This window comes from Electrona antarctica (genome assembly GCF_951216825.1).
Source record: "Electrona antarctica genome assembly, chromosome: 1".
Taxonomy (NCBI): domain Eukaryota; kingdom Metazoa; phylum Chordata; class Actinopteri; order Myctophiformes; family Myctophidae; genus Electrona; species Electrona antarctica.
This window is the reverse complement of record NC_136806.1, coordinates 12,098,441-12,170,529: the sequence shown is the minus strand read 5'-3', so window position 1 is coordinate 12,170,529 and position 72,089 is coordinate 12,098,441. Positions and strand designations below refer to the sequence as shown.

Here is a 72,089-nt window from a genome sequence, read left to right as displayed (position 1 = left end):
GTTTTTGTTTAGTTTTTCTATCTATCTATTCGCAAGTTCACACCAGTTAAAAAAAGGTTTGCTGCAAACAATTAAGAATAACTGCATGTTGTTTATCCCAAAAATAGACCAAGCCAATTTATTGATTTTAAAATGTGGCTTATATATGATTATATACAAGGAGGAAGAACCTTTTAAAAAAAGTGTAACACGAAGTGTTAAAATTATGTTTTTACAGTATGTGGCCAGTGGCCACAACCATAGACATATAAACGTAGACGCCTCTTCCCGGGGGGCTTGTCAAAATTAAAGGCACAATTGGCCAGTAGCGTTGCAGTCCCGCCCCCTTTCATGACGACGCCAGGCCCAGGAAATGAATCCCAATGCATTTTTCCCATAGACATTTCAAAAAGTATTTATTTAAAGACCTTTTAAGCGTCGTACGAAGCCAACTCGAGTCGTGACAAATCATGACAACAAACACAATATTTTGGACCAAACAAATAATTACAAAGAAGAAAAACAACAACAAAAGTGTTGTAACCTGCCGGTTTTTTCTACTTTCTACTTCTTTGTTTGGCCCAAAACATTGTGTTTATTGTCATGATTTGTCACGACAAGAGTTGGCTTTGTCCGCGGCGTAAACGTCTTTAAATAAATACTTTCTGAAAAGTCTATGAGGAAAATGAACGGGGATTTCTTTTCCGGGTCTCTCGAGGGGGCGGGACTGCGACGCTCTACTTGGGCAGCGACGCAGCGTGCCTTCAGTGCTTCCCTATATGGCACTTCCGCTTGACCCTCCTGCCTTCATTGGAGCTCCAATGAACTGCCAGTCTGCCACGGCCAGTGAGGCATCTATTTTTTTTAAATATCTATGGCCACAACCACCACCAGTTCATTAAGTATACGCCTACCTGTTTTTCACCTTAGTACCACCTGAACTTAAGCCCCACCCCCACAGCTCTGTTGTTGTTGTGACAATGGGGGAGGGATTAGGTTTATGATGTCACTAAAGTGCATGGTGTATTTTCGAGTGGGCCTTTTGACTCAAAGGCTTTCAGCTTTCAGGAAGAAACCAAAAATACACAGGAAAGATATTTTTCAATATTCTATATTCCATCTGGGGGTCTATTAGAGTAATGTTAACTCCATAGACACATACAAAACAGAGAAAAGTAGCCTACAAAAATCCCATGCACTCAATCTTTAATTGTTTTCATTATGGCTGCACAATGTGTGGAACAGTGAGGTGAAAGAAGAGCAGGAAGTTTGGCATCATTGGCACTTTGATTTTTGACAGAACTTTTTTATTTTAGTTTTAGTCATAGTCTCTTGAATAGTTTTCATTTAGTTTTCGTCACATTTTAGTCACCTGGAATGTTTTAGTGATATTTAGTTGACAAGATTTTAGTCGACTAAATCTACAGTTGATTTAGTCGACTAAAATGTATTTTGGCGGAATGCCGTCATAATGACTGATTTTACACTTGCTGAAAATAGCAGATCTACAAGCTCACAACGCGTCAACGCATTGTGAGCTTGTAGATCTGCCATTTTCAGCATGCAACCAAGTGTAAAATGACTTATACTGGATCTCTTTGTCCACTAGTTTAGTTTATTCATTTAGTTTCCAATTCGTTTTCGTCAGTGAAAAGTGGTAGTCGACGAAAAAAAAGTTCTCATAGTTTTAGTCGACGAAATCAACACTGCTTGAGAGGTGAACTGAGAATGACGTATAGCCTAATTATAGCTAAAGCCACTGTTGGGTTGGAGGCAAAACACAGTGGATGTTTCCATGGCAATAGTTTCGCAAACTATAGGCGTCAGGCGTGTGGACACCTTCAGGTGGGGGGGGGGGGGGGGGGGGGGCGTCAGGCGTGTGGACACCTTCAGGTGTCAGGAAAGGTATTTTAAGACGACACCTGCAAGAAGCAGCGGGGTGACGGGGGGGGGTGACGGGGTCCCACTCCCCACAGAATCTACTGCAAATGTCAAAGGATCAGACCTTTCTCACAGTTCGTCTGTGTCTCTGTTTTACCGTCAGTGTGGCTACTGTCTCCACCATTCCTTTCCACCTCAGCTTATTATCCACCATTAATTATCCATGCTTGTTCACTTGGTAGCCCACATGTTCATAGTGTATGTGTAGCGGCTGTATGTGTAGGGGCGGCTGTGGCTGTGGCTCAGGAGGTAGAGCAGGTCGTCCAATGATCCATGGGTCGGCGGTTCGAATCCCGGCTCCTCCTGTCTACATGTCGAAGTGTCCTTGGGCAAGACACTGAACCCCAAATTGCTCCCGATGTGCTGGTTGGTATACCTTGCATGGCTTCCGCCGCAATCGGTGTATGAATGTGTGTGTGAATGGGTGAATGTAATGCACAATCTATGTAAAGCGCCTTGGATAAAGGCGCTATATAAATCCACCATTTACCATTTACCATTTAGCTAAGACCCGGCCTCTCCCACTTACACACTCCCACTTGGACACTTTCCAGCCAGGCTCATTCATTCCAATGTAAATATCATGGATTTTACACATTAAATACTGGTTCATTTTTGGAACCAGACCTTCAAAATCTCTTCCAAATACAACAACAAGGCCTGCCATATGCACTGGAAAAATATGTGCGTTCTTTTTTAAAACAATGTTTTGTCATATAGGAAAACTATTGGTGGAGAGGTTTGTCTAACCCATGTTATGCTTAGTTGTGATTGGACCATAGCAGTTTGGGGAGGGGCTTGGGATAGGTCTATTGCACATGCATGATTTTCCCATCAGGACACGCCCCCCTCATCTAGACTGAGTGGCAAAACATTGAGCAGCATGGAGTGTTGGAGTTTGGAAGCTCTCGTTGGAAAGCACTCAACCGTCCTGCGCACCACCTGTTTCTAAAGGTCACATAATGCAGGAGGCAGCAAAATGTTGTGTTATTGAAAACAAGCACTTCCAAACTCTGGAGACACTTAGAAAATGCAGGGCATTTCTTGACAGAAAGTAGCTCATAACGTTTCTATGGTGGAATTTTATGAAACAAAAACTTTACAGATAGAAAGAGGATAATTCAAGCTTTTCGTACAGCTGCAATGTTGGTGAGTTTAACATTGTTTAATGCAATCAGACATGACTTTTCTGTTTGGATGAATGGGCTGTCAAGTGGGTGTTCCCGCATAACTTCCAGGTACGATGATGTCACGTGCATACCCTCTAGGTGCTGCCAGACTATCTAAAGTCTCGGCACGTTCTCGGCTGTGCGCAGCTTCTTTTTCCGGGTTTTTAGACAGCTGGTGGATGAAAATTAAGCTCCACCTCTGCGGACGACTTGCGCGACGGCCAGATTCCCGGAAAACGCTCTCCTCCGCGCAAGTCGTCCGCGGAGGTGGAGCTTAATTTCCATCCACCAGCTGTCTAAAAACTCGGAAAATAAGCTGCGCACAGCTTAAGACGTGCGCGGCTGTCGACCGTTTTGCACTTAGGTGTGGAAACACTGTCTATACCTGTTCTTTTGCCAGTTTGTAAGAGTCTCGGCTCTCTATTTGTAAAGCATATACCGGTATGTTGCAGTGGCTACTGGCTACTTGTTTTGGCTCCTAGCGTTCAAGTTTCTAGTATTTTGCTCCTCTGATTATGTCAAGCCTGCGCCTTTGTGTGTTTACCAGTGCCTCAAACCTTTTGGGGATATTGGATGCTCGCTTCTTTGTTATAAATCTGACCGAACTCTGTTATATGATTACTTACATATGTACATATTAATTAATGTCTATTTAAAAGTGTATTTAAAGACATTCTACCACAACACACAAACTGCATAGTGTGCCGTGCCTATGCCTCGGCCAACGCCAAACCACAACAAAATCTGCTCTGCTATGAAAAATCTGCTTTTTATTTTATTATATTTTTATTTTTTGTAATTATGTATGCTTGTATTTTTGTGTATGTGTGTATATATATATTTATTTATTTTATTTCATCCAGACTGTTTTTCTGACTATCCTTGGGATTGTGGGTGGGGGGAGGGTGGGATAGGGGATTGAGTTTTATTTTTATATGTTATATGTCTGTTTAATACTTGCCCCTGGGCTACTGTTACAAAAACCTGAATAAAAAGATTTTGAAAAGAAAGAAAAGTGTATTTAAAAATGTATTCTGGGATCTATTAAAGTATACACTGCACACATGCATTTTGCACCGGCATGTACAAAATGTGATGAAGACCGTCTAGACAGGCAATCTCTGCTAATGGCAATAAATCAAATTTAGTTATAGTCCTTAATCAGGCTTAAGTTTGGGATGAATTGACAGCCGTTTCAAGCACTGCTGTCCTTAACTCTCTTTATGAATGCCTCATGATTCACAGAATGTCAAATCCAGCAAACCTGAGTAAAGATGTACCAAGGTGGCCATTACTGATATCATTTTGGACTGTCAGCATTCCTCCACCACTTCAATTTGAGGCGTATAGAATTTGAAGCCACAGACGCTCATCAGTGTGAATACAGCTCTGATTATGTCAGTGAAGATCCACTTGCTATTGTGTGAGCCTGAATACCATGACAGATGTAATTAAACTAATTACAATGCATGTCATCATCCTTCAAGTGTTTGGTTTGAACCCCCTGCCCCCCCGCCCCCCAAACGTACAGTAAATGAGGAAGGTTAAACATTTCTGACGAGACAAAAGATGTAAAACCTCTCATCTTACTTTCAACATTAATTGGGCGCACTCGGTTGGCGCTGTGGTAGGCCTCATGCACACGCCTCAAACACATGTTCTGTGTCTTGTCTGTGTTTAATGGCCGCCACAATGCTTTTCCAATGGGAGTCACATCATGGTGTTTGACCAAACATTTTGTGTTTGATGGCTGGGTTCTGCCCAACAAACAAAAAATGTTTGGTCAAACCATGTGACTCCCATTGGAAAAGCATTGTGGCGGCCATTAAACACATAGGACAAGACACAGAACATGTGTTTGGTATGTGTGTATGATGAGACTGTAAAGTGCCTGCCCACCACCGCAGAGGTTGTGGGCTCGAAACCGTTGCGGTGCATCAATGGTCTCTAGGACGAAGAGAAGGCTCTGCGTCCTTCCAGTGGGGGCTCACTGGCAGGCTGTTCACACGGTTGCCCTCAGAGAAGAGGTACCAGAAATAGCAGCACAAGCAGACTGAAAAACAGCTTTCTCCCCCAGGCTGTAAGACTGCCAAACAAGCCTAATTGAACAATGAACCTGTCCGTGGTATTTCTGTCTGAGTTCTTTTAAAACTTTTTAAAAACTTTTTAGATAGCTTTAGTATTGTTATTTATTTGCTGTTTTAATTTATGTGCATTGTGGAGCACCCCCCAAACTAAGTTGGCAAGTTGGCAACACACAAATGTGAGTGTGTGCGTGGGAATAAGGAATCAATAACGACTATAAATTGGCAAGAAAAATGCGACCCCAATCAGCTGCAGGGGTCAATGGGTCGTACCCCAAACAGACATACACACACGGCCAGTCATTGGAGCGGTTAGGCACCGCTCAAAAGGGGCAAAAACTAAGCAGAATTATACAACAGGTCGTTTTGAGGAAGCAATCTGATTGGTTGAAACACCTTTCTAATCAAAACAAACAATTCAGCCGTGCTTTTCTCTCAGAGCGCAGCAGACTCTGTGGCTAGGCTAGCTAGTTTATTGGGACATTTGTGGTCGTAGTTTTTTTACAATATACTGTAGTGTAGACCAGTGTTGTTTTTGGCAGCAAATTTTGATTTTAGTCTCTTCAATAGTTTTCATTTAGTTTCAGTCACATTTAGTCACCTGGAATGTTTTAGTGTTAGTCTAGTTTTAGTCGACTAAATATCATACAATTTTAGTCGACTAAATCTACAGTTGATTTAGTCGACTAAAATGTATTTTGGCGGGCCTTGATGCCGTCGTAATGACTGATTTTACACTTGCTGAAAATAGCCGATCTACAAGTGAACTTGTAGATCTGCTATTTTCAGCATGCAACAAAGTGTAAAATGACTGGTTACTGGATCTCTTGTCCACTAGTCCCTTCCTAACATTTTAGTCTAGTTTTTATTTGTTGACGGAATTGTCAGTATATTTAGTCTTAGTTTTAGTCATCATAGCTTTAGTTTTCATTTAGTTTCCATTTTGTTTTCATCAGTGGGAACATTTTTTGTCTTAGTTTTAGTCGACGAAAACAACACTGGAGTAGACTCACGTGAGACATCATGCATGCCAAACAGCGAAACCGTTAAAGTAAGTAAATTTATTTATAGAGCACCTTTCAAAACAATGTTACAAAGTGCTGTACAACAAGGTAAAACAATCATGTTAACAATAGAAGGTAAAACATTGAAATGCAAATAAATCAAGTAGAAATACATCAACAATAAGAGGTAAAACATTGAAATGCAAATAAATCAAGTAGAAATACATCAACAATAAGAGGTAAAACATTGAAATGCAAATAAATCAAGTAAAAATACATCATAAAATAAAGTGCTGACGAAATAAAAACGTTTTTAACAAGTTCTTAAAACCGTCGACAGACTGCATTCTTTAGCACAAGGGGCAGGGCATTCCACAAAGTGGGGGCAACCACTGCAAATGCACGGTCACCCTTTGTTTTGAGCCTATAGTTGCTGGAATAGACAGAAGGCCTTTATCAGAGGACCTGAGAGAACGTGTATTTGGCTTTGGTTAAGCGGTGTTCTTCTATTATGATGGAATAGGACTTCAGGCTCTGTGAACAGCGATCAGGCAGAAAGTCACTCAGGTACAAGCCTGAGTCTCCAACCATGCTCGGCTGCTGAGCGTCATTATATGACCCTAATGGTCCCTTGAGCACTGCAGGGACGTGCAGAGTGTTATAGAGAGGCAGGGGCTGAAATCACATAAGTTTTGGACAAAAAACTGCCTATCTACAAGCTCACAACGCGTCGCGCTGCGACACGTTGAGAGCTTGTAGATCAGCTATATTTTCGGGGGCGCAAACCCGCAGCACTATTTATCTACTGGACATGCGGGCGTAACGACATGGATTTCTATACAAATTTGTTCAACGCAAAATACTAGTATGTTCAAGTTCAGGAGACTTCGGAAGAAAAGCAATTCTCCTGAATGCTGCATGGCATTGGAAAGGAGTGGCATTTGTATTTCTTTCACTATAGTAAATGCTGCACTCGTGGTGTGGAGAGGGCAGTTGTTTTACAGACGGGTAAATGGGCAGGGGCTGAAGCCCCCTTTGATGTCTATGTGTGCACGTCCCTGCTTGAGCAATAAAAACACTGCCGTCCCATATCACTTAGTGGTGTAAAGTTACTAAGCATATTTACTTAAGTACTGTACTTAACAATTTTGAGGTATTTGTACTTTACTTGGGTATTTCCAATTGCCAGTACTTTTACTTCTACGTACTCCACTACATCTCAGAGACAAATATTGTACTTTTACTCCACTACATTTATTTGAAAACTTTAGTTACTTTGTAGATTTTGATTATTATTATAAAACAAACATTACCCACATCAGGCAGCCCTATATATAGGCTACATTTGGCTATTTGAAAATAGCTGATCTAAAAGCTCACAATGGGTCGCGACCGGACACATTGTGAGCATGTAGATCTGCCATTTTTAAAATATTTTTTATACATTTTAAAAACTTGAAATGAGACATTCTGCGTACTTCTGAGTACTTTTTACTTTTGGTACTTTTACTCAAGTACATTTTAAATTCTGGACTTTTACTTTAAAAAATGTGAGTACTTTTTCCACCACTGTCACTTGGTCATCATGGGTCATCTCTGCTATTAAACCTTCCTGACACTGCGGGTATTTGCAGTGTCCATATTGCACCCTTGACTCTGGCAGAGAGGAGAAAGATAACATGCAGAGGTGCATGCTTCAACAATAAGGAGGTCATGTCAGGGATGAGAAGCAAAGCTTTGTTATTTGCGATTCACCTTGAGTGCACTGCAGCTGTACGTGCCACACATGGCCATCGGCAACAGCCTCCTCGTTTTTATTGTCACTATGGGAACGGACAATCTCTGGATCACTGGGATTCATGGCTGGATTGAAGTATAAAATATAGGCCCCTGAGCCCACGAACGTGCCATTTCTTATTTGTTAAAGAAAAACATCAAGATGTTTTGGCCATTATCTCTGGAACGGAAAGTGAAATCTGCTCAGTTCAAATCTTGTTGGAAGCGTGACTTCGAGGACATTCTGAATCCAAGGGCCCCCATTGGCTCAGGGCCCCTGTGCACGTGCACACAATTTACAATTACAATTTACAATTTAGGCATTTAGCAGACGCTCTTAATCCAGAGCGATTTACATTAAGCAAGAACAAAAAGCATTGGAATACATCACATATATAAAAAGCATTTATCATGAAACATGCGTAAGCTAAGAACGTAACAGTGGAATATCTATATAATGAAACTATACATATAAACTATACATATTATGCTATACATATGTACTATGACGTGCTATGACTACATACAATGCAATTATAGTGCTGTCTACATAACATGCTAAAAGTCTGTATCACATGCTATCTAAGTCTACAAAGATGCTATCTAAGGGGGTAGGGTAAGTGCTATGGGCCATGATGGAGTCTGAAAAGGTGGGTTTTCAGACTGCGGCGGAAGATTGGGAGTGATGCTGCAGTTCTGACTGCAACAGGAAGTGCATTCCACAGTTTTGGAGCCAGAAGGGAGAAGAGTTTGGGACGTGTGGAGCGTTGTCCCGGCGTTTTTAGTGAGGGTACTTCCAGCTTCCCTGCGTTGGCTGATCTGAGTGCACGGGAGGGTTTGTAGGGTTCAATCATACTTGCAAGATGGTTGCTTTGAATGCCAGCATCAGAGTTTTGTATTCTGTGCGGGCAGCGACCGGGAGCCAGTGGAGGGAGCGGAGCAGGGGGGAGACATGTGAGAATTTTGGCTGGTCTTCAACCAGCCAAAATTCTCACATGTCTCCCCCCTGCTCCGCACACATGGCACATGTCTCCCCCCTGCTCCGCACACATGGCACATGTCTCCCCCCTGCTCCGCACATGCTGTGAGTCGATTATACAACAGGTCATTTCGAGGAAGCAATCTGATTGGTTGAAACAGCTTTCTAGCCGTGCTTAAACTAGCGCAAAGGAACACCTAATTAAATCAAATAAATCAACCGTTCTGTTCTCCCAGAGCGCAGCAGACTCGGTGGCTAGGCTAGCCAATTTCTTTCATTTGTGGTCGTAATCTGTCATTAAAAAAAAACATGTTTTTGCGATTATCTTAGTTTTAAGGGTTAGGCCTACTGTTGTATAATTGCAATATTACACTCGAGGGTGTTCTTTGTCGTGATTAATGCACTTCTGCGATGTCTTTCGAAACTCGCCCTGCCTGCAGCATCGCATTAATGACCATAAAGAACACCCTCTCCTGTCATATCGCTTAATTATTATGCCCTCTCTGAGAGACGCCGGGAAAACTTCCCATAAACAGGTGATTCTATGTATTCAGATTGAATATTGGCATCATTATCAGGTGAATACTCTTCTAGCGGATTCAAACATTCAAAGCGTAATCTACTGGTTGTTGATAACATTCAAAGCGTAATCTACTGGTTGTTGATAACATTCAAAGCGTAATCTACTGGTTGTTGATAACATTCAAAGCGTAATCTACTGGTTGTTGATAACATTCAAAGCGTAATCTACTGGTTGTTGATAACATTCAAAGCGTAATCTACTGGTTGTTGATAACATTCAAAGCGTAATCTACTGGTTGTTGATAACATTCAAAGCGGGTGGCTCTTCACACAACCTCAATATAATTTATCGTTATTCTAGCACGACCTTCAGAACCCTACTGGGAAGAGAACCAAGCGATAAAGATGAGTACAAACGTTATTCAATAAATGATGAAGTATATACTTGACCAATGACCCATGCTCAGTGATTGACTGTGCATATTGTATGCATGTACTTTCATGTATTGACCCTGTACCTGGACCTGTACCTGGACCTGCATTTCTTATTAAGGCACTCTTAATTTATTTAATTGTTGACATGGTATGCTGCAGAGCAGCAGCAACGAACGCGTTTCGGTGTTCAAGCCTTCATCATGATTTCTTTAGGCACAAGTGCCTTAAAACATGAGTTCTGTGAGTGCTGGTTTTCTCTTTTAGAGAAATTTCTATTCAAGTTATTTACCCGACCGCGCACCCGGTAAGAATGCTCAAGAAGTTTGAGACTGTTTGGAGTTGTGCGGGCTACATCTTGATACAATGTATTGACCCTGTACCTGGACCTGCATTTCTTATTAAGCGGGTGTTCGACAGTGTTTCAAGTCACGTCCCGAAGATAATGAAAACAGTACATCTCGTCAAACAGGCGTCTTACCAGTTACCACCATCTATGCCTTCAAAACATCAATTGTAAAGCCCTTACTAATGAAACCCAGCCTAGATGGTAATGCCTAGATACAGACTTATTTATATCCAACCTTCCACTACTCCCATATCACTACCATACTTCAGTGATGGGGATTCCTATTCCAGGCTAAAAGAAACGTCAGCTTGAACAAAATACATTTTTTTTAAAAAAGGTAGGGAAACAAAAGAAAGAAACTACAATTACTATTCTCTTCCTGAAAAGTTATCATGCTGATTATAGAAGCCAGTGTTCTTGCTCAAAAATACAAGGTTGTCACTGATAGGTAATCAGTAGCCTCGGAAACCCAGACGTTTTTATTTCCAGGTAATCAGTGACAACCTTAACATTTTAGATTTGAAGTTTTATATTGGAATCAGCAAAATAATTCAGTTGTTTTAATGGCAGCTGTATTTGTAAACCTGTGATCATGCTGAAAGTTTAATAAACATAAACATAATCCTCTCTATTTAACATTAGTGAGGACCAATTATATGAAATTTAACTCCCTGGATTCAATTAAATCCGTAACTTTTTTTTTACACAGATTTATACAGAAGCATTCATTGTCTCCAACACTACTGTATCTGTCCTGACCCCTAATCATAATTACTATGGACTTAGATTGTTCTTCGTCTCAACTGCTCAATTAACATGACATGGAGGGAAAAAAATCGCTTTAGAAACAGCCAAAGCACAGCCATTTATAAATCAATAAAATAATCACACCTGTGTGAAGTGAGGGGCGCTCTTATCATCATACATAATCATGTCCATCTTTTTGCGACCACCGGTCGCAGTTAACTATGGAGTGTGTGTTGGTTGGTTGGTTTGTTGGTCACCCCCAGGTCATCGTGACATCACGTGACATCACCGGGGATGGATGTCATAGTAAATGTGACCTGCTGTCGCAGTTAAGCCCATATATGGAGATCCCTGATGTCATCAATATTGGCCAGCAGCTATACATCTGACCTCAAACCTCAAACGCTTAGATCTCCATATATGTCAGAACCTGTTCTGACATTCCATATGTTGATCCTTCCCCATCCATCCTTCCTCTTCGATGGCTCCCTTTTGACTGATGCCTGTCCATTCAAACTCTAGACGGGCCTGCCCCAAAGTTATTAGTGCAGCCGCGCCCAGCAGCCGGCGCCCGGCCCTCAACAGGCCCACCTGTCCATTGAAACTCAAAATGTCCCCGCTACCACCCTTAGATCTCCATATACAGTATGGAGCTGACCAGTTCTGACATTCCATACGTTGATCTGACCTCATCAAACCCTGTACACTCAAGACATGCTCCTTATATGGCCAGTACATAATTCATTCCATGTTGGCCTGACCCCCCATGCCAAAGCGCCAGCGCTCGCCCAGCAGTCTGCCGTCAATGAGGCGGATGCGCACACGCGCCCTCAGTCGCTTCTCGCCCTCAGGCGTCTTACTGGTAATATGTGTTTACACTATGACGTAAAACTGGCCATTCATTATCAATGGCATTTAATGTCTTTTTTATTTATTTATTTAAGGCATTTAATGTCTGTGTTAGGACAACGTTTGTGTTTACACCCACACACTAAAAGCTGAACATAGGAGGGGCTAGCACCCCTCAAAAAGATACTGGAAAACGGACGCGTGCGTTATTTAAAGCTGGCATGCTTACTGCAATGGATTTCTTTGCTGCTCTCCCTAGAATGAACCACCAGCTCATTCAAAACTCTACAGCTCATTGATTAACCAACATTAGTCCCGCTTCAGCTGCTCTGCACTGGCTTCCTGCAGCATTTCTAATTGACTTTATACTAAAACCCTAAATGGAAGAGGACCAAGACACATTTATACTAAAACCCTAAATGGAAGAGGACCAAGACACATTTATATCTGCCTTGATAAATGAACTAAAACCCTAAATGGAAGAGGACCAAGACACATTTATATCTGCCTTGATAAATGAACTAAAACCCTAAATGGAAGAGGACCAAGACACATTTATATCTGCCTTGATAAATACTTGCCTTTACGAACAATGTGATCTTCTGCTACTGATTAGCTGGAGGTTTTCAGCAACAGCTGAAAGGAAATCGATCGGGCATGCAGCCATTGTAAGATTTGGATGCTGTTAGTCAGTTGTTCAGTAGTATTTTCTATCTTATGTTACATTATATCCGTTTGTACGGTTATTATTCAGTGGGTTTTAATCCTATTTTATATGGATTGCACTTTAAGTATTGGGTATCATCCTAATCTTATCTTTTAACTTATTTCGCATTGATTATCCCCGTTTCTATGCTGATTGTACAGTCTGTGAAGTACAATATTTATTGTATAACTATTGATATATTCTATTATTGTAATTTACAGACACGCAGCAAATGGCACCGTCCGCCTTGGGCCTGAATAGTGGACAGCATGATGTAAATGAAGAGGGCAGAGCAGAACCATCTGTCTCAGAGTCCAGAGTTCACTTCATTGTTGCAGGTGAGCAGAGCATGGTTGGGGAACCGGGGAGAGCCACTGTAAACAGCACTTTAGACAGCTGAGCAATTGGCAAGGCAAGGCGGGCACATACATATTGATTGCGCTGTGCTACACCACAACACTACCAACATGACATGGGAGGACAGCAGTGGCATTTTCACATCAGACGGAAACTTGGTGAGCAATTTGGGGCACAAATTGTGAGGAAAGATTTGATCAGGATTCTTTCAAACTAGCCTGATTTGCTGCGCTCCGTGATCTGTTTTGTCAACATAGTGAGTGACAAAACAAATCACCGTGATGCTTGAAACAAACCATGCAGGCTAGTTTGAAGCATCACCTGGTGAGAGAACGTGGTTTTCAAACCAAGAGCTGGTAATGCTGTACGCAACTCAACATGGGGAGTTATTGGGTAATGCTGTACGCAACTCAACATGGGGAGTTATTGGGTAATGCTGTACGCAACTCAACATGGGGAGTTATTGGGTAATGCTGTACGCAACTCAACATGGGGAGTTATTCTGGTAATGCTGTACGCAACTCAACATGGGGAGTTATTGGGTAATGCTGTACGCAACTCAACATGGGGAGTTATTGGGTAATGCTGTACGCAACTCAACATGGGGAGTTATTGGGTAATGCTGTACGCAACTCAACATGGGGAGTTATTGGGTAATGCTGTACGCAACTCAACATGGGGAGTTATTGGGTAATGCTGTACGCAACTCAACATGGGGAGTTATTGGGTAATGCTGTACGCAACTCAACATGGGGAGTTATTGGGTAATGCTGTACGCAACTCAACATGGGGAGTTATTGGGTAATGCTGTACGCAACTCAACATGGGGAGTTATTGGGTAATGCTGTACGCAACTCAACATGGGGAGTTATTGGGTAATGCTGTACGCAACTCAACATGGGGAGTTATTGGGTAATGCTGTACGCAACTCAACATGGGGAGTTATTGGGTAATGCTGTACGCAACTCAACCTGGGGAGTTATTGGGTAATGCTGTACGCAACTCAACATGGGGAGTTATTGGGTAATGCTGTACGCAATGTGATGCGTGTGTGTCTGTAGTTCACATCTCTTGAGATTCATCCAAACTATTGACCTCAAAGTCAAATGACATAGTCATGCTGTGTGCCCAAATGTCCCCAGAAGGACAAGTCATGTATGTAAGGATTAAATAAAGATTCCAGCACATGTGATGACATTATCATGAAGACTGTAGTGTCCACTGATGTCATTGGCAGATCTTAGAAATTATCAGTAGTGGAAAAATAATCTCCTTTAAACACTGCCCATCCATAACAAAAGTAATTACGTTAACCTTTGTTGAAACACTGAAATAATACATACTGTACTTCAAATAAGGAAAATAGTCTTTCTCCAAAGACTGGGATTAGGACTTCTACCTCACAATGGCAATAAAAAGTATAGCTTTCTGGAACTTGTAGAAGTTGCAAATTACTTGCAAAAACCCAATATGTGAATGAGACCATATATTAGACAATGGCTAATGGCCCAGAAGAGAAAAGAGAATGAAAAGCACTTCCAAAAAACGAATGCCCTTTTTCTCCAGAGATGATTACATCTTGTGATTCACTGATTAACTAGTGTCTAGTCAAGTGCCTTAACCGTTTGTTTTTTATAAACAGCCTGCAACATGTTTAGCAACTATGGCCTTGGTGGGAAAAAGAAAATGCCTGCAACTATGACATGAAAAGGCTCAACAATAACACTACCGCGCCTCTCCCGTTTCACACAATGCCCCCCCCCCCCCCCCCCCCCAACCCAGCCAATTAATCAAATTTCAAATGATTCTCCCGAGGCTGTATGTGTATGCCTTCATTTTATTGAATGCAGTTGCACACAGGCTGATAAGAAATAAAGTGAGTCATCTAATTCGAATCCTACCACATAATCTTTCTTATTCACCAACCTGTGTCATCTGCAGTATACTGTATACAGCACACGTATATAACAGTACATTTGTGGAAAATTAATAAACATTTAAAGTATCACAGGTCTTTATTGGAATGCGTACTCTTACTCACTACATCTTCCAGGGTAAGTCTTAAATAACGTTGACATTTTCTTTTACACATCATTATCACAAGACATAAAGTGCTAATCCAATCACTGCACGAGTACAGTACAGTACAGTACATAGCCTTGAGAGGGTACGCCACACAACACGAGGAGGGAACTCAAGAAAGGCTCGATTTATTATAGCTATAGGTGTGGGCGGGTGTCACCAGGGCCTGAATACAGCTGATCCACAGGCTCACAAGCTTGTGTATCACTGATTACAGCTGATCCACAGGCTCACAAGCTCGTGGATGCGGCCGTTGTCGGCGCACGGCTGTTGTCGGCGCACGGCTGTTGTCGGCGCACGGCTGTTGTCGGCGCACGGCACCCGCACACAAGACATATGAATCAGGCCTACAGTAAACATCACGTACAAAGCTGAGGTGTTGACGGACAAACGGTTGATAATTAAAACATCGATGCACATACAGTACCACACTCGTTCACGCAGTGACACATCATCATGCACAAGAAGAACACTTCAGCTTCTGGCTGCCACGGCTTGAGGTTGCTGCTGGTCACTAGACTGCAGCTGTTTCCCCAGATATTCCCTGTGGAGGAAATGATCAAATTGATGAGGACGGAAAACGGGTGTGGTTCATTTTTACAGGTTCTGACATTCCATCCGACACAAATGGCCGAAACATTTAAAGGACCACTTCACCACTTTTCAACCTATCTTCATATAATAGGTCCTCACTAATAATCATGATAAAATGGCACGATTTTTTTCTACTCAGTCTGTGTCTCATAGGAGGGCTGTGGGCAGTTTAGAAACAGTCTTCCAGTGACATCATTAGGCAAATATTTATTTACAAAAATGTTTAGATTTTCATTATCGTGAGAACGATGGCTTCCATTTTTTCAGGACTAGAAAGCCTGCAGTTTCTATTAGCTTGTATTCCCCATCGATGATGTCACTGGAAGACGGTTTCTGAACTGCCCACAGCCCTCCTATGAGACACAGAGTAAAAAATATTGCGCCATTGTTATTAGTGAGGACCTATTATATGAAGATAGGTTGAAAAGTGGTGAAGTGGTCCTTTAACAATTTCACAGGCCGGTTCTTGTACCAAATGGGCATGCTGATTTACCTCTCACTAGTATATGCTCTCCATTCATTATGTCTCTGTACATTTTGCCTGTTATTGGACCAACATTTGTCAAACGCCCATAGTGTTATTACAGGTTAATAACAGATAGTGGCGTGATGAGAGACATTACTGAACTGCTATACAGACCGGCACAGCCAGGAGGGGTTTAAGAATAAATGGAATCATTGTATAATATTTCTATTGCTAAGAACATTTCCAGAGTTCATCATGACCCCGTTGTTTATACAAGAGATGACTAATACTACTCAGAAGCACAAGGTAACAAAAGGCTCAGAAGGTTACTATATTTATTTTTTCTTTGAAAACTCAAATAGCCCAATGTTCTGTTATCTGTACCTCCATTTGTGGTTGCTGCTAACTGCAATGTGACGTCTGGTTATACAATTTTAACTCTCAGCATGATGTATTATGTACATTGTAACCGCAATCTTAAAGGACCACTTCACCAATTTTCAACCTATCTTCATATAATAGGTCCTCACTAATAACCATGATAAAATGGCACGATCTTTTTCTACTCAGTGTGTTTCTCATAGGATGGCTGTGGGCAGTTTAGAAACAGTCTTCCAGTGACATCATCATTAGGCAGATTATTTTTTTAAACAAGATTTATTTACAAAAATGTTTAGATTTTCATTATCGTGAGAAAGATGGCTTCCATTTTCACATTGCAACTTTTCAGGACTAGAAAGCCTGCAGTTTTTATTAGCTTGTATTCCCCATCGATGATGTCACTGGAAGAAACTGGAAGGAACTGCCCACAGCCCTCCTATGAGAGACAGACCGAGTAGAAAAAAATTGCATGATTATTAGTGAGGACCTATTATATGAAGAAAAGTGGTGACGTGGTCCTTTAATGATACCTTCCTTTAACCCATTTTGGGCGGGAACCCCTGTTGGTGTATTAAAGGGATAGTTCAGATTTTTTTAACTTAAGTTGTATGAAATACTTGCCATTAATAGTGGTTGCAACTGTAATAATTGATTGCCTGAGTCCTGTGGTGGGAGTTCTGCTCTGGTTTTGGTGAAATATCAAGTAGTTCCGGTCATTTTGTGGGGGGCACTGGGGGCCACGCAGTAAAAGTAAATGAATCCACAAAACTAACGTCATTTGTATTGTTGACCTATTTCTAAAATATTAGTGCAACTTCCGTTCTTTTTTTTACCCCTCTATCACACAGAACTATGTTTTTTATGTCCATATCACTACGCCCAAAAAATAGTTCCATGTGATAGTGGGGTCAAAGTTGAACGAAAGTCGCGCTAATATTTTAGAAATAGGTCAACAATACAAATTACGTTTGTTTTGTGGATTCATTTACTTTTACTGCGTGGCCCCAGTGCCCCCCACAAAATGACCGGAACTACTTAATATTGACCAAAACCAGAGCAGAACTCCCACCATGGGACTCGGGCAATCAATTTATACAGTTGCAACCACTATATTAATGGCAAGTATTTCATACAACTTAAGTTCAAAAAATCTGAACTATCCCTTTAAGCATTATGTTATGCTTTAGCTATTGAAAAATAGCAGATCTACAAGCTCATAGCGCAGCACCGAGTGGCGCGCTACGAGCTAGTAGGTCTGCTATTTTTTAAACATCTTGAAAATGTGGCTCAAATCTTTGAATGTATATTCTTTCAGAGCGAACGTTTTTAACACAAATCTTTGCTTCTGGGGAAGTCCCTGGAACAACATATTTTGAGATGGGGGGCCAATTACATATAATATTTTTGGGGATCCTTGACATGAAATAGTTTGAGAACCACTGATGGGTTTCAGAAGGATTTAGAAGACATTTGTAGAATCGTTCCCAGGTCTAAATGGGTTAACCAGTTACACCCTATATATCCGTTGCCTGGGGTCCCCCAGGGTCTATAATCAGCACCCTCCTACTTTCCCTCAATAGAGCGTCGCAGTCCCGCCTCCTACCCTGGACCAGGAAATGAAACCCAATGCATTATTCTCATAGACATTTCTTAAAGTATTTATTTAAAGACGGTTACGCCGCGGACAAAGCCGACTCGAGTCGTGACAACTCATGACAACACAAACAATATTTTGGACCAAACAAATAATTAGAAAGAAGAAAAAAACGGCAGGTTACAACACTTTTTTTGTTGTTTTTCTTCTTATTTGTTTGGTCCAAAATATTGTTTGTGTTGTCATGAGTTGTCACGACTCGAGTTGGCTTTGTCCGCGGCGTAACAGTCTTTAAATAAATACTTTAAGAAATGTCTATGAGAATAATGCATTGGGTTTCATTTCCTGGTCCAGGGTAGGAGGCGGGACTGCGACGCTCTATAGTATACCATATCTGGCTCAGTGGGGGGGTGGGGGTGGGGAAGAAACTATCTAAAAATGTAAAGCTTCTGGATATATTTAAGTGTTTGAAATCGCTAATCCTCCTTTTAACCTTTAGCCAGTCTCCTAATAGCCTCTATACAAGTGCAGGCAGGAAACGAAAAACTGCAGCCGACAAGATGTGGTCGTCTAATTGGAGGCACGGCCAGGGAAAATGAAGCCATTTCATTAGCATTTTTATAACTCAACACATTCAGTTCCATTTCACAACAAGCCCACAGAAACACAGAACAAGGCCATTGAAAGGCCTCTACTTGTCGCTCCGTCTGTGTCAAGACATTTCAACGGCGAGTACACAGTCAGCGGACCAGAAACAAAGCACACACTTTGCAGAATATGAACGCGGACATGTTGACATGTTGACATATTGACATTGTCACATATTATGCCAATTATGGGCGACTGTGGCTCAGGAGGTAGAGCAGGTCGTCCAATGATCCATGGGTCGGCGGTTCGAATCCCGGCTCCTCCTGTCTACATGTCGAAGTGTCCTTGGGCAAGACACTGAACCCCACATTGCTCCCGATGTGCTGGTTGGTACCTTGCATGGCTTCCGCCGCAATCGGTGTATGAATGTAAAGCGCCTTGGATAAAGGCGCTATATAAATGCACCATTTACCATTTAGCATCCGCCAGTTTCTACATGCTGGGGACCCATACTCAACATTTCTAACATAAAACCTTGGTGTACTCAACATGTCCGGGTTCACAATGGGGATCTATGGGCTGGCAAGTAGACTATCAACCAATAAGTGCGCTCACAAAAGCTTCAAGCTTCAAAGAAAAACAGGTGGTTAAAAGTAAATCAGATGACACACGGCCCATTTACGGGGGCAAGGTTGTCGGAACGTCGAGCGCTGTCTGTCGTTGTCATGACAGCAGGAGCCTTAAACGGGGAGGAAAGTGGAGATGTTTTTCTCCCTCACAAACACAGACGCGGTAACTCAAGGTGAACACGTTGATGTCCGCCTCAGCCTCACACGTTGGAGAGGAGATGTGTTACATGTGCTGCTGAGAAGGTCATTAACCCATTTAGGACTGACATCGACATTTTAAAAATGTCTTCTGAATTCTGACAGTTTTCTGAAAGATGTTTCTGTGTCAGTGGTGCTCAATGTTTCATGTCAAGAACCCCAAAAATGATATGTAATTGGCCACCGACCCCCATCTGAAAATATGTTGTTCCAGGAACCCCTCAGAAGCGAAGATTTTAAAGATTTAAAAACGTTGGCTCTGAAAGAATATATATTCAAAGATTTGTGCCACATTTTCACGATTTTTCAAAAATAGCAGACCTACAAGCTCGTAGCGCGCCACTCGGTGGCGTGCTATGAGCTTGTAGATCTGCTATTTTTCAATAGCTAAATTATAACATTAAGTAAAAGTATCAATACTGCAATGGAAAAATACTCCGGAAAAGTCCTGAATTCAAAATTTACTTGAGTAAAAGTACAAAAGTATTGGTAGTAGTCATTATGCAGAGTTTTTTGAAAATAGCAGATCTAGAGGCTAAATGAGATTGTAGATCGGCTATTTTCAAATTGTCAAAACGTATATAATAGGTCTGAAGTGGTTAATGGTTAATGTACGTTTTGAAATAATAATCACAATCTAGAAAGTAACTAGTAACTAAAGTTTTCAAATAATTGCAGTGGAGTAAAACGTACAATATTTGGATCCGAGATGTAATGGAGTAGAAGTAAAAGTATTGGAAATTAGAAATACTCAAGTAAATTACAAATATACCTCAAGTACAGTACAAATTCCTCAAAAAGTACAGCACTTAAGTAAATGTACTTAGTTACTTTCCACCAGTGTCACTAGGCCTGCTGAGCAGAATCCTACAGTTAAGAGTTGGAGCGGCAGTCTTGATTACACTTAATTTCTAAATGAGCGTTTAGTATTCAGGAAGGCGTCCGAGGCGCGCAGAAGGCAGCTTCACCTGAACAATAACACATTTAGACCTACGTTCCATTCTACAAAGTGTCTTCTAAATCATGACGGTTTTCTGAAAAACCTATGTTTCTGTGTCAGTGGTTCTCAAACTATTTCATGTCAAGAACCCCAGAAATGTAATTGGGCCGCCTACCCCCCATCTGAAAATATGTTGTTCCAGTGACCACCCAGAAGCAAAGGTTTGAGTTAAAAACGCTCGCTCTGCAAGAATATATATTCAAAGATTTGCACCACATTTTCACGATTTTTCAAAAATAGCAGAACTACAAGCTCGTAGCGCGGCACTCGGTGCCGCGCTATGAGCTTGTAGATCTGCTACTTTTCAATAGCTAAAGTATAACATATAATGCTTAAAACACCAAAAGGGGTTCCCGCCCAAAATGGGATAATCTGGAGATACGGAGACACATTGGATAACAACGCTTCTGAGGTGACATAAACCCGACTGAGGCGGCAATGTAGCCGTCACGCTGAGAGAAAATCAATAGTAGTGGAGTCAGTGAGAGTTGTCTCTGAGCATTCTCTTGTCAGTATATGTAGGTAGGGAAGGCGATGTTTGTAGGAAATGTTTGTGTGCGCACGATTTTTGAGCAGGGGCTTTGCGCCTGGGCTTCACGTAACAGCATGCCGTATCTCCTTGGGAGTGACGATATTGCCTTTTCATTATTTTTCCCTTTTTTTTCTCCAATCCACTTCACATTTCATTCCATGTACAACGCTTTTTAATCCCACCACAATTATCAGAACTACAGCAGTGACATCCGAAAACGGATTTGAATACACAAGAACAACATTACAATTTCTACTGTCATTAACTTTTAAAAGCACTTACTTGCAACCTGTCATCCCAATTTTGTGCATGCTATTTCTAGGTGAAAATCTCTAAAGGTTTCATGACATTGATTTATTTTAGTTTTCTTTTGGGTGACCTCAATTACACCCACAGAACCTGAACTTTGAACATTCAGCTGATTTTCTGTGGTCTGGCGTTTTCTCTGGGGTTTGGAAGCCTTTTGTAATAATGTTCAGCAACTACAGACTGAAGACAATACATATTTTCATGGAAAAAATTAGAATAAATTATTGTGGAGGAAAATCGAGATTCATGTTTGAGCAAGAATCGTGCAGCACTCATTTCAATCTTCAAAAATAGTGAATAAAAGCAGATCTAGGCTGTGAGCTTGTATAGATCAGCTATTTCCACTAAGTGGTTAAAACAACAAGATTGCTTTGTGCACAAAATCACCATGCAGGTCATGCAATAGATTCCTTTCACAGCAGTAAATTAAAATGCTAAACAAACAAAAATCATTGGAAAGTCTCGTCATCCGCTCTGAATACGACCCTTATGCCATTAGGAAGAATAATCTGTGTGTCAAAATGCTAATCAAAACCGCTTGAAGCTATTGTTTGTTCCAGCCTCCATCAATCTGCTGAAACCAGTGACAAAACATTAGCAGCACTTAGCAGCAGTTTTGCACTTAAAGGAACTAAAACATGCATTTTAAACTTCAAATTTTTAATCATATTGTTTATGTCCCACAAACGTATTTCTAATGGTTTGAGCCTAAATCACCACTCTTGATATAACCAGTCCATGTCATTTCTGTCTGGCTTTATAAGCAGTTTTAGCTGCAGTACCACATTGTCCTGATGTGGTGGGGGCGCTGTGTATGCAAATTATTTTCTCCGCCACACCCTCATCCCATTTGTTTTTTACTTTTTTCGTATTTTTTGACCTAAATTTAACAAAAAACTATCCCCAGGAGCCCTTGTCAGGGCCTCAAATCCAGTACCGCGCGGTCCAATTTCCTCGAAGGGCCCCTGAGGGCCAAGGGCCCCTGGCCCAATGGCTACTTTAGCCCTGGCATATACTGTATATTTACGGTCTTTGTAAATGTCTTGCTTTGTCTAAGGGCTTTGTTTGTTTTTTTTTATCACGAATAAATAAATTGACCAAACATAATAATTTCCCCCCACACTTTGGTGTACAGGTCGTCCGAGCATCACAATCACTTGGGCAGGAGAAACAATGCAATGCTCGTCGAAACACAAACAAAGCGTCCACACAGCGGCTCAGGAAGCCGTGCGCACGGCCTAGATAGTGGCAGGAAAACAAACACATTGTTCTCTGCCGTTAAATCATCTGTGTGTGTGGCTGTTTCTAGGAGATGCAGGAGGAGGGATGGAGTAGAGGAGGAAAAACGCCTGAGACCACATGTAATAATACTGTACACAGGTGGGTTGGGGTTATTGAAGAGGACTGTGTGAACTAGTCGGCCTGGCCTTGAGAGAACATGCCATGAGGACTGACTGCCACGGTAGAAAGAGAAGCTAGAGGCTTTGTGTTCGTATGACTTCAATGAACCCACTGCCGGCATACAAGACCCCAGATTGTACGGATGCCTTTTAAAATCAGTATTTGGCACACTTTCGAGAGAGAGAGAGAGAGAGAGAGAGAGGAGAGAGGAGGAGAGAGAGAGAGAGAGAGAGAGAGAACCAAACACGAGTCCTTGTTGGAACAAAAAAAAAAAAAGGTTGAGAATCACGGCCACAGGACACAATAATAACAAAATCATTTTGCTTGAATACAGTGACCCAATGTGTTAATCCATCATTGTGTTCAGATCTGATATTGCAGTGGAGATCTGTCTGCTGCTTTAACCCCTTTTGGTGTTAGCATTATGTTATGCTTTAGCTATTGAAAAATAGCAGATCTACAAGCTCATAGCGTGCCACCGAGTGGCGCGCTACGAGCTTGTAGGTCTGCTATTTTTGAAAAATCGACTGACATAGAAACATAGCTTTTTCAGAAAACTGTCAGGATGTAGAAGACATTTTTAGAATCTGATCTCAGGTCAAAATGGGTTAATGTGCTATGTGCTTTTAGTCCTGTCTCTATGTGTACCGTGTGTCTCTCTGCAAAGGTCTGGCCTTAATGCCGAGCAAATTCCTCCACATTGCAATAATCTTCTTCAGAATATAGTGAATTCACCAATACAGAGAATTTACCAATTTTAGAATTTGGCCCCATGTCACAAACTATTGGATGAGTGTCCTATCTGATCAGAAACATACCGGAATATTATTAGACCCAGACTCATATTTCAGCACTGCCATCAAGGGTGTTCAGGTTATTTTACCAGGGTTGTGAAGAAGGCATTTTCATTATTCCAAATATTCCAGCATTGTATTACCGTATATATTTAGTCTAAATAATTATGGCAGCTTAAAAAAGCAACAACCGCTGGTCACAGGTTATCTGGACATGCCATGGCTCATTTGTAACTCAGTGGTTCTCAGAGTGGGGTCTTGGGGCCCCAAGGCGTCCTTGAGGGGGATCCAGGGGGTCCCCAGTTAAATTGTTGTTAACCCATTTTGACCTGAGATCAGATTCTAAAAATGTCTTCTACATCCTGACAGTTTTCTGGAAAAGCTATGTTTCTATGTCAGTGGTTCTTCGATTTTTCAAAAATAGCAGACTTACAAGCTCGTAGCGCGCCACTCGGTGGCGTGCTATGAGCTTGTAGATCTGCTATTTTTCAATAGCTAAATTATAACAATGTTTAAAACACCAAAAGGGGTTCCCGCCCAGAATGGGTTAAACATCTGCATTACTTAATTCACAAGAAGTCTACACAATTACAGAATGTAGAAGAATTGTGATTTTTATCGAATGTTTGCCTGTTAATCTCTCCAATGGTGGCATATCATACAAAACCAAAAGTACAAAAAGTACATCAGATTTTAAAAATCGTTTGTACCAGCATCAACTAAGATGTTGAACGAGGCTCTGAAACAGCAGTAACTGTGTGAGGCTAGATTATCCACATCATGTGTGCAATCGTGTAATGTTGTGTCTTCCTCTGTAATGTATTTTTGTTTGTCATTGATGTTTTATGTGTGGCTGTAGCTGGGGTGAAAGCCCAAGACAAATTTCCCTCGTGGACAAAAAGGTTTACCTTGACCTTGAACCTTATCCAACGATAACAAAACATTATTTTAGTGTTGCGTCTGAGGGGCTACATCTCATCAAATGGTGGTCCGTGGCTCAGATGCAGAATAACTAACGAGCCTCGATATGAAAAGGGTTTAGTGGTTTTCAACCATTTTCATATCAAGGCCCATTATTCATTTGTAATTTAAGCCACGGACCACCATTTCATGACATTAACCCATTTTGCCCTGAGATCAGAGATTCTAAAAATGTCAGTCGTTCTTCGATTTTTCAAAAATAGCAGACCTACAAGCTCGTAGCGCGCCACTCGGTGGCACGCTATGAGCTTGTAGATCTGCTATTTTTCAATAGCTAAAGCATAACATAATGCTAACACCAAAAGGGGTTCCCGCCCAGAATGGGTTAAAGCCTCTCAGACCCAAAACTAAAGAATATTTGAGTGTAAAATGCAATCTACAGCATAAGGGTCCATTTGGTTAGCAACTCTCCATCATTTAGCTGGGGACCACCTGGAACCTCCTCAAGGACCACTGGTTGAAAACCAACGTGTCTGTAAATGGGTTATTAACCCATTTTGGACGGGAACCCCTTTTGGTGTTAGCATTATGTTATGCTTTAGCTATTGAAAAATAGCAGATCTACAAGCTCATAGCGTGGCACCGAGTGGCACGCTACGAGCTTGTAGGTCTGCTATTTTTGAAAAATCGTGAAAATGTGGCCCAAATGTTTGAATATATTCTTTCAGAGCGAACGTTTTTAGCTCAAATCTTTGCTTCTGGGGGTGTCACTGGAATGACATATTTCCAGATGGGGGTCGGCGGCCAATTACACAACATTTTTGGGGTTCTTGACATGAAATATTGAGAACCACTGATATAGAAACATGAGGTTTTTCAGAATTTTTTTTTAAAAAAGGTTTTTTTTAAATTTCGACGTCAGGCCTAAATGGGTTAATAAGGAGACAGCACATGGATCAGAGCACATACGTACCAGTTGTGGACCATGAGCTTCTGCACCGCCAGCAGGGCGTTGTAGCGCACCAGCTGGTCCTCATGGTGCATGTGGTTCATCACCAGTTGCTTTCCTCCCAGCTGCTCAATCACTCTGGAAAACACAGGGGCCAGGAAAATACCAGTCAATGCAGTTCATCGGTACGCACAGAAAAAAAAACGAATCGCGAATACAAGCGGCCGAAGTGAGTTTTCTCCGACGGGTGGCTGGCATCTCCCTTAGAGATAGGGTGAGAAGTTCAGTAAAGTTCAGTAAATGGTAAATGGTGCATTTATATAGCGCCTTTATCCAAGGCGATTTACATAGATTGTGCATTACATTCACCCATTCATACACCGATGGCAGCCGAAACCATGCAAGGCACCAACTAGTACATCGGGAGCAATTAGGGGTTCAGTGTCTTGCTCAAGGACACTTCGACAGTAACTCTGGGGGAGCCCGGGTTCGAACTGGCAACCTTGCGGTTCCCATCCAGGCACTCTACCCCTGAGCTACCGGCGCCGTCAGTCACACAAGAGAGTCTCGGAGTAGAGCCGCTGCTCCTTTGCCTAGAAAAGGAGCCAGTTTAGGTGGTTCGGGCATCTGGTTAGGATGCCTCTCGGGCGTCTCCCTAGGGAGGTCCTCGATGCACGTCCCACTGGGAGGAGACCCCCAGGGCAGACCAAGGCACAGATGGAGGGATTTACCGGCGATTTTGTGTGCTTCGGGTAGCACGGAATCATTCCAGGGGTGCATGTTAGATGCATTCGCTGTGATCACAACCGCTGAAACGGTCCCGCGAGGTCGCAATTTTATTTTATTGAGCTGGTAAAAACATGGATGTTCTGTACGATCACCTCAATCTGAGCACCACATGATGTTCTGTATGATCTCCTCAATCTGAGCACCACATGATGTTCTGTATGATCTCCTCAATCTGAGCACCAATTTCAATAGAAACGCCACTTTAGATTGTCGCTAAAGATAGACTGGATGAAGGAAAATGATCGATGACATCACCAACGCGGAAGGAAAACGTTGCTGGGCGATGATGACGCCAAGATCCGGTAAAAATCATGATTCAAATAAAAATAAAAAACCTTATCACGTCCGATCTCGCCCTACGCAATCTGTGATCATAGATTTAACTCGCCCAATATCGTTTTTAGCAGGGAAGGAGCTAGAGGGACGCCCTGTGCGCGATTTCCCCCCCTGTCCCGTAGGGTAGGTACCCTCACATGTTCTCCCCCTGTCCCATAGGGTAGGTACCCTCACAAAACAAACGTGCAGTAATCCTGGTCTCTATACTACTGCCTCCCCCTCGTCAGCTCAGGCCTGATGGAGGGAAAGGAACTACGGGTTCCTTCCACGGGGAAACTACTAGTCCGGTAGCTTAGCGAAATGATGTGGACGCGGCGGACAAAAGCGCCAAAATTTTTCCACATGCTCTCCATAACCATATGTTTCATTTTGGAAGGGGGGCCACGTCATCAAGATGTCAGAAGGCGGCCATCTTGGCGTTCAAAGATGGCCGCCAAATGAAAAAGGGCGGTTCTGGACAACCGTGGGTACGACCGACTCGACACCGGGCACTGCACTCCCTGTGGGTGTGTGGAACGTGTGTGTCGAATTTGAAGTCGGTGGGGCAAACGGTTCTCGAGTTACGTGGATTACAGATGTACAGACACACACACAGACTGTGTGCATTATAGTAGGATGTTGCCATCTTGTTGTAGCCCAGGTCTCCCTTCTAAAAGAGATTATTAATTAATATATATGTCAATGGGCAATGCCATGAGTTTCAGAGGGTACAGTAAGTATAGAGGTAAGGCAAAGAGATGGTGAGGGAGGGAGAAATTGATTTGTACCAATTGTCTAGACAGTAGTGTAACAGGTTAAGGTGAGTATAGAGATGGAAATGTTCTAGCAAGCGAAGCCAGTGTATTGAGAAAATGGGACATATGTTTTCAGAAGTTATTTGTGACAAAAGGCTACCAGTGAGAGGGAAGATGTATAACATGGTAGTGAGACCAGCCATGCTGGTGGCACTGATGAAAAGGAGGCACCGCTGGATGTGGCAAAATTAAGGGTGCTATGGTTCTCATTAGGAGTGAAAAGGAAGGACATTATTAGATATGACTAAATTAGAGGATCAGCCCAGGTTAGAAGGTTTGGGGATAAAGCAAGAGAGGTGATCGAGGTTGAGATGGTTTAGACATGTGAAAAGGAGGGATGAGGGTACATTGGGAGAAGGATGCTGAAGATGTAGCTGCCAGGTAAGAGGATGGCCAAAGACGAGGTTTAAGGATGCTGTGAGAGATGACATGAAGGTGGCAGGTCACAGAGGAAGATGCAGAAAACAACCAAATGGGGTCCATGTGTGGTCCAGCCCTATGGAATGTAAAAGGCATGCATGTGCTAATGAAAAGTATTTAAAATATAGTTTTGATGCTCATCCTACTACTATAGGGGGTGCAAAGCAATATGCCTGTTTATCCGTCCGACTTCTCCTACCAAATCACTCCGTTAGCACACATCTCTCTATGCACAAAAAAGGATGCATGCCACAGAAATCCATCTGCACTACATTGCATCCATGCAACTGCCATATTTACTGTACAAATATTGCTTTTGTATGACATACTGTTATTGCGCAACATTTCGCTGTGACGCAAATTACAATTACAATTTCCACATTCACCGACCCCTCCCCTTTTCACTGCACGCACACACACACTTTTTTCAATGTGTCTGACTGCTAACAGAGTTGAAGATGATGTAAATATGTTGCTAGAATGACCGTATTTATTCAATATTGGCACAAATAAACGTCTACTGATATTCTCAATGACCTTATTGCATTCCTTGACCTAGATAATGTATATTTTGACACCAAGATTGACCTAAGTGGCTTAGAAGCCGAGATAGTGGCACTTATAGATATTACATGGTGGCCATCTTTGAACACCAAGATGGCCGCCTTCTGACATCTTGATGACGTGGCCCCCCTTCCAAAATGAAACGTATGGTTATGGAGAGCATGTGGAAAAAAATTGGCGCTTTTGTCCGCCGCGTCCACATTTTGCTAAAATATGGCCTTAAGCTGCCTCACTATACCCCCTGTCAGATGAAAAGAAGCGGCCTGCTCACTCCTCATGCATGGAAGGAAGCATGAGCTCAGTTCGGAGCTCTCCCCAGGTCGGCAGAGGGAGAGTAGCGCCCAGGATTATAGGCAATTGGACCAGAGTGAAAAAGTGTGTTACAATCTTTTGTTATTGAAAAAAAAAGAAAAACGTTTTCCAATCTCATTATGTGCTTGCAGAACAGCAAGTGCCACGACTGGACTGCCATAAAATTACATATTTTTAGTGAGTATTGATACAGTCATGTGTGTGTGTGGTGCGGTGGATAACAGTTATGTTGTATCGGTGAAATTACTGAAATCAACTATGGATTATGTTGTATCGGTGAAATTACTGAAATCAACTATGGATTATATTCTTAGCGATTATTCTATTGATTGCCTTGGTCGTCCGATTCATCTATAATGAAGGAAAGAACAACTATTACATCAATTGACTTGACAAACTGACCCCTAATTGGTACATTACTGCAAGACCACATGAGGCAAATTGCTCCTAATTGGTGGTCTGTCAAAACAGAGACAAGGAGTGCTGTGCTCTGAAACCATCAATTGTGACTGATGGGTGCCGCGGGAATCGTTGTTGTGAAGGGAAAAACCATGATTACTCCTTCAATCAGACAGAAACAGTGGGCAGGTTGAAGAATTAAGTGAGGGTGGAGGGTGGAGCAGATGGACGTCTCCTGACACGGATACAAGCAAGACTAGGAGAACTAAAAAAAGACTCGTAAGACAACAGATTTCAGGCTTGGGGATGTCATCCTCCAACAAACAAGCGTTTTCATTTCCCTGGGGCTGGTGAAAGACAGGGCGCCTAAGTCAGGTTCTGGTGTGCTAGCTGTCACATCATGCTCAACAATAGGCTTGAGTTGAACACAACCACCCTAAAGACTAATCATTGTGTATATTCCTGCACTATACCTGCATCCAGTGATCTTGGTACAATATAGAAATTGATCTATTGAAGATTCTGACGTTCAAATGTACATATTTCTTGTTTTGATTGTATTGCTGTATTGTTGTATTGTGCTTTCTGCTTTGGCAATGTAAACGTATGTTTTCTCATGCCAATAAAGTCCTTTGAATTGAAAATTGAATTGAATTGAGTTGATGACTGCATGACTGGTTGGCAGCTAGTGTTGATTTCGTTGAAAACTATGACTAAAAATGTTTGTCGACTACCTTTCTTCACAGAGGAAAACTAAACAAGAACTAAGCTATAAGACTAAAGCTATTAACACTCCGATTGCCCGGGGTTATTTAATCCATTAAATCATCAGCGCCCAATCGATTTATAGCAACGGAGCACTTTTACAGACGGACCGGAAGTTATACCGGATGTGGCTGGAGCAGCTAAATGTAGCCAAAACACTCTAAAGGCGATCGACAACAACGGGAGGCATGATTAAATCTAACGCGACTAGCGACTGGCCAAATGGTAGACTGTATCTTTGCATCTGCCCGTGTGAACCATATATGCCCACTAAGTTACTGCGTCCGCCAGTGTTACCGATTTAAGTCATTCCAACATGGGTGACTGAAATAGCCATAGTTCTTTGGAGTTTTTTGGTTCTTTTTTCAGAGAACTTCCAAGTGGAAATGTTCCTCATTTTGCTAGCAGAATGAGGAACATAAAAGTTAAAATGCAATCCATTATTATTATTATTATTATTATTAGTTTAGAGCAGTAGAAGGACACAGATTCTTTGAGTGCTTCCCCCCGCCAGAAAAACAAACATCTTTAATAAATAGAATAAATAAAGAGACATTTACCGTTTTCCACGTGGATAGTGTCGCACGTACTCTCCCACGTCATGTGCTGCCACCGCGATGACCTGTGGATCATCTGACACCTCCAGCAGTCTGGTTAAGATCCTATGAGTGGAGGGGGGAGGGGGACCACATATCACAACAGCATGGTTAAGATCCTATGAGTGGAGGAGGGAGGGGGACCACATATCACAACAGCATGGTGGTTAAGATCCTATGAGTGAAGGAGGGAGGGGGACCACATATCACAACAGCATGGTGTTTAAGATCCTATGAGTGGAGGAGGGGAGGGGGACCACATATCACAACAGCATGGTGGTTAAGATCCTATGAGTGGAGGAGGGAGGGGGACCACATATCACAACAGCCTGGTTAAGATCCTATGAGTGGAGGAGGGAGGGGGACCACATATCACAACAGCATGGTGGTTAAGATCCTATGAGTGGAGGAGGGAGGGGGACCACATATCACAACAGCATGGTTAAGATCCTATGAGTGGAGGAGGGAGGGGGACCACATATCACAACAGCATGGTTAAGATCCTATGAGTGGAGGAGGGAGGGGGACCACATATCACAACAGCCTGGTGGTTAAGATCCTATGAGTGGAGGAGGGAGGGGGACCACATATCACAACAGCATGGTGGTTAAGATCCTATGAGTGGAGGAGGGAGGGGGACCACATATCACAACAGCATGGTGGTTAAGATCCTATGAGTGGAGGAGGGAGGGGACCACATATCACAACAGCATGGTTAAGATCCTATGAGTGGAGGAGGGAGGGGGACCACATATCACAACAGCATGGTTAAGCAACGACGGCTACGGCAACTGGAAATGGATCAGTGCTCGATACATAAACCTGCTTGCCGTCGCAGCCCTTTCTACTACGGGAGAACCTACACTTACACGTAGTGTCTACAACGCCTGCATGTCATAACCATGTTTATTGAAATTATAGCTGTCATACATTTACACCGATTGCTCCATCACCTCTCTTATGGTGTGTAATGTGTTGACGTGCTCTGAATGAAGAAAGAACACTAATACCATGTGTCAAATTAACCGTGTTTATTAAAACGGTTTTAGAATAACACAGATTGCTCCAGCACCTTCCTCTTTCCACTGCATGCTAATCATGTCCAGTGCATAAGAATTAAGCAATATCGGCAAGTTAGCTGACGCGCGACGGGGTGTTTAAAAAAAAAAGTGTTTATGTTTGACACATGCTGCATAGATGCGTCACCAATGTCGCCATCGGCGAATGGCTGTTTGCTTAACGATTTTCACAGCTACGGCGACGGCGTCATAGCCGCCGTACTTCCGCCTAGCGGAGCCGTCCTGAAAACCGTTGTTGCTTAAAGTCCCTAATATCAATAGCATCACAACTCCATCACACCCTTGTCATTCATTACTTGACGTTACTGAGGCATTATAACGTAATCATTAGGGTTGTCCCGAGCTGATCACGTGATCGTAAAAATATCATTTTCAAATGATCGGAATCGGATCGGGAGCCAAAAAACATACGTGATCGTGACCTCCATAAAAATATATAAATATTGGATTGGGAAAAATCGTTATTGGCAGATACTCAAAAGCAGGGGACATGTCCCAACCTAAGTAACAATATTTTAGGAATGGTATGTCATTGTAATGTGCTCAAAATGTGTGGACACGAGAGCGAAATGCACCTTCATAAATAGCCTGTCAAAATGTCGTCCATAGCTAAAATATTTATGGAAACCTCACAAACAATTATTCCCAGAATAATGGTTTAATATGCTTTGCTGGACAGGGACAACAAGGGACGACAAGAGTGTTTGCAAATATATCCATATTATTATGACTTAAACACTCAATCCTCATTTTATACTTTGTGTCACAGAGGCCGATCTACAAGCTCACAACGCGTTCTGAGCTTGCAGATCTATTTGCTAGTTAATTTGTTTACCCTGGGACTCCATGGTAAAAAATGAATCCAATGTTTACCCTGGGACTCCATGGTAAAAAATGAATCCAATGTTTACCCTGGGACTCCATGGTAAAAAATGAATCCAATGTTTACCCTGGGACTCCATGGTAAAAAATGAATCCAATGTTTACCCTGGGACTCCATGGTAAAACATGAATCCAATGTTTACCCTGGGACTCCATGGTAAAAATTAATCCAAGGATGACAGATATTGAGGAACACTAATGGTCTATCAGTGGGACATTCATGAGTCAGTAGTATGGTACAAACCCTGCAAAGAGGAGTTGCAAGAGATAGAGAGAGACAGACAGAGACAGAGAGAGAGAGAGAGATAGAGAGAGACAGAGAGAGACAGAGCGACAGAGAGAGAGAGATAGAGAGAGACAGAGAGAGACAGAGAGAGAGAGAGAGAGAGAGAGACAGACAGAGACAGAGAGAGAGAGAGAGAGATAGAGAGAGACAGAGAGAGACAGAGCGACAGAGAGAGAGATAGAGAGAGACAGACAGAGACAGAGAGAGAGAGAGATAGAGAGAGACAGAGAGAGACAGAGCGACAGAGAGAGAGATAGAGAGAGACAGACAGAGACAGAGAGAGAGAGAGAGATAGAGAGAGACAGAGCGACAGAGAGAGAGAGAGAGAGAGACAGAGAGAGACAGAGAGAGAGAGAGAGACAGTGAGCGACAGAGAGAGAGAGAGAGAGAGACAGAGAGAGACAGAGAGCGACAGAGAGAGAGAGAGAGAGAGAGACAGTGAGCGACAGAGAGAGAGAGAGAGACAGAGAGAGACAGAGAGCGACAGAGAGAGAGAGAGACAGTGAGCGACAGAGAGAGAGAGAGAGAGAGAGAGAGAGAGAGACAGAGAGAGACAGAGAGTGACAGAGAGCGACAGAGAGAGGAGAGAGAGAGCGACAGAGAGAGAGCGACAGAGAGCGACAGAGAGCGAGAGAGAGAGACAGAGAGCGACAGAGAGAGAGAGAGAGACAGAGAGCGAGAGAGAGCGACAGAGAGCGACAGAGAGCGAGAGAGAGAGACAGAGAGCGACAGAGAGAGAGAGAGAGAGAGAGAGAGAGAGACAGAGAGAGACAGAGAGAGACAGAGAGCGACAGAGAGCGACAGAGAGAGACAGAGAGAGACAGAGAGAGAGAGAGAGACAGAGAGAGACAGAGAGAGACAGAGAGAGAGAGAGAGAGAGAGAGAGAGAGAGAGAGAGAGAGAGACAGTGAGAGAGAGACAGTGAGAGAGAGACAGAGAGAGACAGAGAGAGACAGAGAGAGAGACAGAGAGCGACAGAGAGCGACAGAGAGAGACAGAGAGAGAGAGAGAGAGAGAGAGAGAGAGAGAGACAGAGAGAGACAGAGAGAGACAGAGAGAGAGAGAGAGAGAGACAGAGAGAGACAGAGAGAGACAGAGAGAGAGAGAGAGAGAGACAGAGAGCGACAGAGAGAGAGAGACAGTGAGCGACAGAGAGAGAGAGACAGAGAGAGACAGAGAGAGACAGAGAGAGACAGAGAGAGACAGAGAGAGAGAGAGAGACAGAGAGCGACAGAGAGAGAGAGACAGAAAGAGACAGAGAGCAACAGAGAGAGAGAGAGACAGTGAGCGACAGAGAGAGACAGAGAGCGACAGAGAGCGACAGAGAGAGAGACAGTGAGCGACAGAGACAGAGAGCGACAGAGAGAGAGAGACAGTGAGCGACAGAGAGCGACAGAGAGCGACAGAGAGAGACAGAGAGAGACAGAGCGACAGAGAGCGACAGAGAGCGACAGAGAGAGACAGAGAGAGAGCGACAGAGAGAGACAGAGAGAGAGAGAGAGAGAGAGAGAGAGAGAGAGAGAGAGAGAGACACACACACACAGAGAGAAAAACCCAGAAAGAGCAGTATGAAAGTTGCACTGATTATGTTGAGAGGCCAATGATGAGACCAAGATGAAGATTAGGGTTTTAAGCGGATGTCAACGAGGCCAGCAGAGAGCGTGACTGAAATACCCAAGAACAATGAGTAGGAGCAGGGCTCTACAACAATGAGTAGGAGCAGGGCTCTTGCATGGACAGACACGCACAGCAAAAGGAAAACATTTCTATCTCTGATATCCCAATTTATATCAAAAAAGTTAATTTAAGTCTGAGAGTTACAGTCCCATATAAGGGTCCATTTGGTTCCAAACTTAATTTAGCTGGGGACCCCCTGGAACCCCCTCAAGGACCCCTAGGGGTCCCCGTTCCCCTCTTTGGGAACCACTGCTACACGGTACACGTCCACATTCTCCGTATGGATCTTACTTGAGGAGCTCATAGTTCTTCTCATTCAGACGGACGGCGTTCTCCCTCCAGAACTTCTCAGACTTGTGCACAGGGCTCCATTCCAGACGGCCAGACTTGAGCTCGGAGCTGTACTCATCGAAGGAGCTGAGAGAATGCCATGGAGGAGAGAGGAGAAGGATAGCATAGAAGTCAAGATTTGAGAGGAGAAGGTGGGGGGGGGTTCAACAATCCACATTATCAGCACTCAGCACTGCCAGTCTTTTGATAAGAGTATTGATTTCAGTGGTCACAGCTTTGGGTCCTGTGGCTGCAGAGAAAGGGCATGCAGGGTAGACACAATACCCAGTTCAATTGGGGGATGTAATCAGAGCAGCATTCAAAGATCAGGCAGGCACCAGAGCACTGCGCCTCTGTTCCCAGAGAGACAGAGATCAAAGACAGACACAGTCTCTAGTTCTTCTGACCTGCAGTAATGGTCGTACCAAGAGAAGAGTCACTGCTGTAGCAACAACAGCACTGCCAGGCTATAGAATCACAAGTCAGCCTCTAAATGCTTTGGTCAGAGAATGAGAACAATCTCCCAGCTTTTGATTGATTGATTGAATACTTTACTAGACAGAAATGTAAACAGCACAAGGTAGGTACAGTCAGACATTTATTTAACAATTATTCCCAGAATAATGGTCATTGAAATTAAGACGGTTTAAAGTGACTGCTAGAGCCGTACAAATGGGGGTCCGCAGGCTACTATAAATGACAATTTGGGGGTCCTCGACATAAAAAAAGATTGAGAACCACTACAACCAGGAGGAAACAATTTGAGAGCTTGAAATAAAGGGCACCGCAGAACCAATCCTACGTCTTTATAGTGGCCTTTCATGTTGTTAGTGACATGACAGCTTTTCAAAGCAGTGGACAGTAGTCGTGCTACTTGCTAGTGGCCGTTATAATCGCTAGTATTCTAGCAATGACTTTGCGTTTAGATGCCCCCCAGACGCACATATACATCTGGGGGACATCTAAATTACATATTAGTTGCAGTAGTGGCCGGTACAAGAGTGTTTGGACCCCAGGAAGAGTAGTCTTCACTGTAGTGAGGCACTGAGGACTAATAAACTACAGAGAAAGGAATATCTGCACTCTCGTGAGTAGTTTCTCATGAGTTTGTTTATTATCAGAAAACACACAGTAAAACTAGTTGTTCCTCTTGGTAGACTGCTGCTGGGTGTTTGCTGACAATAAACAAGTTCATAAGAAACTACTCGAGAGTACGGATATCCCTTTCCATCTTCAAGAATCTTGTCTGAGCTCCCACCCCTCCCCATACTGTACATGTTTTCTCCCTTTGTTACTTTCTTTATATGATGATTTCCTGTTTTTTTTTTTTATTATTATTATTTGTATATAGAAGTGTATATTTGTACGTCTCTAAATGTTCCTATGAGTTGAAAATGGTGGACCCTGTTGTAAATAAGTGTAATGCTTTATCATGGATCGTCCACATTTCGTTTGAAATGTAACCATGAGAAAAAAACTTCAATCAATCAATCAATCTGTACCAGCTATTGTAAGAGACAACTCTTTAAGACTCCCCCTGAGTAGAGCTCGTCTTCTCCTCAGGGTTTTTGATTGGGTGGGAGAGTTGTCCTGACTAATAAACACACGTGTGAGCCATTTCTGTCCAAGTGGCTTGTAGAGTACCTGAGCTCTCTCTCTCAGACCTACCAAGTGGCCTGTCGAGTACCTGAGCTCTCTCTCTCAGACCTACCAAGTGGCCTGTCGAGTACCTGAGTTCTCTCTCTCAGACCTACCAAGTGGCCTGTCGAGTACCTGAGTTCTCTCTCTCGCTCTCTCTCTCTCTCTCTCTCTCTCTCTCTCTCTCACAGACCTGAGGTCTCTCTCACAGACGTACGTACCTGAGGTCTGCAACGCTCTCTCCCAGGCGGTCCAGAAGGAACTTGATGTCCTCGGTGATGTCCTCGTCGTCGTACTTCTGCTGGCTGAGGTTCTCCAGCTGCTTCAGCACTTTGCACTGGATCATGGCCAGGGCGTACTCCTGGCACGTCTCCTTATCAGCGGACTTCTCCAAGAGGTTCTGGAAGGAAGCAAAACAATGGATCAAAACACTGGATCATGGCCAGGGCGTACTCCTGGCACGTCTCCTTATCAGAGGACTTCTCCAAGAGGTTCTGGAAGGAAGCAAAACAATGGATCATGGCCAGGGCGTACTCCTGGCACGTCTCCCTCGCAGAGGACTTCTCCAAGAGGTTCTGGAAGGAAGCAAAACAATGGATCATGGCCAGGGCGTACTCCTGACACGTCTCCCTCTCAGAGGACTTCTCCAAGAGGTTCTGGAAGGAAGCAAAACAATGGATCATGGCCAGGGCGTACTCCTGACACGTCTCCCTCTCAGAGGACTTCTCCAAGAGGTTCTGGAAGGAAGCAAAACAATGGATCAAAGCACTGGATCATGGCCAGGGCGTACTCCTGACACGTCTCCCTCTCAGAGGACTTCTCCAAGAGGTTCTGGAAGGAAGCAAAACACTGGATCAAAGCACTGGATCATGGCCAGGGCGTACTCCTGGCACGTCTCCCTCACAGAGGACTTCTCCAAGAGGTTCTGGAAGGAAGCAAAACAATGGATCATGGCCAGGGCGTACTCCTGACACGTCTCCCTCTCAGAGGACTTCTCCAAGAGGTTCTGGAAGGAAGCAAAGCAACACACAATATGTTGACCCATTTAGACCCGAGGACGATTCTACAAATGTCTTCTAAATCCTGACAGTTTTCAGGAAAACAAAACATGTTTTTATGTCAGTGGTGCTCAACCTTTTTCCATGTCAAGGACCCCCAGAATAATCTGAATTGGGCTGCGGACCCCCCATCTGAAAATGTGTTGTTCCAGGGACCCCCCAGGACAGACATGCAACGTTCATAAATACAGTACCCACTAACGAAGAAGCTCAAAGGAGGAACAGGAACGTCTAATAAATAATGCAACAAATATAAAAAACTAAGCAACGATAGCCTCTGAAGAGGTTGCCCAACAATCTTTGAACAAATGTTCAGTTGTTGCAGCAGTTGTGACTTTAGGGCTGCAGACAGAAACATCCATACCAGCCAGGTACAGTACTGAAGAACATAAGTGAAAAACAAAAGAAGAATCAGTCTACTAGCACCGAAAAAAGAAGTAGATTCTTTGATTGATTGATTGAAAAATGTATTAACAGTTTGCAGAATTACAGTACATTTTAAGCACAAACTCAATACAAAGGCTGTTAACTGTGAGTGGACGACCCAATTAAGCATTACACTTGTTTCCAATAGGGTCCACCATGTTCAAATCATCAAAAACATTTAGAGACGTACAAATAGACACTTCTATATAGACAAAGGACAGAACAGGAATTCATCATAAAGGAGGTAAAAAGGGAAAAGAAACATACAGTGAGGGAAAAAAAGGGGTGGGCGGTGGGGGGGTTCATGTTCAGCTCCGTTAATTTGTTTATTTTCCTTGGAGGAGCTGCGTTGGGTCCCCAAGTCGGCTCCGTGGCCGTACCTTGAGTTGGCTGTGTGGCCGTGATCTGTGCTTTGTTTTCTTACACGCTGATTCAATCTGATCTTTCCATGACAAAATATGGTCCATTACTCTCAGAGAGTCTTCACCGCACAGCGTGCACGAGATTAGCGACTTAATGAGCTATTGATTTGAGTGGTGAAGCCACTCCGAGAATTCTGAAGAAGGATAGACGTGTGTAGTGTAGATTAATATATCTACAGAATGTCATCAGGCTTAAAGCTATGGAAGTAATTATAGTAGATAAAGCCCGCTCGCTGCATGGAATTCACTGGATTGATTAACGTTAATTAATTGCACGCACAATTGCTAGAACTGTGCTGCAGCTCCACAAGTATGGACAATAATTAATCGGTCATCATTTCGTAAAATAATAGTTTAACCCATTTTGGGCGGGAACCCCTTTTGGTGTTAGCATTATGTTATGCTTTAGCTATGGAAAAATAGCAGATCTACAAGCTCATAGCGCGCCACCGAGTGGCGCGCTACGAGCTTGTAGGTCTGATATTTTTGAAAAATCGAACCACCACTGACATAGAAACATAGCTTTTTCAGAAAACTGTCGGGATGTAGAAGACATTTTTAGAATCTGATCTCAGGTCAAAATGGGTTAAGCACGTTGCAGACGAAGGAGAAGACGTTGGGGCGGCAGTTTTTGTACTAGCACTTAAATAAAAGGCTTGAATCGTCCATGTAGCATCTTCTCCTTCCTCTGCAACGGTTGTCCTCCGTTCCTGTGATGCACCGAACCGGACCACCCGTTCCAGGCTTGAGGCGCGTTGGTAGACTAGATTCCCTTTGGTTTTTTTGTTTTCGAAAGATTTATTTTGGGGCTTTTTATGCCTTTATTGATAGCGACAACTATCAATGCCTGACAGAAAGGAAAGGGGGAGAGAGATGGGGAGTGACACGCAGCAAAGGCCGTCGGGGCTTGGGAGTCGAACCCGCGGCACGCCGTCCGTCTGGCGTAGCAGCCCAGGTGGTTGAGATAACCGTCCGGGTCGATTCCCTTCGTTTTTAAATCAAGCTGCTTTTGTGTTTTCTTCTATTTGGCTTTGTGTGTTAGGCTGTGCAACAGTGACACTTGGTGGTGAACAAACGCTATTTTCGTGCTTGGACAGACAGACAGACCCAGGGACACACATAGCTGTCTATAGGAGTGGTTACCACTAAAAAAAAAGAAAAGATTCTCTTTTTTTTGGTATTAATAATTATTAAAATCATATTACGTTATGAACGGAATCCTAAAGCCCAAACCACACCAAAGGGTTGGGTTGGGACAAAACGGTTTTTAAGGTAAACCACACCAATGCAACTCATTGAGTTGCAAAGTGTTGCATTGGTGTGGTGACCACACCAATGCAACACTGTGGTCTACCTTAACATGGCTTTGTCCCAACCTGACCCTTTGATGTGGTTTGGGCTTTACGCCGCCCCCTGGGTATACATACAGTATAATAATTATGTTTCTTGACGATCGAGTCAACCATCTGTCCGCAGTTTTCATAGCAGTGTGTCCACATTGCAGTACAAGACTTCTCCCTAACAACCCAATTTAAAATGGAATCTATTCATTTTATGGGTTTGGGGGGTGAACCAGCCGTGCTATAGCGTGAAGGCTATAATCAATTGGCTTTGGAGGAGGTTCAAAGCAAGGACTCATCCTTCAGCCCAGGCACCGAGTCCAACCGTATCCATCAAATGATGTCCCCAATTAACCCTTTCTGGACAGGAACCCGTTTGTGTTTTAACTAAGCATTATTTAGCTATTGAAAAATAGCAGATCTACAAGCTACGAGCTTGTAGGTCTGCTATTTTTGAAAAATCGTGAAAATGTAACACAAATCATTGAATATATATTCTTTCAGAAGACTTTTTATTTCGACCGTCAGGTCTAAATGGGTTAAATGCTGTCTGTCAACACAAGTCGCTGGGAATTTAGACAGTCAGGATGTGCACCTTTGGGCTGGTAAAAAAAAGGTCCCCCCCACCTTTGTAGCCACAGAAACGTCTCTGTTTTTGCATGTGATGTGACAGACAAGACAGTGAGTAGCCTGGCTAATTTTTCTTTGCCAACGGCTGATTCGGTCTGGCTTATTAGCCAGGCTAGACAGTGAGTGCACTTTTCATTTCATTTTATTCCTCATACAAAGATGCCTTTGCCTGGCCCTGTATCGCAAATGGTCAAATAAATATTTGATTTGATTAACAGTTTGCCGGCCGCTAATTGTTTAATCCAGTGTTCCACCGCGCGTAAAACACTATACCCGACATTTGTTTAATGCGTTTATTTCGCCGTTTTAAAATAATTAAAAAGAAACAGCGGATTTATCCGGGACCTGATGACGAAACCGGAAATCAAGTCATCATCTGGGCTGCTAGGGCTTCTGGGAAATTGAGCTCAATGTAAGTGGACGGGGGGGGTTTGTTTGGACTACAATGCCTCATAGAGGCGGATCATGGCCGTTGGTGCTGATGATCATAACAAGCCGACGGACCATTTTTCGGCGGATTTTCGTTGTTGAAAGCTGCAAATACTTCAGCGTATGCTCTAAAAGGTAATAAAACAATCTCGGCAGCGTAGAATATTTGATGAAATAGCGGGTAAATCGTTTTATGGAGTCAAACTGTTAAGATTCTCAGATTCTTTTTTTTAAAACAGCGCTTATCAACAGGTTAATTGATGGAGAGAGCACCTGCAGTCAACCTGGAACAAAAGACAAAGAAAGGCGCAACAGTTTCCCCTGTCCCTTATTTATCACATCAACTCATCTTTTGTGCCTGAAGCCAAAAATGGGCTTCAGGCACAAAAAATATAGTTTTTCATTTTTTTCACATTTCTTTTTTCACCGTTTTTTCACGGTGGCATTTCAAAATGCCAGCGTTACTTTCTTCTAGGCATAAATGTGTTCCTGGCCGGGTAGGGTTTCAACAGTCTTGTTTGAAGGCAATGATGTCTGTTGATAGCAGAAAATAGCATATACCATACTTACTAGATGTCAACTGAGCAACACATAATCACAATATGTGGAATGACAGTGGGCTCTACAACATAAAGTGAGCTGCAAATCAGCCAATTCATTTTCCCGCCATCTATGCAGGCTGTAAAAGCATGCATGGGCACCCTCCTGTCAGAGGTCCTCCAATTAGATAACACTTTGGCAGCGAGAGCAGTACGGCGGCCATGGCCTATAATTCCATTCTGTCCTCGAGACACGGAACAGGGATTTCATTACCTGGCATTAATGCAGACCACAGAGGACCAGGCCATGGCTTTTAGGGCCAAATTAAATATTCAATAGACGCAACGAGAAGTGACGGTACAGGAGATCTGAAAGGGTGGCAGAACCATAAATTGCATTATGGCTCTCATGTGGCCTGGCTATTTTATGTGCTTGTTTCATCTATTGTTTGGTTGCTGCGTTTTTCTCTCGTTATGGTAAATGACAAGAGTCTACTACAGTAAGTGTTAAAGCAGACTAGAAAAACAAAACAAAAAAACAAGTCCACTGTGATTTCCAAAATGATGTTACTGGAGGCAGGGAACTTCTGAACCCTTCATTATCTGCAATCTGTCCCAAACACGACTGCTGTATATGATTTCCAAAACAGTTGAATCGACCGTTTCGGACGCGGGGCGGCTCGCCGGAAGCGGGCCGGCACCCTGGGCACGTTCCTGCGGGCCTGGAAGTTCCGGGGACCCCCCCCCCCCCCCCCCCCCGGGGACCCCCACACGGAGTTGCACCACTTACTTCACACTGGTGTGATTTTTAAGATCACGTTATTACTATTATACTCTTTTTCAGAAGTCCTATAGGATCACTCACAAGTTGCGGAATAGTGCCCCGCCCTCTATCGTAAACGCTGAAAACACCACATGACGTACACATCAATGGCGTCACACACACACACACCCCTACGTACTCGGAAGGCGGCCAGGATGATGCGAGTGACCTTCTCCTTGACGGACTCCTGGAGGATGTCGGACAGGGCCGGCACAACGTTGTAGCGTCGAAGCTGTTCACAGAGCTGAGGGCTGAAGGCCAGGAGCCAGATGCAGAAGACCATCTGGTACTGAAGCTGGAAGCCACACTTGTTGCTCAGGACAGCCGTAATGCTGAAAGACAGAAAGAGAAGGAGAACATTATATACTGTATATTGTTTATACTGTATATTGTCTATTGTTTTGCGGCACAACTTCGCACCATGGCACATGGTCTTAACCCATTTTGGGCAGGAACCCCTTTTGGTGTCGACAAGCTCATAGCGCGGCACCGAGTGCCACGCTACGAGCTTGTAGGTCTGCTAGTTTTGAAAAATCTTGAAAATGTAGTGCAAATCTTTGAATATATATATATTCTTTCCGAGCGATCGTTTTTAACTCAAATCTTTGCTTCCCCTTCCCCTAAAAAAACTATCTTTCATTCTCACTCCTTTTTTACCACTCTGCCTTTCTGTGTTTTTTGTTATAGCTTGTTTCTGTTTGTCTGCATTGTTTTTATACCCTCTCTGCTAATATTCTGTAATCTTTTATTTTCTCTGTTTGTCTTTCTATACTCTGGGTACTTTAAGACCTGGTGGGAGTGACTCTTTTGATCTGAATTTTTAATCAGCCATCAGGCAGAACAAACAGACCACTCACTGAGTCTACTTGAATCCCCTGCTGGTTAGATCCAGGCTTTAATTAAAGCCTCAGGCAGTATATATATATATGCTCTCAGATCACTGACTCACGGTCGCAGAGACGGCACGCACGCACGCACGCACGCACGCACGCACGCACGCACACTATTCTTTCTAACCCATAAAAACTATCCATTAAAGCTACCCCTCTACTCTTCAACCATCTCTACTCTTGGTTCTTTTACTTCCTCCCTGTCTTACTGCCCTGTTAGTACACGTGTGAATGAACCTTGATCCGGAGCCCACACCGGCTGACCAACGACCACTTCAGCCTGGTGCCCAACCCAAAGACCCAGACAACCAGACACATCTAACGAAGGAGGCAGCCTCCCAGGGTTTTGTATAAATTTTCTTCTTCTTATTATTACGTTTTCATTTCTTATTGTTATTTATCTGTGTACTTCCCACCATCCCTATCCTGCCCTTTTCATGTCGCCCTAGCCTAGACACTACTTCCCCCACCACAGAAATCCCTCAAATATCATATACCCAGCTCGCTCACCCAGTCACCACATTGTGGTGGAGGGAGGCCTTTGGAACTGCCACACAGCTACCAAAAAGGAAATGCCTGAATTTATCTCACCCCATGCCACCCTCAAGTCTCTGCATTTCCTTGCTCTAACCGAAACCTGGATTACCCCTGATAACACTGCTACCCCCGCCGCCCTCTCCGTTTCACACAAATTCACACACGCCCCTCGCTCAACAGGTATGGGGGGGTGGTACAGGGATACTCATGTCCCCGAAATGGAATTTCCGTGTCTTAAATCTCTCTCACCTTTCTCTCTCCACATGTGAATTTCATGCTATCTCAATATCACAACCAGCCCCTCTCACCCTCATTGTGCCCCCCAGGAACCCTTGGGAACTTCCTGGAAGAACTAGACTCTCTGATCAGCTCGTTTCCAGAGGATGGCACCCCCCTGATTCTTCTGGGTGACTTTAACCTACCTATGGCAGAGCAGTATCTTCCCGTTACGTCCCTCCTATCCTCGTTGGACCTCTCCCCATCTCCCTCCCCTCCCACTCACAAGGCTGGTAATGTTTTGGACCTTGTGTTCTGCAGAGCCTGCTCCCCCTCCACACTCTCTGTTACCCCCTTAATTAGGTCTGACCACCACTTAATAACCTTCTCCCTCTCTCTCTCTACTCTCCCACCTAAACCTACTCACCCTCCGACCGTCACCACCTGTCGCAATTTCAAGTCCCTAAACCCCTCCTCCCTCTCATCCTCTATTCTCTCCTCTCTACCCTCCCTGGAGTCCTTCCCCTCTCTCTCACCCGACTCCGCAACCACATCCTTCCTCTCCTCTAACAACGTCCAGGAAGGAAGTGAAAAAAGTTACAAGGCGACACTGATGCGGCCTCAGGTCTAAATGGGGTGTACAGTATGTATTGTACGGTCTGATTGATGGCATTAGGATTCAGACAGAATCCCATGACATGAGGTCATGTAGAAATCCAGAGGATAGCATTTGAATTACTTTCCACAGTTACACACTAAAATAAACGTTATTTGTATAGCACTTTTCAAAAACAAAGTGCTTCACAACGCAAACCATGTCTGTAGTATATGTGCATACGTTACTGTAAGTGTATGATATATCCATCTATATAATATATCTATCTATATCTTGGAGGCAGACTGTCGCTACCGGAACTCGTCGTGCCGATGAGAGGCACATCTCTTTGCTGCAGGCGGTGAGACAGAAGAGGAAAACTGTGTGAAGCAGCCCCCACTCCTCCTGTGCCCGTCTCCCCTCTCCAATTTGACTTTTCGTTTTTTCACGTCATATGAAAGCAGGGAATCATAGCTTCAAATTGACATATTGGTTGTTCAGTTTGACCCACCAGTTTTGGAGATATGGCTTATAGAGTAATGTCTTGCAGAAAACAGCGAGTTGAGAAAACAGGCTTGAAAAGGTTCACTTCTGTGGTCTTTAACATTACACCTAGCTACATGTTTAAGCATTTATTTCATATTTACATGTCGATTTCAGCTCTGACACTTATTTCAGACATGCTCTAGTATGTGAAGGGTCTGCCTGTGCTAACTAATTTTTTGGAAAAAAAAAGGAAAAATAAAAGGTTTTTCTCCTCTGGTGTAAAGCTGGAATTTGCGCGATGGCAGTCTCTCAGTCAAATCTTGTCACATTTGTCTGCGCCAACTGCACTAGAGACTGCCACTCCAGACTAGTGGGGCTGTTCAGCCACAGCCACCGCTGCAAGGAAACAGGTGCGATCCATCGTCATCATTGACGGACGGATGCCTATGATGATGGGATTATACATAGTGAAATACAATAGAGCACGCACATCCACTAACTAAATGTCAGGTGGCGGGCCGAGGCCAAAAGTGGAAGAAAAAAGATAGGGTGACTCCACTCCGGACTCCACAGGGTCCCTGGAACAGCATGTTTTCAAATTGGGGTCGGCGGCCAAATACACATAATTCCTTGACATGGAATATTGAGCACCACTGATATAGAAACATAGGTATTTTCAGAAAACTGATTTAGAAGACATTTTTTTAATTTTCGACGTCAGGTCAAAATGAGTTAAATAGTTTATTTAAGGTTCCTTACACCATAGTGGACATGACGTTACGAGCCTCACGGCTCTTCATCTGTCATTTGGAGCTTACCTCAGTGTGTGGACCCTATCTTCTCCTTCCGATATTATATATAGTATCACAGCTTTCACAGCCATGTGCTGCTAGCGCCAGAAATGCATTAACGCATTTTGACCTGAGATCAGATTCTAAAAATGTCAGTTTGATGAAAAAGCTATGTTTCTTTGTCAGTCGTTCTTCGATTTTTCAAAAATAGCAGACCTACAAGCTCATAGAGTGCCGCGCTATGAGCTTGTAGATCTGCTATTTTTCAATAGCTAAAGCATAACATAATGCTAACACCAAAAGGGGTTCCCGCCCAAAATGCATTAACACGTCAACACTTGCATCAACACTTAGGCAAGCATTCTCTCGGTCACATCGTCTGATAATGGGTACACTAACATCAGATAATGGCTTGAAAGCACAGTGATCGCTACAAATATACAGGCTGTGTAGAGGTGAGGGAAAAATAATGAGGGGGCATTACGATGGCATTAGGATGCCATGCCCAAGTTGGCCATCTATGGTTTGGCTAACTTTCCTCTCACCTGCTGTGTTGTTGTCTATGACATGGGTGTTACAGCCACAGCCTAGGGGAACTGGACTGCAACATGAATGCGATGGACTCTTAAAACCTCTCGAATGAACCACCAGCAAACAGGAGCACAGTCTTTCCATGGGTTTTATTTCGTCTTTAGGGGGGGGGGGGGGGGAGCAGCAAAAACAACACAAAACCAACACTAACTATTCTAACCCTAACTGAACTGTCCGGAATCAACAAAGGAAAATATTACTACCCTAACTCCTACTCAACAAAACATCAGAAAACGGGTCCCCAAAATAAAGAACCCCCCCCCTTAGCAATACCCGACTGGTTAGATCATTGTGATTGTTATCTCATCATAAAGGTGATACACAGTGGCACTAGGGGAATACATTATAGAGCACAGAGTACATTTGCTGTGAGATGTGTGTGCTGTACGATTTGTGCAGGATTGTCACGATACAATATTCCATTTGAAAAGCCTCATATTTTCTACATTGTAGGCCGTGTCACAATTATTACATAGTTTGAAAAGACATAAATCGTTTTCCACGTTGGAAAGAAATCAATTCAATCATTTTCCAACAAATAGCAGAAATAGCCGATCTTCGAGCTCACAAGGTGTGGCACAATTTATTTTCTTTTTTTTTAAGTAGAAAAAAAATAGTCAGACATTTCTATATATATTTATGTTTGTCATATGTGCCCTGTGCAATTTTTGAGGGGCTCTAGCTCCTCCTATATACAGCTTTGTTTTGTCCTGAACTCTTGTCACATTTTGGCCAGAATGAGATGATGTATGATGATGATAAGAGCGCCCCTCACTTCACACGGTGTGATTTGTTTTTACACTAGAGGGTCGGGAGGCCCTCACAACTATGTCGCACCTTGATCTGACCAATATGTCTGAGTGAGTCATAATAATTTAACCCATTTAGACATGAGGACGATTCTAAAAATGTCTTCTAAATCCTGACAAGTTTTCTATATATTCAAAGATTTGCGCCACATTTTCACGATTTTTCAAAAATAGCAGATTTACAAGCTCGTAGCGCGGCACTCGCCAAAAGGGCTTCCCGCCCAAAATGGGCTAAACACCTTAGCAGCCGAGAGAAGAACAGGGCCTATAGCAGCAAGAGAAGAACGGGGCCACGGCCTATAATTCAATTCTGTCCCTGGGACATTGAACGGGGATTTTATTACCTGGATGGCCTGGCGTTCATGTAGAATGCTAGACAGATGTATTGAGCAGAACACAGACCAATGTTTGTCTATAAGGTTGTCAGGTTGCGGTGCTTATTGTGTATAATTAGCCTGCATGTGTTGCCCAGCTGAGTGTTTAGGCAGAGCAACAGAAATCTATGTTTTGTGAAACAGCGAGTCCAGTTAATACGTTTTTTTGTGGGGCCACCATGATCAACCTTTTTACAAAGTTATTGTTATTATTATATATTCTATTGTTGTGCGCACTTTTGGGGCAGGGGGACATACCAAAATGACCCCCCCCCCCCCCCCCCCCACACAATAAAATATAATAATAATAAAGTGTATCCACTGGGGCTCAACTATAGCTATTATCCATGATATCTTTGTCCAATTGCAAAACCACACCCGCCCTTTTCCCATGCAACTGTAGTGGTACTCACCAGTTGACGCCATCAGCCTCCACCCAGGCAAAGCGATACTCGTTAACCCTCAGCATCAGCTGGAGGCAGCCGGCCACACACTGGACATACTGAGAGCTCTGGAAAGGGACAACATTTGTTCTCAAAACATTAAACAAACTAAACAGGAGAACAGTAGAGTGTCAGTGCGTAATCAGGGATTCAAGCGAGAGAGAGAGAGAGACTAGATTAGAAGGTTAGGCGTCATCAGAGCCGCTCAGTCAGTCGCATGAGGGATGAAGGAAGTAGTTGACAGGCATAGACACAGAGAGAAGAGACCCAGACCAGGCATAGACACAGAGAGAAGAGACCCAGACCAGACCAGAACAAACTAGCATTAACATTAACCTATACCGAACCCAACGGGCAAACTGCACATGCAGATCGAACGGCTTTAATACAGAGCAACCCATGCCAGATCACACACTCACTTCAGACAAAGTGCAAAGATAATAGGAAAGTGGGAAAGGGTGCGCGGGCGGTGAGCAGGTGAAGAGCGTTCCATGATCACACCTAAGCAGAACGACGTGAATAAAGGTTTTAGAGATTCATTAAGAGTGGAGGCATCTTAAAGAGGAGGAGGGGGAGGAGGAGGAGGAAGAGATGGAATTAATCTGTCAGAGCACTATAGCAGCTGTTGCATTAAAGAGGAGAAAACACGAACAAACCCCAAAGCAGCCAGATCCAGCAGTACAGACAGGAAGTGAAGGAGACATGAAGGACAGAAGAGCACGTGGAGCACGTGGAATCAGCAGGATTCTAAGCGCGTCTCCCAGGAATAACACATGTTAATATTGTTAATAATGTGTCCTATAATAACATGGCGGGATGCTGCTGCTAGTCCAATAGACTCCGTGCAGAACTGTAGTCCCAGGTTTCCAGAAGGTGGCACATGATCCAGTTTCTGTAGCAGTTCATTTCCTCAGACATCCCTACTCCACATGCGTTTTTTATTTCAGTGTTTTTGTCGACTAAAGCTAAGACGAAAAATGTCCGTCGACTACCTATTTTCACTGACGAAAACTAAATGGAAACTAAGCCTAAGTAAATGTATTGACAATTTCGTCAACAGATAAAAACTAGACTAAAATGTTAGGAAGGGACTAGTGGACAAGAGATCCAGTATATGTCACTTTACACTTGCATCGGCTATTTTCAACAAGTGTAAAATCAGTCATTATGACGGCATCAAGGCCCTCCAAGATACATTTTAGTCGACCAAGTCAACTGTAGATTTAGCCGACTAAAATCTAATCTTACACTAAAACATTCCCGGTGACTAAAATGTGACTAAAACAAAAATAAAAACTATTCAAGAGACTATGACTAAAACTAAAATCAAAATTTGCTGCCAAAAACAACACTGCTGCAGAGCCAATCAAATGAAGCTATGGGAAAATGAACCGGAACAGGAAACACCGACTGTAGGTATATAATGCCACGCGACTACAGTTATGCACAGAGCCTCTCCCCCCATATTCCCTTCATTAACCCATTTTGGGCGGGAACCCCTTTTGGTGTTAGCATTATGTTATGCTTTAGCTATTGAAAAATAGCAGATCTACAAGCTCATAGCGCGCCACCCATAGAGTATATAAAGGATAGAGACCGAACTGGAGCACTAGCCCCGCCCCCAAGCTATTCATTTCGATGAAGTTGCTCAGTGGCCTTTTTGAAGCACCCGGAAGACTGCCGGAAGTACCTCCTCCGGACCTCAAATTTGAGGTCCGGGGTGACGTATGGGTGACGTAGGGAGTGATGGTCCTACGTGTCCGTGCACGGGTCCGCCTGCAGTCCTTCCTCTTACCACTAGGGCCCAGAGCTTCAACGTTGGAGCGCCTCACTGGCCCCTTGGCGCCACCGAGTGGCGCGCTACGAGCTTGTAGGTCTGCTTTTTTTTTAAATCAAAGAACGACCGACATGGAAACATAGCTTTTTCAGAAAACGGTCAGGATGTAGAAGACATTTTTAGAATCTGATCTCAGGTCAAAATGGGTTTAAGGGTTATACATGGTTCTTCTTCATGCGTTTCTGGCATCAACACAGCTTATGGTCATGCAATTTCCACTCAATACAGCCGAGCCTGACCAGTGGCAGCCAACACCATGCCGCATGTTAGGCTAAACAGGATTTCACCACTGACTGCATGTCACAAACATGTACAATAGATATATAGACACGCTATGTGTCCCCCGGACAAAATAAGCTGGAATATTTAGTGAGAGAACTGGAGTGCAACTACAAGATGGGAGAGAAGAAGAAAAAAGGAAAAGAGGGACATCTGGGGGTGGTGGCGGGGGGGGGGGGGGGTTTAAGGAAAAAGACAAAGATGTGAATGTCCAGTGAAAGCTGAGGTTGCACGAACCCCCTGCTGTGAAAGCGCCAGCAGGGCGGAGGTGGGGGGGGCGGGGGGGGCAGCTGGAGCCGCTCATATACTCACTTCACTGGGGGAAATAGTCCCTGCTCCTGTGCCTGAACCTTCTGGACCTGTACCATGAAGGTTCTAATGGGAGATAAACAAACACAAAGAAAGAGCTGCCACATGGTTGCTTAGGTACTGTGGACTATAGTCCACACGGCTTCCTCCGCTGTGAAGGTAGGCTGACGTGGCCCGGCACACACACCCACACACACACACACACACACCCCCCCACACACACACACACACACACACCCACACACACACACACACACACACACACCCCCACACACACACACCCCCACACACACACACACACACACACACACACACACGCACACACGCCCCCACACACACACACACACACACACACACACCCCCCCACATACACACACACCCCCACACACACACCCCCACACCCCCACAACCGTGACAACCGCACAATTCAATTACATAACGGATTCTTCCGAGGCCATCGGGGAGAGAAATACTGACAACTGAAAGCATTCACCTTGTGAATACTAACAAAGAAAACTGTGTGCGTGCGTGTGTGTGTGTGTGGATAATATGACATGTTCATTGAATCAATAACACAAAGAACCGCCTGCACTTTCAACGACTTTCAGACTGAATGGGAGATGAGCCTCAGAAGGCATTTAGTCACAACTCTAACAGCTACATATCGAGCCTGGCTGCGACTGTGGTCACGGATCCATACTCTGGTCTTTTGTCGACTCACTGCGCATGCATCTATTATTTTAAATGTATTACTATATTTAATAAATACGCTTTATTTTTGTGTGGCCATTTTCAAATATTTTTGACACAAATGTTTTTATGTTTTTATGATTCGATTCAGCAGGAGCCTGGGTGGCTTGGTTCCAGGCTTTAACCCCTTTTGGTGTTTTAAACATTATGTTATACTTTAGCTATTGAAAAATAGCAGACCTACAAGCTCATAGCGCGCCACCGAGTGGCGCGCTACGAGCTTGTAGGTCTGCTATTTTTGAAAAATCGTGAAAATATTTATTTCAGAAAACTGGAGGATTTAGAAGATTTTTTTTTAATTTTGAGGTCAGGCCTAAATGGGTTCAATAATTTACATAGATATTTTCGGAACTCTCTGTGGCAAAACTATATGGGTTTTCTATCTGTGGCACCACAAGATGCCCTGTAGATCAGTGGTTCCCAAACCTTTTAGCCCGTGACCCAAAAAGATAAATTAATACTTTTGCCCAGGACCCAAACTAGTGAAAATATCGGATCTACAAGCTCACAACACGACGCTTAGCAACGCATTGTGAGCTTGTAGACCGGCTATTTTCACTACTACTACTTAAACATTAGTTTTCTAATTTATGGTATTTATTTGATTTTCTTTGATTTTTATGAAAAGAAGCCAAGCCCCAAGTCGCTTATAACAAACGGACATGGCAACAACGGAGAAATACATGAAGAGCTCTCGTTTTTAACAGGAGATTTAAGACGTTTCTAACTCATGTCATCATGTCAACGTCGCAACACAAATAATACAAACTATGAAAAACTATGGCATCACATTATCAAATTAAATAGTGTTGTATAAAGTACTGAACTTTATTCCTACAAAATCACGACCGTACGTTCACAGTGAATGAGTTTCTCCCGACCGGAAGCGTTCCGGCGGCCCAAGCTGAACGCGGAAGTGTCGGTTGCATAAGGCCAATTAACTCAGGTAACTCGTGAATGGGGGGGTCAAAGTGTTAAGCTTTTCCTTTCTTCCTATGACTGCTGTTCTGTCATCTCTGGAGATGGCAGTAATTGCCAAAGAAGATGTCTGCTCTTACACCTTCCTGGCACTGACAGAGGGAACAGAGGGAGATGACACACAGGGAAGTAATTTGAGGGCATCAGACTCTGTGGGGAGGAGAAGCCATGTTTCATTCAATGTACTCAATTAGCCTGAACCCTTTACTGTTAGGGATGCACCGGATGGGACATTCTTGGCCGAAACCGTATACTGAATAATATAGGAAACGGTTGGCCGAAAACTGAATACCCGAATATTATTGATTACTATTATATATAATTTATTACTTTTACCAGTTTTTGTACCATTGCTGCTACGTACAATTGCAGTGGTGGACAGTCACAGTAGGTACACTTGAGTAATGTACTTAATGAGTAGTTCACCCAAGACATTTTTTGGGTGATTTTCTATTAAATTTCACACCCCATGATGCCTTGAATTAATCATTTTTACCACCTATTAGAGCTGCCAACGAATATTCCATATTCGAACGAATTTTCGAATAAAAAAAAGAAATGAATAACTGAATATATAAAATTAAGATTCAAATAAAATAAAAAAATGCTGTGCAAGTTTTCGCGAGACGGTTCCGTGGGTAAGCGTTGTGAGCTTGTAGATTAGTTATCTTCTAAATCCTAGGTCTGCTATTTCAAAAATAGCAGACCTACAAGTTCGTAGCGCGCCACTCGGTGGCGCGCTATGAGCTTGTAGATCTGCTATTTTTCAATAGCTAAATTATAACATAATGTTTAAAACACCAAAAGGGGTTCCCGCCCAAAATGGGTTAAAGTTTGGTGTGATGTGCACACCTTGGCTTAGCCCCTCTTCTGCGCTGGCACATCCTGTTAACGCAGGTTATCTAACTACAATACTGCAACTAACTAAACTACTAGTTGCTGGGCTAATAAGATAGCATTAACTACATTATACTGCAACTACAGTTACTAGACTGCAACTACAGTGAGTACACTACTTAGCCTACACTGAAACCATGCTTAGTCTCACACCAATGACATCACCAGTGTGCCCGGTTTGTACTTTGACATCATTCTCTTATTAAAATAAATAAAGTTAAAGAGACTGCTTGGACCTCGGACTACTCATTAAACATAATTTCTGATCTAAGTAATTATGAAAGAACTGTTTTTTTTTGTTGTTGAAAATGACCGCCATCTTGAAAACTAGAAGCCATATTGAATTTGTAATGACTAACATGAAGTGCGACAGTGTTCAGAGGTTCAAGTTTTATACTGGAAAAAATAAAAAAACATTTTCATAGGACAGCCATCTTGAACAATGGCTGCCAACAATTTAAGTTAACATCTTGTGTTTTCCCATAAAACGTAGGCTACACTACAGTGCATCAAAAAGGTAACTGTAACTGCATCCTCATTACGATAAAGAAAAAAATGATAATGAAAATGATGATGAATTTAGATGATACAAATTGTTCTTTTTCACAACAGTAACAGCAAAGGACAGCAATGTCGCCATTACATCAATGGTTAATATACAGCTAAGAGGACAGCCCTATGGTCAGAAGCAGAACAACTATGAAGACACACCACTATTCTCTCTCTGGCTATGATATTAATATAGTAGCCTGTAGACACTGTCTGCAATCCCAACATTACAAACCTAACTCAATCATCATGACCTGTTCGAATGGTTCCGATGTTGACATCAGATCAGTATCATTTACGGCTCCATATAACACAATTTCACCGACTGGAATGAAAGCATTTGCAATGAAAGCAATTTAATAAATTGACTGGGAGCAAGTCACGTTCTAGTGAGGAAAGCAAACTCCATTTAGTTTCATTTATTTTTTTACCTACTATTGACCAGTTTGGCCTGCACATCGTTCAGGTTTTGTAGTGAGTGTGCACACTTTTTTTATTATTATTTTTTTTTATTTGAAAGCCCTTGAAATATGTAAGCTGTTCCACATCTCTGCTGTATCATCATGTATAGCACTAGAGAGATACTCTGCTACAGAATGCTGCGTCATGTGTGTGTGTGTGTGTGTGTGTGTGTGTGTGTGTGTGTGTGTACAGTGTGTGTGTACAGTACTCCTACTGTACAAGTACAGTACTTGTAGGAGACTTGGAGAATACATTGTGCACTGTAAGTACAGTAGGCTACCTGCGAGCTGAGCTGAGTCTTTATCCAGTTGAAGTAGTAGTTGAGGTCACTTCCCTCCATCAGCTCACGTCCCCAGGCGGCCAATTTGGCGATGATCCTTGCAGCCTGAGGAAGGAGGAAAAGCATACATTTAAATAATGATTATTTTTTTTATTTTTTTTAAATCACACCCGTGTGAAGTGAGGGGCGCTCTTGTCATCATACATCATCACATTCTGGCCAATCGCAATTTCAGTCTTCCCGTTTCCGTCTTCACTTTTTATGTACTTTGCTCAGCCAATCAAATCATCGCTATGGGGTGATCAGCCAATCAAATCATCGCTATGATTTACACAAAGCTGGGCACCCCTCAATTTTTGAGTGGTGTAAACCACTCCTACAACTGGCTTTGTTGAGTGGTGTAAACCGCTCCTACAACTGGCTTTGTTAGTTTACGTGTCTGTCCGTACCACAAAAAAAAATGAGCATGGTTGCTATGGTCACCCAGTTCACACTGGTGTGATTACATTACGTCAGACATTACGTCAGACCACAGCTGAACAGTCTATATAAGACCTTACACCACTCAGTTCACACGGGTGTGATTTTTTTAATTATACAGTATGTTATATAGGCCACACCAACACTGACATCATCATTAAGGGAGCAGTGTTTGTTACACTGCCGTCAATTAACAAAACTTCGTGTGTGACACATCTTTCCTCTAACTAACTTAACCCATTTTGACCTGAGATCAGATTCTAAAAATGTCTTCTACATCCTGACAGTTTTCTGAAAAAGCTATGTTTCTATGTCAGTGGTCCTTCGATTTTTCAAAAATAGCAGATCTACAAGCTCGTAGCGCGCCACCGAGTGGCGCGCTACGAGCTTGTAGGTCTGCTATTTTTCAATAGCTAAAGCATAACATAATGCTAACACCAAATGGGTTAAACTTACCATGTGGACAGTGAATAGGTCCTGACGGTTCAGCATGGGAAGAAAGTAGGACCAGGCCGTGTTCTTAGTCTTCTTGGCATAGTCAAAGAAGATGTTCACCCTCTGATGGTTCTCCTGGCAGACACATTCATTCAAGTTGGATTTATTCTCCAAATTACACTAATTTTCAGTGTCGTCGAGTAATACAATCAATCACAATACATCAGAAGATCAGGAAAATAAAAACAAAGAATACAATACAATACAAGGTATACATGTGAAATTACATAAAAAAGCAAAAACTAATTTCAAATAAAAGCTAAAACTAATTTCAAAATTATCTAAAAACAGTTACACATTGTGGGGGTCTGTATGCTCACAAAGGTTTTAAAACGATGCAAGGGTACCAATGTCGTCAATTATAATGTCTTTTGTAGGTCGTTCCACAAAAGGTAAAGTGAATGAACAAGCCGTGAGATACACAATGACTGAACAATGCCATACTTGGACAACTTAGTCCAATCAATAGAGGGTATGCGCATGCTTAAAGTGAATGGCACATCGAGTGGCAAATCGAGTGGCAAAGCAACAGGCATAGTGAGTTTAACATCGCGACTGTGGCTCAAGAGGTAGAGCAGGTCGTCCAATGATCCATGGGTCGGCGGTTCGAATCCCGGCTCCTCCTGTCTACATGTCGAAGTGTCCTTGGGCAAGACACTGAACCCCAAATTGCTCCCGATGTGCTGGTTGGTACCTTGCATGGCTTCCGCCGCAATCGGTGTATGAATGCGTGTGTGAATGGGTGAATGTAATGCACAATCTATGTAAAGCGCCTTGGATAAAGGCGCTATATAAATGCACCATTTACCATTTACCATTTTAATGCAATCAGATGGGACTTTTCTGTTTGGATGCATGGGCTGTCAAGGCCAGAAAGTTACAAAAAAAAAAGGCCAGAAAAAAGAAATCTGAATATTTTTCTCTCGTTTTATATCAATGATATGTGTGTACACGTCCTCGCCATCCATCGGTTGGATTAGCTATGACGTTTCCATGTCCTCGCCATCCATGGGTTGGATTAGCTCTGACGTTTCCACACGTCCACAGGTCTAAATGGGTTAAAATGCACATGACAAGCTTAACACGGTACACCAAACCCGGCAAAACCGTAGGGTTAAATTAGTACTCTAGCCTGCCAAACCCGGAAACCTCCGTTTCCAGGGTTTATATTCTTTAATCCATGTTTTTATCTGATCGAATCGTTAGCTACCGCTCGTTATAATCATGAGTTGCCCATGTACATCCAAGTCTATGTACTTGAACTTGAGATACAGTGTACTTGATATCTATTGTGTACTGCCTGTACTGTAGCATACTTTATAGATAGGCTACGAGAGACATCTCAGCGGCAGCAAGGTCAGCCTTGCTGACGAGGGTCCAGTAATTAGAGTTTACAACAGTTAGCACAACAGTCCAAGTGGGACAGTGGCCGCAGCCATTTTGAAGATGCGCGCACATACACTTGCATTGTATAGGCTGCATTCAAAGCCCTCTATCTCAGAAATGACATTGAGGGGCCGTTTCTGGGGAAGACATGGTTTTTCAACGGCCTGTAGCAGGCGCTGTGATACTCGCGGTCGGGTTTTTCCACCACCGACCGAGAGAACAACAACCGGTGAAGACACCACACACAGCATTTTGTAATATGTGATTACGGATATTTGGCTCTTCAGAGTAAGTGTTACGCGTGATAAAACCTTGGCAATACGCTATCGAGGGATTCATTAATGCTGGTGGGAATTGTGTAAAGATGGTTCTGGAGGCTAGACAAGATCCAGTGGAGTGCTAAAATACTGCAAAAGGTCAATTATATAAACATCTCATGAAAACAATTTATATGCGAGTACATGTCCCTCTGTGTGTGTGTGTGTGTGTGTGTGTGTGTGTGTGTGTGTGTGTGTGTGTGTGTGTGTGTGTGTGTGTGTGTGTGTGTGTGTGTGTGTGTGTGTGTGTGTGTGTGTGTGTGTGTGTGTGTGTGTGTGTGTGTGTGTTACCTGCAGAGTGTCATCGATCAGAGTGAGGATGTATTGCACGGTCTGCTCCTTGGAGATGTGAGCCATCAGGTTCAGAAAGGTCTTCGCACACTGAGCACAAAACAATATGAAATCAGAAAGGTCTTCGCACACCGAGCACGAACTATATGAAATTGAAAATGGCTTTCTGCACCCTTTCCCATAAGTCTCTAAATCAACAATGCTGCATGCCACAATGGGTCCATTATTCACTCAGACAGTGTTGATTTCGTCGACTAAAACTAGGACGAAAAATGTTTGTCGACTACCTTTTTTAACTGAGGAAAACCAAATGGAAACTAAATGAAAACTAAGCTATGATGACTAAAACGAAATATAGACAATTTTGTCAACAAATAAAAACTAGACTAAAATGTTAGGATGGGACTAGTGGACAAGAGATCCAGTATAAGTCATTTTACACTTGGTTGCATGCTGCAAAATAGCAGATCTACAAGCTCATAACGCGTCGCGAGCTTGTAGATCGGCTATTTTCAGCGAGTGTAAAATCAGTCATTACGACAGCATCAAGGCCCGACAAAATACAATTTAATCGACTAAATCAACTGTACATTTAGTCGATTTCATTTCAAACTATATATATATATATATATATATATATATATATATATATATATATATATATATATATGCAAAAGACTAAACTAACACTTGCTGCCAAAATCAACACTGCTCTCAGAGTTAGGGTTATAATCGTCACACTTGACAGAAGGTTTTGCTGTGCATCATTCCCATGCGTTAGCTAGCTCTGTGCCGTCAGTCAAGAATGCGAGACGTCGCTTCTTCTAGACAGGACATTTTGTCACAGTGAAACTGATTATTATTCCATTCATAGTTAAAGCGGTTCTCAATATTCATTTGCAGAACAATCTATGGCCCCTTGAGATGGAGGGTCCTAGAGACTCAGAGAGACGTTTAACCCATTTTGACCTGAGATCAGATTCTAAAAATGTCTTCTACATCCTGACAGTTTTCTGAAAAAGCTATGTTTCTATGTCAGTCGTTCTTCGATTTTTCAAAAATAGCAGACCTACAAGCTCGTAGCGCGCCACTCGGTGGCGCGCGCTATGAGCTTGTAGATCTGCTATTTTTCAATAGCTAAAGCATAACATAATGCTAACACCAAAACGGGTTCCCGCCCAAAATGGGTTAAAACAAGGATGCTAACAAAGTTGTTGCATCCAGGTTGTTGCAAAGTTATTGCACGTACCAATGTTATTTTACGATGGTGATGACATACTGTAACTATTTTATTTGAACACAGGGGAGCCACCTGTGTTTTGTTTGTTAGCATCTACTAATGGTGGGGGTGAGCTGTCGGTAGGGCTATCCCGGGTGCCACCCTGGTAGTTTTTACGATGCACGCAAGCCCGCATATCAACGGTCCATTGTGTCGATCTACTAAAGTAGCCTACTCTAGGTGTCTGAAGTAGTATAAACAGTTGAATAACAGTGGCTGATGGATTCATGAACTAATTAAACGTTGACATTTGCAAGGTAAATATGACAACACAAACGTTCCCCTATTATGCATGTAAATACAATTTGATATACAGAATGTTGTGGGTTAATAAATAGGCCTACTAGTACTACATTAAAGAGGTTATTTCAATTAGTGATCGCAGGCAAGCACATGTGCGTGACATAGCCCCACTCAGACATATATAAAGGCTAGATGGCTCAAGGCGGAGTCTCTGACGTAGTTCACCCGGCGGCCATCTTGCCTCGGGGCTACAGTACAGTATGTTCTATGGCAGCTCAAACAGAAACAGTCATAACTCGCTCAAATCTTGACGGATTGCACAAACGGGTTGGTTTATTACATACAAACGTTGTCAATGTGGCTATGATTCAGGACGCTTATCTGCTTAATATTATTTTTATATGAACGTCATATAAAAGCATATAATTATGCGGACGTCGCTGACGTTTATAACAAACCAAACCGTTTGAAAATCGGTTGAAAATTTAGTAAGTTATGGTTATTTAAATGTACATGCCCCATAGACACAATGTTATGCTGCCCCGAAGTAAGATGGCCGCCACGTAGCGACGTCGCTCTCCATTGGCCAGCAGCACGTGTGAGCCATCTAGCTTTCATATATATATATATATATATATATATATATATATATATAGCCCCACTAGTTAACCCATTTTGGTGTTAGCTTTTTCAGAAAACTGTCAGGATGTAGAAGACATTTTTAGAATCCGATCTCAGGTCAAAATGGGTTAAAGGTGCAGTGCAACATTTCCGTTGCACTGCACCTTTAACCCATTTTGACCTGAGATCAGATTCTAAAAATGTCTTCTACATCATTACGTCAACGGTTTCAAGTTGAAACACCGGTCTGAAGTTTCTGAACCAATCAGAGCGTCGCATCCCTTCAGGCGATGGGACGGTAGCTATGCTATACGAAGCAGCATGCTGTGTGTGTTTGTTTACAAGCCAGATAGACGGCCAGCTGTACCAGTTTACTGTTATGTGGCTTATTTCTACCCTATAATGTTTTCAGATACATATTTTAGCGTGATGATTAAGTTGAAACCGAGTAATACACTGTCTGGATGTTATCTTGAATGGGAATAAAAACGGAGGATTTCTGTAATCAATAGCAGCTGTGCTGCACGGATGCGCACATATGGGGAATTAAACGGGTGAGCTTCATTTGTATTGGCTTTTATCGATGTGGGCCTCGACACATCGTCACGCAGCACGTTTTCAGGAAGTAATAACAAAAATATTTGTATGGACTTTTGAAATAAAAACACACAAAAATGAGAATTTGCCCATTTTTTTGGCATCCATTGTTAGGTATGCCCATATGATGACCACGGATATGGTCTAAAAGTGTGAAAAACGTATTTTTCATTTCACCACACCTTTAAAAAAGACCCACATCACATCCCTAGTATCTACCTGGATATTTCTATGCTGGTGTTAATGTATACAGTTTATGAAGTATTTCATCATCATCATCGTCATATCTCAGGACAACTATAGAATCGTTTTCAGTTCAAGAAAACGATTTTAGTCATTTTTATTTTGTATTTATTTGAAGGCATACAAAAATCTGATTTCTTTATTCCTTCATTTAAGATATTGATTCTTCTCAAAGATACTATATTGAACTTAAATGTCCAGTATAGTGACAACCCCAGCATTGCGTGTATGCTAGACAGTGGACTATAAACATAAATACAGTTGGTAAAAGAAGAGGATCCAAGGCACTCTGTTCCAGTGAGGTGATAATTATTTAAGATTTAAGGCATTACAAAAAGAAGGACCAACGTGTTTCGGCACTCAGCCTTCGTCAGGGTCCCATGAAGACCCTGGGGACCCTGACGAAGGCTGAGTGCCGAAACGCGTTGATCCTTCTTTTGTAATGTTCTTTGCCATGCCTTAACTCTTAAATAAAAAAGGCTTTTTTTTCACCTCACTGGAACAGAGTGCCTTGGATCCTCTTCTTTAATGTTATTTTTAAACCTCGCCAACGAGCACCTGTATTCAGTTCAACAAACAAAGGACCACGGCAGCGCTCCCTTCCTCTATTCAACATAAATACAGTTGGATTCACAGTTTCACAGAGTATAAAAGTAGTGATAGCAGCTTTGATACCTGATGTCCGTCATTGGTCAGAATGACCTGTTTCTCCTCAGAGTGAGCCACCTCGAACTTCTTAATGAACTCACAGTCCTCTGCAGAAATCATCTGACCCCTGCAACAAAAACAAGAAAGAAAACAAGCACACGTTAAAGCTATAATCCAGTGCTTTAACCCATTTTGGGCGGGAACCCCTTTTGGTGTTGCATTATGTAATACTTTAGCTATTGAAAAATAGCAGATCTACAAGCTCATAGCGCGGCACCGAGTGCCGCGCTACGAGCTTGTAGGTCTGCTATTTTTGAAGAATCGTGAAAAGTGACATGAAAGTGTTTGAGAACGACTGACATAGAAAAACATAGCTTTTTCAAGAAAACTATCAGGATTTAGAAGACATTTGCAGAATCCAGTTCCCAGGTCAAAATCTTAATAAGATATAGCGAACACATCTGCAGTCGTTGGAGGCGGTGTCCCTATGTCAGCGCTACTCAACCCGCGGCCCGCATGCGGCCCAACCAACAGGTCTTTGCGGCCCGTCATGGTAATGCCAATAAAAAGATTTTTGTTCTGCATTCAATGTAGAAAGAATATTTCTAGCGTTTCTAACCACAAGAGGGCGATCATGTGTAAGCTATTGAGCTGTTCTACTCTACCTGACAAAAAGTGGGCGAGTTGTCTTCATTCATGTCGATCTACAAGTCCACAAGTAGTGTATCCACAACGCGTTGATAATTTGTAGATCGGCTCGCGTTCGGCACACAACGCGTCATACGAGGAAGTGAGTGCACAACAAGTCACAGGGCGCGCAAAAAAAAACAGGCTGCATGTAAACAGGCTGCACCGCTGCAGCAACATGGCGAAACCAAAACGAAAACTAGCAGATGAGCACAGAGTGTTTCAGGATAAGTGGGAAGAAGAGTTTGCATTCGTGGAAATAAACAACAAGCCAGTGTGTCTCCTTTGTCAGAGGCCAATTGCAGTCGCAAAACGTGACAATATTAAGCGTCACCATACCACACTTCACGGGGATTTCGGTGACGCATACCCACCAGGTACCAACATAAGAAAGGATAAAATACGCTCCCTTATTGCAGCCTTACATGGGCAACAAAACACGCTGAGAGTCAGCTGTAAAGAAAGTGACAGAATTACAGAGGCGTCATACAAAGTGGCGTGGAATGTGGCGAGAAGCAAAAGACCTTTCACTGAAGGAGAGCTCATTAAAACATGTTGGCTGGACGCGAGTGAGTCACTTTTGGCCGATTTTAAAAATAAGGATGCTATCATCAGACAGATATCCAAACTGCAACTGTCTGACTCAACCCTCTGCCGACGTGTGGAAAACATTGCTGATGATTTGTTTTTGAAAATGATAGAAGATCTCAAGAAATCAAACCATTTCAGCTTGGCCATAGATGAGTCTACTGACGTGTCAGACACAGCGCAGCTCATGATTTGGGTACGTTTTTTTTAATGGCACTTGTTTCAAGGAGGAACTTCTGGCACTTCTGCCATTAACTGGTCAGACAAGAGGAGAGGACGTGTGTTTGACAATCATGGACTTTTTCCGAGGGCCGGGGAGAGAGATTGATTTGGGAAAACTGGTGTCAGTTACTACAGATGGCGCACCATCTATGGTTGGGTGTGAGAAAGGGCTTGTTGCATTAATGAGAAAAGAACCTGGAGTCCCTAACTTCCTTTCCTACCACTGTATTATTCACCAAGAGCAGCTCTGCTGCAAACTGAGGGGTTGTGATGAACTGAAAACAACGATGGGTAAAGTCGTGAAAGTTGTAAACTACATTAGAGCCCATGCACTTAAAGGAGAATTCCATACTAAAAGTCTTTCTTACCTTTCTTTGTAGTCGTTACGTCCCCACCAAAGAGGTCCAGGTGTTATTTTGTGCAAAAGCTCCTTATTGGCTATTTCCCCTACCATAAGCCCTAAATGAATTGCATTGAATTGAATGAGAATTGAATGGGGCTATGGGGTGTTGTGCTAATTTGCTTATTTCCATCGCTCAAAATTATATATTTTTTGTATATATCCTCTCTTCATAATGTAAATAATATCCCAAGCGGCACACTTTACTACTTATTTCGATGGAAATAAGCGAATTAGCACAACACCCCATAGCCCCATTCAATTCCCATTCAATTCAATGCAATTCATTGAGGGCTTATGGTAGGGGAAATAGCCAATAAGGAGCTTTTGCACAAAATAACACCTGGACCTCTTTGGTGGGGACGTAATGACTACAAAGAAAGGTGAGAAAGGTAAAAAAGCCTTCTAGCATGGAATTCTCCTTTAAGCACCGACAATTCCGCACACTGGTTGAAGAATACGACACACAATATCAAGACCTCTCATTGCATGCTGAAGTCCGATGGCTGAGCAGAGGCATCGTACTGGAGAAGTTTATGGACTTGCTGCCTGTGATTCGAGAGTTTATTACACAGAAGAAACAGAGTGATCTGTATTATGTCAGCGATGAGCAATTCGCACTACAAGTGGCTTTTCTGGCAGACATAAAGCACTTAAATTACCTCAATTTGAAGCTTCAAGGAAATGACAAAGTGCTGCCTGTGTTAGTGAATGATGTTTCAGCCTTCAGAGAGAAGCTTTCACTTTATCAAGCTCAGATTGTCGACTCTGATTTCGAGCACTTCCCAATGTTACGCTCACAAGTCAGTCAGCTGCGCAATCACAATGTGTCATTTCCACCAACCATACCTGTATGTGTCGCATACCTCGATGCGCTTGCTACGGAGTTTGCAAATCGTTTCACTGACCTAAAAGAAATCATGCCAGTGATTCGCATGGTAGACAACCCATACAGCGCTGACGTGAGGGAAGTTTCACAGCAGTGTGACAAGTTTGGCGTTACAAGGGAAAGATTTGAAGAGGAACTGATTGAATTGAAAAACAATAACGCTTTGAAGCAGAAACATAATGATCAATCAATGGTGGATTTCTGGATGTGCCTGGCGAGTCATACAGCACCATCACTCTTTGTAGTTTGTGCAAAGAAGATCTTGACGTGTTTCGGCTCAACCTGTGTGTGAAAGTGCATTCTCTACTATGGGAATTATCAAGTCGAAACAGCGCAACGCTCTCAGTGACAAGCACCTCCACGACTGTCTGCACACAGCAACCTCTGCATACGAGCCAGACCTGAGACTATTAGTGGCGAAAATGCAGACTCAAGTCTCACATTAAGTAAGTAATTATCTCTCCCTCTCTCTCGTTCCATCCCTGCCTCTCTCTCTCTTTCCATCCCTCCCTCCCGGTCACTCCCCCCCCCTCTCTCTCTCTCCCCCCTCCTCTCTCTCCCCCTCCCTCTCTCTCTCTCCCCCCTCCCTCCCTCCCTCCCTCCCTCCCTCTCTCTCTCTCTCCCCCTCCCTCCCTCTCTCTCTTCCTGCCCTGTCTCTCTCGTGTCACGTAGTTGTGTTTGCTGTTTACTGTCCCCGATGTAGTCTCTCTCCTGTCTCCTCTTTAATAGATGAAGCCTAAATCAAACCTGATTTACAGTAGCTGATTTTTGAAAATATTCGTTTTCATTTCCATGTGAGTGAATTTAAGTAAAGTGTGACTGAATGTCATTGAAAGATATTCATGATTCTCTGTGTTTTACTGTATTTACAGGTCTGGACCAATTATAACAGCCTGTCAAGCAAGCTGAAGTCAGATGTTTTTCATGAACCCTTAAGAAACTATTTTTGGCTTGTTTTAAACAAGACTTGTATTTTATTTTATTTTTCCAAAAATAACTGCCTCATTTAATTTCAAGTAGCCTACAGGCCTATTTAATTTGAGTATTTTTGCCGTATTGCACTGTTACATTGCACTGTTACTATTCACATTTGGTGAATGAAGCCTGTTTCTTGACTTGGAATATTGTATTTATGTCCAGAGAGCCTTATATCCACAGAGCCTGAAACAAAAAAAAGTTCTTTATTTATTTCAGTAGTATTGGCCTCTAACCTACCTCTGATATTTGCAACAGTAATATGTTCATGTTATCTTCACATTCTGTGAATAAAAGCCTCATTTTGTAACTTCATTTCATCATTCATTATTCCATGTCATGACAATATTTTTGTTCAATGAGGTTTGGCCTTATATAGATGGAAATGTAGGCAGATTCTGTGTGTTTCCTCAATTTTTAGACTACTAAATCCAATATACGGGTATACGACCAACATTATTTGGGCTTGCGGCCCTTGGACTTCTGGCATTTTGCTGAGTGGCCCCTGGGCCATCCAAAGTTGAGTAGCCCTGCCCTATGTTAATGAGGAGTGTTGTTGACCCTGAACATATTACTCCTAAAAGTCTGGCATGTCTTGGCCAAGCCTAGGGCTGTCACCATTACACATTTGAGTTGACGATTCATTGTCACACAAATAAACGTGTCGTAAGCTTGTGCCATTTCTGCAATTTTGGGGGGGAATGTTTTAAACCATCCTGACCTTGACATTTAAAAAAATGTCTTCTGAAAGAATATTATGTTCAAAGATTTGTGCCGCATTTTTACGATTTTTCAAAAATAGCAGACCTACAAGCTCGTAGCGCGCCACTCGGTGGCGTGCTATGAGCTTGTAGATCTGCTATTTTTCAATAGCTAAAGCATAACATAATGCTAACACCAAAACGGGTTCCCGCCCAAAATGGGTTAAAATGTAACTATGAAAACATTTCAACATGATTGAAAAGATTATTCTTTTCATGTAAAACAATTGTAATTATCTCAAATAATTGACATGCCTAGCTAGCTAGCCAGGACAGTAGTGGTAGTTTGGACTCCTGTTCCTAATTATAGTCAGCACCTCCACAATAGTGACACTCACTCTGAAAATACCACAACTAATCCTCAAGAGAGACACAGTGAACAGCTGTACAGTACAGTACAGTACAGTACAGTACAGTACAGTACAGTACAGTACAGTACAGTACAGTACAGTACAGTACAGTACAGTACAGTACAGTACAGTACAGTACAGTCACATAATAATTAATTGAGGGTGTAATCACAAGGAAAAACGAAAAGAGAAAGAACACTGAACCAATCCGAAATAATACACATAACACCATAAAGAGGAAGCCTCACACGAGACACTGACTCACAAGTCAAGGACTCCTACGGTATCATCCAGATCTATAGAGCGTCGCAGTCCCGCCCCCTACCATGGACCAGGAAATGATTCTCCGTTCATTTTCCTCATAGACATTTCAGAAAGTATTTATTTAAAGACGTTTACGCCGCGGACAAAGCCAACTTGAGTCGTGACAAATCACTTTTTTTGTTGTTTTTCTTCTTTGTAATTATTTGTTTGGTCCAAAATATTGTTTGTGTTGTCATGAGTTGTCACGACTCGAGTTGGCTTTGTCCGTGGCGTAACCGTCTTTAAATAAATACTTTTTGAAATGTCTATGGGAAAAATGCATTGGGATTCATTTCCTGGTCCATGGTAGGGGGCGGGACTGCGACGCTCTATAGAGGCTACAGTCTAGTCCAGCGGTAGGCAACCTTAGGCAGCAGTGCCAACATTGGCACACAGGAGGATGATCACTGGGACACTGGCATACGTGTGTGAGAGAGTATAAATGAAGGAGGGAGGGAGTCTGGGAGATAGGTGGGTTATTGCTCTGAGTAAAAAAAAAATGAACACCCAGCCGCACTCTCTTAAGTATAGATTCTGATGAGTTTCTTTATTAATGAGCACAGCAGCAGTCTACCTAGCCTCGGAAACCCAGACGTTTTTATTTCCAGGGAGAAAAAAAAAGTCTGGGTCCGAGTCCACTTCAATTCGGCATAGAGTAGCGCAAACATCGCTCACTCTCTGCTGATTTCTGATCGTCTGCACCTTTGTTAAATTGACACACACGCACACATGTACACACACACACACTCCTCTCTCTCTCTCTGTCGCTCTAAGTAATTAGTCTCATGTCGCGCATCTGCACATAGTTTCTTCCGGCAGATCCTGCCGGGAGCTGCCTATGCCATAAAAAGCATAGGTGAGTTACAGGCTACAGTCTACCTAGAGAAACGAAAGCGTTTCGGCACACAGGCCTTCCCCAAGCGTTTGAAATGCTGAGGAAGGCCTGCGTGCAGAAACACATTGGTTTCTCTAGGTAGACTAGCTGCTGTGCTCATTAATAAAGAAACTCATCAGAGACTATACTCAAGAGATTGCGGATATTCCCTTTTTTTTTCAATTGATCTTCAAGAATCTGCACCCATCAGCCACAGAGACTACCTCCTCCCGAGTAGAGCGTGCCTTCTCCTATAACTAATCAATATAACAATGTGAAAGAAAATATTTAAAAAGAAGGAAAAACGTTATATTCGTGGACACTTTATGTGGCGTCATAAAAATGAATGTTGACACGGATGGCACACTGACCCATTCAGAACGGGAACCCCTTTTGGTGTTTTAAGCATTAGGTTATACTTTAGCTTTTGAAAAATAGCAGATCTACAAGCTCATAGCTTGTAGATTTTTTTTTTTTTTAAATCGTAAATTAAATGGGGCGCAAATCTTTCAATATATATTCTTTCAGAGCGAACGTTTTTAACACAAATCTTTGCTTCTGGGAGGTCCTTGGAAGAACATATTTTCAGATGGGGGTCGGAGGCCAATTACATATACTTTTTGGGGTCCTTGACATGAAATATTGAGCACCACTGAGATAGAAACAGAGGTATTTCAGAAAACTGTCGTGATTTAGAAGACATTTTTTTTAAATTCCGACATCAGGCCGAAATGGGTTAAACAAGATTGCAGACCCCTGGTCTAGTCTTGGTAGCTCTGGTGACTATAGAGCGTCGCAGTCCCGCCGCCTACCATGGACCAGGAAATGAATCCCAATGCATTTTTCCCATAGACATTTCTTAAAGTATTTATTTAAAGACGGTTACGCCGCGGACAAAGCCAACTCGAGTCGTGACAACTCATGACAACACAAACAATATTTTGGACCAAACAAATAATTACAAAGAAGAAAAACAACAAAAAAAGTGTTGTAACCTGCCGTTTTTTTCTTCTTTCTAATTATTTGTTCGGCCCAAAAAATGTTGTTTGTCGTCATGATTTGTCACGACTCGAGTTGGCTTTGTCCGCGGCATAAACGTCTTTAAATAAATACTTTCTGAAATGTCTATGAGGAAAATGAACGGAGAATCATTTCCTGGTCCAGGGTAGGGGGCGGGACTGCGACGTTCTATAGACCTCATATTATGACTGTACAACAAAGGTGCCAGTCAGAGACCTTTTGCCGTGGATAAATCCATCAAACTCTGTTCCCGTGACAGTTGGTGAAACCTCTGGATCTCAATAGAAGTAGTGATGCACCGAATATTCGGCCGCAGAAAATATTCAGCAGAAAATGGATAAAAATGCATTTTCACCTTTTCGGCCTATTCGGTTTCGGCCCCAATGGGCAGAAAATATATCACCGAATAGTGTATGCAATTAATGCATTCAAAAGAGCTGAATAAATGTTTTATGGGCCCATAATAGTGATTATTATTTAAGTCAAGTTTTGCCATAACCATTTATTTTGCCATAAAGCAGGTAGCTACGGCCATGACAGCAATGGTAGGAAAGAATATATATAATATTAATCATATTCGGATATTCAAGTATTCGGTTTTCAGCCAACTGTTTCCTATATTCGGTATTCGGTTTCGGGCCAAGAATTTCCCTTTCGGTGCATCCCTAAACAGAAGCCTATGTTGCAGGAATATCAGCATATCAACAAGCACATGCAGAGCACTGGAGGGAAGGGAAGCGCTACTTACTGGAGGTAGGACTGCCAGTTGACCTGGTTGGCTCGAACCTCGGCTGCCTTTGCAGCGATGATGTTGGTGGGGACAGCAGCATCCACAGCCCCGCGGATGTCCATGGTTGAAATGTGTCGACTAATACAATGTGTGTCCTGATCAAAATGTCACACCACCTGGATGGGAAAACAAAAAGGTATTAGATTTAGATGGAGTGCTATTAGTGTTAGTCTATTAGTGTTAGACCCACAACACCAGAGGGAGTGAAACGAACCATGTACAACCCAGATTCGGCACAAACAAGGGACTAAATTATTTTCGCTCCTATGCCACCAAAATGTGGAACGCCCTACCGCTCTCAAAGGGCACCTACGGACGGCTGCATTTCGAAACTGGCCCCCGTAAAATCTGAACCCCCCCCCCCACCGCCTTCCCCCCCTTTTTCCCCTCACTGTATATGTTTCTTTTCCATTTGTACCTCCTTTATGATGAATTCCTGTTCTGTTCTTTGACTATATAGAAGTGCCTATTTGTACGTCTCTAAATGTTTTGATGAATTGAACATGGTGGACCCTCTTGTAAACAAGTGTAATGCTTAATTGGGTCGTCCACTCACAGTTAACAGTCTTTGTATTGAGTTTGTGCTTGAAATGTACTGTAATTCTGCAAACTGTTAAGAGTTGCATTGTTTGGTGTGTCATGTGACACGTTAAAAAAAAACTGTTTTGTTGCACTTGCAAGGAGTTGTGATTCACGACTAGTTGCATTAGTGTGGTAATACAGGCTCCTTCCTTCCGAGGTTTTCAGAAAGGGAGTCGATAAGTAAATTGACGCCATTCAGAACTTCTTATGGGTGGTCCGTCTCAGAACTTTTTCTCATAACTACTGCAGTCCCAGATGTCCTGACTGCACTAATAGGTAGTAATCAGGGCTCCAGACTAACTTTTTTCACCAACGTCCCAGAACCGTCCCAAAATACAATTTGAACCGTCCCAAAGTGAATGTATACTATACAGTCCCGATGTTTTTTAGTTTTTTTTAATGATTTTGATTTTAAAGGACAACTTTAGTTTTCCCCCCAGTAGGCTACCTTCACATTCAGTGGATCCTGTGATCTTCCGTGGCCAGATGTAATTTCCTGGGGTATATTAGGACTATAGTAAATAATAAAAAAAGAAATCGCCATAATATTTTGTAAAGAAATACATATTTAGCCCCATGCTCGAATGCCCCCGCCACCCTGTCACCCTGTCTTTTACTTTCTCTAATAACAACCTAAAACATGAACCTTGGTTGAAAAAAACTAAAGTTGTCCTTTAAAGACTTCCAGCATTGCTTTAGAAAGTGGTAAGGTATCATCATAATCCTTGATAAATGCATTAATCCTTGAAGTAAATGCCTTCTTAAGGCTCATACATAGTCTGGATTTCCGGTGGTTAGGTGACCACTGAACTACAACATGACGTCACTGAGGTGACCACTGAACTACAACACGACGTCACGAGCGGCGGTGAAGAGCAAACCACCGCCACCGCTCCAGCCCTTCTCTCTGTTTTTACTCACCACCGCTCAACGTTATTTCAGCTCCGGTGGTCACCTCACCACCGAAAATCCAGACTATGAATAGGCCTTTAGAATCTTTAGTTCAGACCCAGAAGTGTAACAAAACATTTTGGAGGGGTCACCACTCACCAGTTGCATTTCTGAATATGCGCAAAGTAATGAAAATCTGAATAAAAAATAAAATCCCTGTTTTCCAAGTTAATATTTCAGTAAAAGTACACATTTACAGAATATTTAGGTAATTAGTAGGTAACAGTTTTTTGATGTACACGTCTGCGTGTGTGGCACTGAAAACTCCTCAGATTTATCTATGTGATTTGGGTGTCTGGTTTAATCTTAGTTTTTCCACTGACGTGCAGTCCGTGCGTCAGAAAGTCAGACACAGGGCTGATCAATGCACAGCATCAACTTGCCCACTGTGAGATTCTCACTTGCGGGTCGAAGTTGTCATTGTGGGTGTTAGGTGTGCGATATCTTTTTATGGATCTTAATTATCTTACCAACAGAAGGATGCATCCACCACAACATCCACAGGCTGTTGAGAGCCACTGTTCCATGTACAGTTTCCTTACATATACTGTCTCTGCCTGTTTTATTGTTATTATTATTATTATTATAGCGCTGCATGTCTCATGCTGCCCGTAGGTGCGCATATGCACATTTTCAGTGCAAAAACTCCTCTAGTCCCGAAAACCGTCCCGGCTGAGATTAATTTAAGTCCCAAATAGATATTTTATAGTCCCCGGGACGTAGGGACCCCCTTAGTCTGGAGCCCTGCGGTAGTAATAGCAGCAATGTGAAGTCACAGATTAGGACTCTACAGAGTTGTAAGGTCATACATACATTATGCTTTGTTTTCTGATAAGAGCCATTATAGACAGTCCAAATCGTGTTTCAGGAAACAATATGTGACAATATGTCTTCATATTGTACTCACAATATTGTACTCACTCCGTATACTAGGAGGACACTGGAATTGGATGGTTAATGCTAGGATAATAAAACCCCAACGATTTAATCAATGTTGATGTTAGGAAAACATTAACTCGTGACGTCTTGAAATTTACACCTTATATATATAAATATATATTGATCTAATAATTGGTAGTGAATTCTCCCTCCCAGTTAAAGCTTCATGGCTTCATGGCTGCAGCAATGTAACAGCAGTCTCTCTCTGCTAACAGCAGCTCATGCTAAACTGAGAGATAGCAATGTCACGACACACACACACACGGCATGGTCGTGTCCCAGCAGGCAAAACGGCTGAAACAGCAAGGTAAAAAAAGATGTTGCCTACAAATAAATACAAGTTAGCTGTATTATACGTTTAAATTCCCCAAAGTGAAGGTCAAATTAATGCGGTGTTCATGTTGTTGTTAGCAGCTGTTAGTTAGCTGCCAAGATAACGGCTCTCAGTGGGAAAACAAGGGAAGGATATCATGGATGCTATTAAACCTAAGCTAGCGCTTACAATAACGACAGATAATGACGTCCATGCATGTCATTTCACGCACTTACATACTACTGTTTCTCTAATATAATGCCATTTATTGTTCCAACACTAAGATTTGACTGAAGAATATAAGTAAAGAATACCGTTTGAATCACACTCACCCTGGCATCCACTATATACTACTTCCCTGCTAGGACAGTCTGCAGCTGACAGATGACAACACGCTCTATCATGTGACATGTGCACGAGCGATCACATGACACAAGGTGGCGATTGAGGTTTTTTTTTTTTTTTTCTTCTCTCCAGTGGCGATCCTTCCTTTGCGTAAGTGCTGCTGCTCAAATATCTGATGGGGCTCTATTTATATAGAGCTGAAGTGGGTAATGTATGTTTTGTAATAATAATCAAAACCTACAAAGTAACTAGTAAGTTAACTAAAGTAACTAAAGTTTTCAAATAAATGTAGTGGAGTAAAAGTATACAATATTTGCCTCTGAGATGTAGTGGAGTAGAAGTAAAAGTACTGGAAATTGTAAATACTCAAGTAAAGCACAAATACCTCAAAATATTGTAGAAAAAAGTACAGTACTTAAGTAAATGTACTTATGTTACTTTCCACCACTGGGTGGAAAGTAACATAATCCCTGATTTAATAGACAATATAACCCCTGATGTAATAGACAATATAACCCCTGATTTAATAGACAATATAACCCCTGATTTAATAGACAATAT

The 72,089-nt window shown here is 42.7% G+C and overlaps 1 protein-coding gene across 5 annotated transcripts; it reads right to left on the bottom strand.

Annotated features, from left to right (window-relative positions):
- Positions 1 to 14,890: 14,890 nt before the first annotated feature.
- atp6v1h (ATPase H+ transporting V1 subunit H) lies at positions 14,891 to 71,643 on the bottom strand. 5 transcript variants are annotated; one of them, XR_013790374.1, is made up of 15 exons: positions 71,516 to 71,643; positions 68,357 to 68,514; positions 60,567 to 60,666; positions 56,909 to 56,998; positions 54,876 to 54,989; positions 53,940 to 54,044; positions 50,027 to 50,089; positions 47,569 to 47,666; positions 42,006 to 42,198; positions 36,421 to 36,599; positions 34,523 to 34,648; positions 30,272 to 30,373; positions 25,357 to 25,470; positions 15,276 to 15,520; positions 14,891 to 15,183 (listed from the first exon to the last, which is right to left on the bottom strand). XR_013790374.1 is itself a non-coding variant. In XM_079505418.1 (14 exons), exons 2-14 carry the CDS (start codon positions 68,458 to 68,460, stop codon positions 15,451 to 15,453), a joined length of 1,458 nt encoding a protein of 485 aa, XP_079361544.1. In that variant the 5' UTR covers positions 68,461 to 68,514; positions 71,516 to 71,643; the 3' UTR covers positions 14,891 to 15,450. The 5 variants fall into 5 exon arrangements, 4 of the variants coding, with proteins under 4 accessions (XP_079361544.1, XP_079361545.1, XP_079361547.1 ...); XM_079505418.1 differs by having other exon boundaries at positions 14,891 to 15,520; XM_079505419.1 differs by having other exon boundaries at positions 14,891 to 15,520; positions 71,498 to 71,517.
- Between the last annotated feature and the right edge of the window lie 446 nt (positions 71,644 to 72,089).

Bases quoted from the DNA above. Each gene is read 5' to 3' on its own strand.
- atp6v1h (XM_079505418.1), bottom strand. From the start codon at position 68,460: ATGGACATCCGCGGGGCTGTGGATGCTGCTGTCCCCACCAACATCATC. The intron at 54,990-56,908 runs GTAACACACACA...TGTGTCTGCCAG, and splicing joins TGATCGATGACACTCTGCAG to GAGAACCATCAGAGGGTGAA. The intron at 42,199-47,568 runs GTGAGTACCACT...TCTGTCTTTCAG, and splicing joins GAGGCTGATGGCGTCAACTG to CATTACGGCTGTCCTGAGCA.